We start from the raw sequence: 60,948 nt of genomic DNA on the forward strand, positions 1-60,948 counted from the left end.
TGAACAAGAAATACCAGCATTGCTGTGGAAGTGGCAAAAAATGTAAAAGAAAAGGTTTCTTTTCTTGTCTATAATTTTTAAGTTTTAATTTTGAAATAATTACAGGTTCACAGGAAGTAAAATAAGTAAGTTTTTGGGAGGGAAAATTCAAAATGTATTTTCCAACAGACAGACAGCATCAGCAGGTACAATAAAAGGGGTTTCTCCATAGATCATACATTCACAAGGCATTATTAGCTCAACAGTGAGAAAGCCACCAGTGTGTTTTTCATGACACCCATTTCACAGTCTAAACAGGTACTATTATTGTGTTCATTTACAATTCCAGAAGAAAAGGAACAACTTGGCAGAAATAATAATAATAATAATATCTAGGGAATCCTAAAGTCAGGTGCAATAACTAAGAGACAACACCTTGACTAACAGTCTTGGATCCACTGTTCAGCCAGGGTCTTCCACCTAGAGGGAAAAGACTTTTCTCCCAGAAGCTAGAGTCTTTCTTTCTTCTCCTTTCTTGTTAAATTGTGAAAGCAATATTTGATTTGCTCAATATTACACTTACAAAAGGAGATTACAAAAAAAGGCATCACAAAACCTCTTGGACGTTCAGCTCTTCCCATCAATACAACTCCTAGGTTTTAGACAGGGCCTGGGAATACTTCATCGGTCTTAAAATAGGAAAACAGACACAATAGCTACAAAAGAATTTAAAAATAAATGAGGTAGATAAATTAAAGCTTTTATACCCAGGAATTGCCTATTCCAACTTCGTAGCCTTCATGAAATATTCAGAAAGAAAACAAAAAAAAATCTTCATAATTACTTGTCTTAGGTCCCAATTTTGTTGAATTAAGGAAATTCAACAACAAAAAAAATTAGTATGTGAACGTGTGATAGGAAACACACCCTTCCATGAGTTTCTTCTCAAGAATGAAAACCCAGTTCTTCAATAGAGTAGGCACTGACAAACTAAATTAAGTCACCTGAAATTCCCTGCTCAGGTGTCCACCTCTTCTGGGGTTCAGGAAGAGGACAGCACCTGGGAAGTGTGGGGAGGACACTGGCACTCTCAGGGCTTGAACTGGACTGCATTTAAGCAGCAACACACACACTGACTCCTTAAGGACTACTGTAAGTCCATCTGAGGGCATCTGACTTATGGGTCTAAACTTGAAGCAGGACAAGTGTGGTGGTTCACACCTGTAATCCCAGCACTTTGGGAGGCCAAGGTGGGCAGATCATTTGTGGTCAGGAGTTTGAGACCAGCCTGACCAACATGGTAAAACCCTGTCTCTATTAAAAATACAAAAAAATTAGCCAGGCATGGTGGTGCATGCCTGTAGTCCCAGCTGCTCAGGAAGCTGAGTCAGGAGAATCACTTGAACCCAGGAGGTAGAGGTTGCAGTGAGCCGAGATCACGCCACTGCACTCCAGCCTGGGTGAAAGAGTGAGACTCCATCTCAAAAAACAAAAAAAACAAAAAAAAAAAGTTGAAGCAATTTTATAATTCTACAACCTTAGTTTTATTTTTTTTAAGCACATTCAGAAAAACAAACAATAAGATGGGGACAGGGTTGGGGTATATAAATAGGCCCCTAAATAGATGGCTGACCTTGTCCTTTTACCCACATACAGTCATCATGGAGGTATACAGTACCCCTCTCCCCTCAATTAGGCTAAGTCATTGTCTTTTCCATGTTGGTTCAATAAGTTCCAGTGGTTCTACCTTGAAATAGGTAACCAGTCTTTGGAAAAAATTCTAGGTTGTACAAAGGTTCTATGTATACAGTTTGTCACAAGTACAAAAGCTACTTTGCAAGACCCGCTTCTTTCCAAATTTTTTTTAATGCTAGTCTTTATTTGTTTTGATATGAATATTTTTTGTTGTTTGATTTTTCAATTTTTTGCAAAGCAGCATAGCAACAGTCGTGATTGTGGGACTTGCCTGAGGCTGCGGTCACAACCTTCAAAAACATCATTTGCATATCAGTAAGAAAAAGAAAACAGGAGATGAGTGTTTACCAAAAAAGCAAATTCTAGAGATTTCACTCTGTCTGCATTTCTCCTTCCGTGCAAGTTCTCCTTTAGCTTAGCTGACTGCAATCTTGTTTTCTTCCAGGAAGTGAGGGAACGCTGTCAGTAGCACCTGGTTTTTCCACATCTGCACTGATGCCTGATTGGGAGCCATCCATCTCAAAGACGGTGGTGTTATTCACAATGGAGCTGGCCCCCAAGCAAAGCAGGAGGTTAGGAACACCCCCACTCCGGACCACAGAGATCTCACTGGTCTTCATGGCCAGGCTGCCATTGGGCATGCTGGGCTACTGGTTCCACACAACAGGGTCCATTTTCACCGAAGGGGCCAGGATTTCCTTGGGAAATATTTCTGAGACTTTTTTCTGTCTGTACTTAACAGAGCAATGGTGTTCTCGATGGCCAGCTTCCTCCCACAGCAGGCTGAGTTATTGTTCGCCCCGTGGATCATGTAATGGTCCTTGAAGTTGACTTTGGTGGTAAAACTCGCCCACAAATGTTGCCTACAAAAGACTTCTCTCCAGTGTGAGTCCACCCATGAATCTGAAGAGCGCCAGCAGATGAGAAGTTCTTCCCACACCACATGCAGCCACGTTGTTTGGCCTGTCGGCGTGGCTGGGCTGCTAACAAAGTAGTCATCCTAGGGACAATGTTAAGGGTCCCACAAAGGTGCCAGGAACTTCAACTTTGACATAGGTTGGCTGGGCTCAGATAAACATGGAAGGGAGACTGCTCTGACACTTGTGCTTGTAGAGGACAGCCTCATCTTTGGGTTTGACGTCGACTGTGGAGATGTTTGGTGGCTTCCTCTTCCCTTTCTTGGATGGTTCTAGTGTGACAGTGGAGAAAAGACTCTGGAAGAGCACTGAGCCCGGCGTCTGAGGAAGCAAAGCACTTGCGAGAGGAGACATGACTTTTGGGAACAACCTGGTTCCATCTGGCTTCAGAGCAAAGGGTGTCAGCCCTGTGGACAGAGAGCTGGTGGCAGAAGGGATGTCAGCAGAAGGAATGTTGGCAGCAGGGATGTTGGCTTGAAGTAGTTTGGTTTGTTTCAAGGTATCCAGAGACAGACCTTGGCTTCCAGCTTTCTGGCTGAGCAAAGTCACAGCCATAGAAACCTGCTGGGACATGCGACTGCCCAAGGTCGTCGCCCACCACCAAAGTGGAGAGCATGGGAGGTCCACATGTGCACCTGGATGCGATCTGCTGGGTGAGCTGGACCTGCTGTACCTCCTGCTGCAGACACAGGATCTGCTCAGGCACACATGGGCGCTGGGACAGGCAGCGCATCTGCACTCTGCTGATTCATCGCCACGTTGGTGCCTCCTAGTGCCTGCAAGGTCACATATGTGTTGACCACTTTGCCTTTGGGTAAATACCTTATGTCTTGGGGGCAGCGGCAGGACGGTCTCTGTCTTTAGGTACATCGCAGAGTCCACAGCTGGTTTCACTCACTGCTTGGACTGGGTGGTTGGTAGCTAAGTACAGCTCTGGAGAAGTCTTCTGAAGACACTGGCCTCTCGCTGTCATTCATGATGAGAACAGGTAAATTTTTAGTGTGATTTTTTCTTATGTTCCAGGAACTCAGAGATGCTAAAGAACTCTGCAGAGCATTTCTCACAGACACACGTCTCCTGACGAAGCCAATTTACTGTGGTTCGTCCTCACTCGCCTCGTCATCATTCCCTGGGTGGGTCACTGGAGCACCCGCCTTCCCAGCCACTGGTGCCACTGGGTGCCACAGGAACTGACCCCAGAGTTTGCAGATGCAGCTCCAGCAGCAGTGGTATTGGACATTGTGATATTATTTATTTAATATCAAAACAAATACAAAATAAATTACCTTCGTAGCTGCATTACTATCAAAGAAGAGAAATGAGAATGAAAGATGAGAATCAATATGGAATTTCATTGTATTGATGTTTTTCTATTTTGCCGTGAGAAAATATTCATGTGTCATTTGTGTGTTCAAATTTTTTTGAGAATGAATGAGAAGTTCTAGCATGATGATAGCTGCATGAGATAATATCTTCCCTCTTTCCCTTATAATCATGTTAAACCTTCGTTTTAAGCAAAACTAGACTCCTACTATTCTTACCCAAAGTTCAGCAGTTTTAAATAAATAAATGCTCTTCATTTTGTTGTTTTCCTTTGGTCTATTCCAAAGCCCTGAAATGATTTTTTTTTACAGTTTTGTTGAGTTTTATAATTGTTTTTGGAAGAGAGCATTTGCTGACCTTTTCACTCCTTAACACTGGAACTCAGTCATTAAATTTTTATTTGTGTTTATGGTTTTTTTTCTGATTTTATTTTTAGTAGAGTCTGTATTCGTTTTCTAAGACTGTTGTAACAGGTACCACACACTGGGTAACTTAAAACAACAGAAATTTATTTTCTCACAGTTAGGAAACTAGAAGTCTGAAATCAAGGTGTGGGTGGGGCCCGCCTCTCTGGGAAGGCTGTAGGGGAGAATCTGTTCCATGCCTTTCTCTTCGCTTCTGGTGTTGCTGGCAATCCTCGGCTTGTGGACACATCACTCCAGTCTCTGCTTCTGTCGTCATATTGCATTCCATTTGTGAATCTTCAGATCATCTTCCCACTGTGTATGTCTGTCTCTGTCTCTTCTCCTCTTCTTATAAGGACACCAATCATGTTGGATTGGGGCTATGAAGGTTGTCAGAATAAAAACAAAGTCACTCGTATTAAAAATCCTCACAAATAGAGCCAAGAAATGCCAGGAAGGAAGAGTTCTCATGCACAAATGCCTGATAACAAGAATTATGATAAAAGACTGCAAAAACTAAAGCTGTGCACAAAGGCCATCACAACCTGACACACACAAAAATTCTTCTGCAAGGACATCCCAGCAACTGCCTATCTAATCTTGGACTGGCACCACTCTTATCATTGATTCTTGTAGCTAAGGACAATTATTCCAAAACAATTATGTAATTATCCTCATTTTTTCTTTAAAAAGTTTGTCTGTCTTTACTTCCCTAAATATACACATAGTTTACTATGGCACACATGTTCCCATTGCAGTGTCCTATTCCCAAATAAATATTTTTCTTTTAGAGCCTCCCTGTCTGTTTGTTATTTAGATTAATAAAAATGAGATCTCAGAAGTGGGACCCAAGTGTACCCACCTCAGAGGAATCGGCAGCCCCTGGTATCAAGTGAGGTATCAACTGAGCCCTTTGCGCTCTATGCTGCCATGAGTTACATTTTCTGCTCTAATAAATATCCTTTTTAATTCTTGGACTCCCTTCCCTCAGTGAATTCTTTTTCACTTTCTGAGATAATAAGATATGTTTTGTCTTTTCTGGCAGGTGCTATCTGGAATAAGAACAATGTTTTTCTGATTTGAGTCCTCTGGTTTCCACAGAATTTACATTTTGTCTGGGTCTGCACGCCTGGTATAGTATTTTGTGTGGTCTGCATGCCTGGCTTAAAATTTTTGTGAACACTCTTATTTTTTGTTTCATTTGAGTTTGGTCATGTGCGTCTGTAAATGATCTGGCTCCTTTTTCCCCCTTGCTTGTTTCTAAACATTTTCTGAGAGCAAAAATAAACACTCTAAATGGTGGGCACAAGACAGCCAATTAAAAACCACTAGGACAGTCACCGCTATCTAAAACAGCAGTCCAAACTCCGTGACAGGAATTATAGAATTTTCTTCACTCTTGAGAGATTAATATAAAACAAAAATGATATTCTCAAACATTAAGGCATGCCAGGTTTTCAGGGACTCCTGCCAATTACATGACTTGTCCTCGTGCATTTCTTTTTATTTAAAAAAAAATTTTTTTTGTAGAAACGGGGTTTCACTATGTTGCCCAGGATGGTCATGAACTCCTGACCTCAAGTAATCCTCCTGCCTTGGCTTCCCAAAGCACTGGAATTGCAGGCATGAGCCACCATGCCCAGCCATGTTTTTAAACCAGTGGCCATCATGGGAATCATTCAAACTCCTCAAGCTTGTTTTTACTTAAAGCTGAATTAGAAACTGTAACTGCAGAGTTAACATGTAGAGCCTTCTAAGTTTTCTATATCTCTATTTTTTTTCTGCCTACTTTGAATCTGCTGACTTTTCTGCTTGTGTTGAGATAAACACACTGCTTATGGCATTCCAGACAAGATTTTTTTTTACGGTCTTAAAGGGCTTTCAAATTAATGGCTTTACAACTTACAACAGCTCCATGGCAACCAACAATCTAGACATGAAATGTAAATTTGAGTGTGCCTGAAAAACAATTGCCTAGGGTGATGGAATAGTTAATTAAGGGATTTATATTCTAAAATAAAATAGACTACCTATCAGGGTAAATAACATTTAGCTATATGAACAGACCCCATTTTCTAAGAAATATAATTTGGATCCAACTATCTTTTATAAACCAATAAGTATATATTGCTATGTATCTAAAATTCTAAAGTTATGTTAAATAGTGATACTCATTGAATGTCCAAGTCATTTCCAAATAAGATAAATTCCAAAACATAAATAAATATTTATAAATTAGGCTCTCAGATTAAACAGGTCAAAATCTTAAGCTCAGAGCAATAATATGAGGTGTCTCTCTGGCATAAAAATGCCTTTCTTTGTCTGCCATGCCCAGAAAAAGCAAACAAAGCAAAACAAAAAACCTGCTAAAATGCTTTCTCACTCACATTGACTAATCAAGCAAACCAGACAAAAAAACAAAACATAGATTTGTTATTAAAACACCCAAGCCTATTTGGAGATTTGATTTTTCTTATACAATTCAGCCAATTCAAGCTGAAAAATAAACAACTGAATGTTTAACCCTAAATTCATTTGAAACTGATTTAAAAAAAAAAAAAAGAGGGAGTGTAAAGGGGCAAAAGAGATTTAAAAAAAGAAAACCAAACTGTTTTGTTCAAAATTTTGGTCCACAGCTTTCATTAGACTACCTGTCAGGGTAAATAACATTTAGCTATATGAACAGACCCCATTTTCTAAGAAATATAATTTGGATCCAACTATCTTTTATAAACCAATAAGTGTATATTACTATGTATTACTATCTCATGACTAAAATTCTAAAATGAAAGCTGTAAGATCTTTATTGTGGTATGTGTATATCTATATGTGTTTACGCATTTTGTATGTTGTATCTGCATGGTAAAATCTGGCATAGTCAGCTAGAAATCCCTTAAGGAATTCTATTCAGATTGGCTTAGATACATGAGTGCTTATATAAATTATGGAGTAATCAACCCAAATGCCTTTTAGTGCATGTGACTTAAGTATTTCTTTAATAAATAAGCTGGTTTTAAATTTGTTGATGAAATAAAAATAAAAACATCTTCAGAATTTCAGCATACATTTTTGTGTGAGTTTACTAGTCAGATAGGATTATATTTGTCTCTGCCAGATATTTTAAGATAGTAAAACTATAAACCCAGCCTAAAAACATAATGATCTCTGTTTGTGTAACTCTTTGACAAGTAAGACTAATTTAATAGTGTTGGCTTAATAAAAACAGCTATGTCTTCTAAGTCATCAGCAAAATATCCGTATAATTAACTTTCAATTTCTTACTTAGGTGAACACCTGATATTCACAGACTGTACATATGTTTAACAGGGAAATTACTTGAAATGATGAGTAGCTTTATCTCATATCTCAGTTTTCATGAGTAATTTAGGTAATATTGATAAAAATAAATTAGGTAAATGTAAATGGAATAAATGTTTATAAATGAATTTTTTGTGTGATTTAAAATTCTAAAGTTATGTTAAATTAAGTGATACTCATTGAATGTCCAAGTCATTTCCAAATAAGATAAATTCTAAAACATAGATTGCTGAAAATAAATATGTTTGTCTTTGGCTTCTTAAATTTTATAGAAAGACTAAGTATATTTGAGTCTAACAGTACATAAAAATTACATTATGGGGAAATGTTTCTAAAATAATAAAATTCTCATTTATAAAATACCAATATGTGACAGACAGTTCAAAATTGCTCCCTTTGCTTGGCAAAGAATTTATGACTAAAAGCAAATGCAACAAACATGAAAACAGACAAATGGGGCTTTTTTTTTTTTTCGAGACAGAGTCTTGCTCTGTCGCCCAGGCTGGAGTGCAGTGACGCAATCTCAGCTCACTGCAAGCTCTGCCTCCTGGGTTCACACCATTCTCCTGCCTCAGCCTCCCAGGTAGCTGGGACTACCACGCCTGGCTAATTTTTTGTATTTTTAGTAGAGATGGGGTTTCACCATGTTAGCCAGGAAGGTCTTGATCTCCTGACCTTGTGATCCGCCTGCCTCAGCTTCTCAAAGTGCTGGGGACAAATGGGACTTAATTAAACTAAAAAGCTACTGCACAGCAAAATAAATAATCAACAGAGTGAAACACAACCTACAGAATGGGAGAAAACATTTGCAAACTATGCATCTGACAAGGGACTAATATTCAGAATCTACAAGGAACTAAAATATCTCAACCACAACAAAAAGCAAATAGCCCTGTTGAAAACTGGGCAAAGGACATGAATAGGCATTTTTCAGAATAAACATACAAATGACCAAAAAGCAGATGAAAAAATGCTCAACATCACTAATCAGTGGAGAAGTGTTCATTATAACCAAGATGAGATGCCATCTTATATCAATGAGAATGGCTATTATTAAAAAGTCAAAAAAATACAGATGTTGGTGAGGATATGGAAAAAAGGGAATTCTTAAACACAATTGGTGGGAATGTAAATTAGTACAACCTCTGTGGGAAACAGTATGGATATTTCTCATAGAACTTAAAGTGGAACTACCATTTAATCCAGCAAGCCCACTACTGGGTATCTATTCAAAGGAAAATAAGTCATTACATAAAAAGGATATCTGCACTCATATGTTTATTGTAGCACTATTCACAAAAGCAAAGATATGGGATCTACTTAAATATCCATCAATGATTGGATAAAGAAAACGTGGCATATATATACATCATGAAATACTCCTCAGCTATGAAAAGAATAAAATCATGTATTTTTCAAAAACACAAATGAAACTACAGGTTACTAAGTGAAATAACTTAGAAACAGAAAGTCAAATACTGCATGTCCTCACTGAGAAGGGAGAGCTAGGCTGGGTACAGTGTAATCCCAGCACTTTGGGAGGCTAAGACGGGTAGATCACTTGAGGCCAGGAGTTCAGGACAAGCCTGGCCAACATGGCAAAACCCCACCTCTACTAAAAACACAAAAATTAGTCAGGCATAGTGGCAGGTGCCTGTAATCCCAGCTATTCAGGAGGCTGAGGCAGAAGAATTGCTTGAACCTGGGAGGCAGAGATTGTAGTGAGCCGAGATCACTGTACTCTAGCCTGGGTGATAGAATGAGACTCTGTCTCAGAAAAAAAAAAAAAAAAGGGGGGGGATCTAAATAATGTGTGCATATGAACATACTGAGTGGAATAATGGACACTGGACATTTGGAAAGGTGGGAGGGTGGAAGGAGGGTGAGGGTTGATAAACTATTTGATGGTAACAATGAACACAGTTCAGGTGATGGCTACACTAAAAGCTTGGACTTCAGTGCTATGTAGTATATCCATTTAACAAAACTGCACTTGTACCTCCTAAATCTATTTTTTAAACTGCACTTGCACCTCCAAAATCTATAAAAATAAAAATACTTTAAAAATAAATATGTTGTCATAACATTTAAAAAAATTCTTGCTTCCTAGGTTTTCACTAGAAATTAAGTTTACTAAGAATTAAAAATTCTAATTAATATATAAAATTCTGTATATAAAGCATACCAAAGATTTTTATGAGATAAAATATAAGAAAGGCATAAAAATGTGTTCTTCATTTAGAATAATAAAAAACACATATTCTAATTGTAAGTTCAGCAGTTATTAAAGGTTATTTTAAAATATGAATTTAGGAAGGAAATATAAACAAGATAGAAAGAAACCAGTAAGTAGGAGAGAGAGAGATGTAAAGAAAGTTATAAGTATGAGGGTATAGTTTTGGTAAAGAGTTAAAAAGAAAAAAGAATAATTTTGTATAAGAAAGAATCATATGCGGCAAATTTTTGTCTGAAAGTCAAATGGCTGGTTATTTAAGAAAGAGGAAGTATAGTTCAAGCAGAATGTCTAAGCATGTCGTGGAAGGTATGTGTACATCACACAATGTTTGTGAAGGATGAATTTATGAAAGACATTTTTGTGTGTGATCAAGTTGGCTATAATTAGAAGGAAATTGTAAGTCCTTCTAAAAATTGAGCTGTGATATTAAAAATACAATGATAGGGCTGGGCGCAGTGGCACATGCCTGTAATCCCAGCACTTTGGGAGGCTGAGGCAGGCGAATCACAAGGTCAGGAAATCAAGACCATCCTGGCTAACACGGTGAAACCCCGTCTCTACTAAAAAAAATACAAAAAAATTAGCCAGGCATGGTGGCGGGTGCCTGTAGTCCCACCTACTCGGGAGGCTGAGGCAGGAGAATGGCGTGAACTCGGGAGGCGGAGCTTGCAGTGAGCCAAGATTGCACCACTGCACTCCAGCCTGGGCAACAGAGCGAGACTCCATCCCGCCAAAAAAAAAAATACAATGATAGAAAACAAAATAATCTGCTCTCCTATGTTAAAACAACAAAGTTTTCTTGAAGTGTTGATCTGCTCTTAGTATAATTGCAAGAAGTTTTGATTTTTAATTCTGAAATCTGTTTAACGGGTGTATTACAAACTGCAGCTTCTTCCTGTTTTACAGTTTCTATTTCTGCTAAGTTTCTTTCTGAGATGCATTTAATTTCCCTAGTTTCAGGTTGGAAATGCCATCTTCTTTGTTTAGAGTGGTTAATTTCTCAAAGTAGAGAAATTCTCTAAGGCTCTTAAGGCTTCTCAAATTCATGTCTCAGAAATTCAGCTTTTGCTGTATTTTGCCGCATGTGATTTGCAGGTCACACACACATCTTCTGGTTTGGCTGGGGTGATAACTCTTTTAACTTTCTTGTCAGCTCCTGTAAATTTTTTCTTCAGTACTAACTCTGCTGTTACGACCTGACACCGAAATGGTCTATTTTGAAGGCCTGGGAAAGAAATGTTTTCCTCCTGCATAACAATTTCTTGATGTGTCCTAATTGCTCCATGTAAAAAGGAGACATCTCATGCTTTTTCTAAGAGCCATGCATTTCCCTGTACAAGGTACTAGTTTTCTTGTTCACATTTCTCTATAATATGATACATGCTCATAACCTTTGGGCACACACTCTTACTATGTCTGATAAAATGCAAGTACCTTTTCATCAGGTTCAACTTCCAGGTATCTGAATGGGCTTCCTATGAGGAGAGGTAATCACATTGAAGGAGGTTTTTCTTTATCTTTTTGGTAACTAGCCTGAGAACAAAATGTTTATGTTTTGTGAAGACACTTTCCTATGTTGTCTTTATCAGGTTTTCTGATTACTTGGGAAAACCGGGCTTTGAAAGGGTTAAAGAATTTTTCTCTTTTACATCAGTGTAAGTTTCTGTATTGCATTTGAATTCTGATTATCACTCTGGTTAAATGAATTACTGTTATTTAATTTTATTATTTAATTAACAGTGACCTGTTATCTTGTCTTTTTTTTTTTTTCCCAAGACAGGGTCTCACTCTGTCACCCAGGCTGAAGTGCAGTGATGCCATCACAGATCACTGCAGCCCTGACCTCCTGGGCTCAGGTGATTCTCCCACCTCAGCCTCCTAAATAGCTGGGACTACAGGGGCACACCACTATGCCCAGCTAATTTTTGTAATTTTTTATACTGACAGGGTCTCACTATGTTGCACAGGCTTGTCTCAAACTCCTGGGCTCAAATGATCTGCCTGCCTTGGCCTCCCAGAGTGCTAAAATTACAAGTATGAGCCACTGTGCTCAGCCTGTTGTCCTGTCTTAATCAAGGGTTTTAAACATTTTGTCATCTTTAACAGGCCTCCCCATTATCAAAATTCTAAATTAAGTCTTTTTGACCTATAATCAACTTTGGGATATTACAGCCAGATCCCTGGAGAGCATCAAAGGATGTATCTCTCATCTTTAGAGATATTAAATGATTAGCCTTATTTGGTAAGTTACATGGGAAGCATTGTCAAATAAATGACTCTAGATCTTCTTTCAGTTGCATCTATGTGTTATTGATATGAATGTTCCAAACTGTATAAAACTCTTAAAATCCAATATATCATCAGTCATAATTCCGGTTATTATGTTATATGCCACAGAAATAATCAATTTCCTTATCAATTGCTGATTATAATGAACTTCGATCAGATTTGTAACCATGGTTCTTCTAAGTTTTTGTCATCCATAGTTATTGTTTTGACTTTTCTCTAACAGTATTTGCAATCGGATTTGTGCAAAAGACTCTAACAAGTACTCTCAAATAGAGGTTTGGGTTTTTTTATTTGTTTGTTTCTTGTTTTTTGTTTTAAGATGGAGTGTTGCCAGACTGGAGTGCAGTGGGGAAATCTCGGTTCACTGCTGCCTCTGCCTCCTGCGTTCAAGTGATCCTCCCACCTCAGCCTCGTGAGTAGCTGGGATTACAGGTGTGCACCACAACACCCAGCTAATTTTTCTATTTTTTGTAGAGACAGGGTTTCACCATGTTGGCCAGGCTGGTTTTGAACTCCCGACCTCAAGAGATCTGATCGCCTAGGCCTCCCAAAGTGCTGGGATTATAGGCATGAGCCACAGCACCTGGCCAGAGGTTTCTTCTTTTTTTAATAACTTTAAGAACAATTCACTAAATAAAAAATTTCAGAACTCTAAGAAGAAACTGATGAATTTGTGAGACAACAAATCAAGGTCAAGCAGAACAAAAATTAATTACATGAGATTAAATAACTGATGAAGATAAGGTTTTTATAACTTTTATTTGAAACATTATTGGTTCTTCACTTAAATGTTTTGTTTTCCAGATTTAAGAAAATGTTCTCTCAGCCGAGTGCAGTGGCTCATGCCTATAATCCCAGCACTTTGGGAGGCCAAAGCAGGCAGATCCCTTGAGACCAGGAATTTGAGACCAGCTTGGGCAACATGGAGAAATCCAGTCTGTACTAAAAATACAAAAAATTAGCCAGGCATAGCAGCACCTGCCTGTAGTCATAGCTACTTAGGAGATTGAAGTGGGAGGATCATCTGAGCTTGGGAAGCAGGGGTTTAAGTGACAGCCCGGGAGGCAGGGGTTTAAGTGAGCTGATATCACACCACTACAGTCCTGCCTTGGCAACAGAGCAAGACCCTGTCTCAAAAAAAAAAAAGAAAAAAGAATATATTCTGTCTTAAGCTGTCTGTAGTTTAAAGAAATTTGGTAAAGTATATTTTTATGAACAAAGGTGGAAGCATTTACTTCTTTCTCCCTACTTGAATTCTCCAAAATGTGGAAACTATCTGTGAATATTCATTTAGTTATTTGCATAATATAGTTATATATTTGTGTGTGATATAGGCAATATAGTTATTTGCATAAGTTCAATAAAAATTTGCTTTCTGTATAACAGCATACAACTGGAAACATTGGTTATATTACCAAGGCTCTGACTGGAATATTACATTTGAGAATGTGTACAGAATGCCTGGTTTCAAGGGTTCCCAGTCTTACAGAGAATAAGTCAAAATTGTCATTTCCTGGCAGGCTCAGGAACCTTAAGACTGGAAGTAAAATCTAAAGTCTGCTTTGGTTTAGCTTCTTAGCCTCAAGATTTCAAATATGAGATTCTTATGTGATCAATATAGACAGAAAAAGTTATATTTCTAAGGAAAAGCTATGATACACTTGTTATTAGATTGTAGTCCTATGCATTATTTTGAGTACTTGTTATGTACCTGTAGACTAGACTAGATTCTAAATTCTTCTAGGTTTCTTCAATCCAGCTTCTATAAAATTATGAAAAATGGGAACTGTTCTATTCCTGAAGCCCTACAAGCAGGAACTAGATAATTTTAAGAAACAAGTCTCGTGCCTGATGTATAGGCCACTCTGAAAGTTCAACAAGCCACCCTATACCATAACCAGAGACATTCAGACTGCAAACTAGGAGAAGAAGTTGACAACTTCATGCTGTGGGCAGCTTTTCCCAAGATGTCTGCACAAGACTCCGTATCATAATAAAACTCTTTTTCACTTGGCAGAATAATGTGCTAATTGAAATTTCACAATTAGGAAGGTAGAGCAACATGACAGAATGGAAGACTTCACCATTTGTCCTTCCTGCTGAAACACCAGACTTTAACAACTATCTACACAGAGAAAAGCACCATCACAGGAAACAAAAATCAGGTAAGCAATCACAATACCTGGATTTAACTTTGTGTCACCAAAAGAGGCATTGAGGAAGGCAGGAGAGAGTCTTGAATTGCCAGTGCCACCCATTACCCATCCCCCAGCAGCAGTAGCAGTGCAGAGCTGACAGAGAACCTGTGCACTTTGGGGAGGGAGAGCACAGTGACTGGGGAACATTACATTGACCTCTGTACTGCTCTGCCATAGAGGAGAATAAAGCCATGCTGGGCTCAGCAAGTGCCTATGAATGAACCAGACCGAGCCAGAGGGGAATAGCCCATCCCAGAGGTCAGAACTTGAGTTTCTCACCAAGCCTCACTACTGTGGGCTGAAGTGCTCTGGAGTCGTAGGTGAATTTGAAGGGCAGTCTAGGACACAAGGACTGAAATTCCTAGGCAACTCCTAGTGCTAGGCTGGACTTAGAGCCAGTAAACTAGGGTGACTAGTGACCTAGGGATACACCAGCTGATGTGGCTAAGGGAATATTTGTGCCATCCCTCCTCCCATCCCAGGCAGTGCAGCTTGCAGCAATGAAAGTAATTCTTTCCTTCTGCTTAAAGAGAGGGGAGCAAAGAGTGAAGAGGACTTTGTCTTGCACTTCAGATACCAGCTTAGCCACAGTAGGATAGGGAATTGGACAGAGACTTAAGGCCTTCATTGAAGCCCTGGCACCTGGACATTTCTAGACACACCCTGGACCTAAACAGAACCTGCTGCCTTGAAGGCAAGGACCCACTCTTGGCAGGATTTATCTCCTGTTGATTAAAGAGCCCGTGGGACCTGAATAACTACTAGTGACACCCAGGGAGTATGCCACGGACCTTGGACTCTGATATGTGTTGGCTTTGGGGTGATCCAGCACATTCCTAGCTATAATGGCTACAGGGAAAGACTCCATCTGTTTGAGAAAAGCAGAGGGAAAAGTAAAGGGGACTGTGTGTTCCACTTTAAGTACCAGCTTAACCACAGTGAGATAGAGCTCTTAGAGGTCCCAAGTTCAGGCCTAGGCTCTTAGACAGCATTTCTGGACCTGCTCTGGGCTAGAGAAGAGCCCACTGCCCTGAAGGGTGAGCCCCAGGCCTGGCAGCATTCACCACAAGCTGACGGAAGAAACTTTGGGCTTTAAGTAAACATTAGCAGTGGCCTGGCAGAACACCCCCATAGACCAGTGGTGGTGGTGGCCACAGGGAGAGATTTCTCTGCCTGTGGAAATGGGAGGGAAGAGCAGGAATGACTTTGTATTGTGGTTTGAGTGCCAGCTTAGCCATGGAGAATAGAACATCAGATAAATTGCTAAGGTTTTTGACTCCAATTCCTGGCTCCCAGACAGCACCTCTGGATATGCCTGGGACCTGGTGAAACTCACCATCCTGAGAGAAGAGCCTTGGGCAAGACCCAGTGTTGTGCTGGCTTCAGATCTGACCCAGAGCAGTCCCTGTGGTGATAGATACAGATGTGCTTGCATCATCACACCCCCAGTTACAGGTAGCTCAGCACACAGAGAGAGACTCTGTTTGTTTGGGAAAAAGTAAGGGGAAAAAACAAAAGATTCTTGCTTGATAATCTAGAGAAGTCTTCTGGGTCTTATCTAAGACCACAAAGGTGGTACCTCTGGCAAAAACCACGGTGTTATTGGGCTTGAATCCCAAGTCCCTTTGAATACACAGAAAGCCTTCCCAAGAAAGACAGGTACAAACAAGCCCAGGCTGTGAAGACTACAAATACCTAACTCTTCAATGCCCAGACACTGAAGAACATCTACAAGTATCAACACCATCCAAGAAAACATGATCTCACCAAGTGAATTCAATAAGCTATCAGGGACCAACCCTGGAGAAACAGAAGTATATGACCTTTCAGACAAAGAAATCAAAATAGCTTTTTTGAGGAAACTCAAACATAATGCAGAGAAGGAATTTAGAATTCTATCAGATAAATTTAACAAAGAGATTACAATAATTAAAAAGAATCAAGCAGAAATTCTAGATTTGAAGATGCAACTGACACACTGAAGAATGCATGAGAGTCTCTTAATAGCAGAATTGATCAAGCAGAAAAGAGAATTAGTGAGCTTGAAGACAGACTTTTTGAAAATACACAGAGGAGACAAAAGAAAAAGGATTAAAGAAACAATGAAGCATGCCTACAAGATCTAGAAAATAGCCAATAGCCTCAAATAGGCAACTCTAAGAGTTATTGGCCTTAAGAAGGAGGTAGCAAAAGAGACAGGGGTAGAAAGTTTACTAAAAGGGGTAATAACAGAATTTCTCACACCTAGAGAAATATATCAACATTCAAGTACAAGAAGGTTATAGAACACCAGGCAGATTTAACCCAAAGAAAACTACTTCAAGGCATTTTATAATCAAACTCCCAAAGGTCAAAGATAAAGAATCCATAAAAGCAGCAAGAGAAAAGAAACATGTAACATACAATGGAGCTCCAAAATGACTGGCAGCAGACTTTTCAGTGAAACCTTATAGGCCAGGAGAGAGTGGCATGACATGTTTAAAGTGCTGAAGGAAAAAAACTTTTACCCTAGAGTAATATATCTGCTGAAAATATCCTTTAAGCTTGAAGGAAGAAACAAAGACTTTTCCAGACAAACAAAAGCTGAGGGATTTCAACACCAGACCTGTCCCACAAGAAATGCCAAAGGGATTTCTTCAACCTGAAAGAAAAGCATTGGCCAGTCGTGGTGGCTAACACCTGTAATCCCAGCACTTTGGGAGGCCAAGGCAGGCAGATCACTTGAGGTTAGGAGTTTGAGACCAGCCTGGCCAACATGGTGAAACCCTGTCTCTACTAAAAACACAAAAAATTAGCCAGGCATGGTGGTGCTTGCCTGTAGTCCCAGATACTCAGGAGGCTGAGGCAAGAGAATCACTTGAATCCAGGAGGAGGAGGTTCCAGTGAGCCGAGATCACACCACTGCACTCCAGCCTGGGCAACAGACTGAGACTCAGTCTCGAACAAACAAAAAAATCCTTTATATTATCTAATATTCATTTTATATTTATACACTCCCAATTGTTCTCCAAATGACTTTTTAGCTAATTGGTTTGAACAAACATCCAATCAAGGTCCACAGATTGCCTTTGTTGTTGTGTCTTTCAAATCTCTTTTCGTCTAGAATATCCTCCCTTTCCCCCCTTTTTATTGTTTCATGACACTGACCAATTGAATCAGACAGACGTCTCATAGAACAACCCATCTTCTGAGACTAAAAGTTATTTCTAAATTAAGATTAAAATGTTGGGAAAAAATATGTCATAGCACTACGTATTTCAAACTGCATTATATTAGGAGACACGTAAAGTCTATGTGCTATAATAATCGTTGTCCCATTATTGATGATGTTACAATTATAAATTGACTTTAAAATCAGCTTTAAAAGCAATATTAAATACATTACAAAGATAAAATATATATTCCTTAATTCAAAAATCAAATTTATGGAATCATACTTTAAGGAAATAATGAACCCATGGGGGGGAATCTATTCATGAATATTTTAAACACATCTATTTTATGGAAAAGCTAGAAAAAATATGAATATTTGACAGTAGCAACTCTGGTTCATTCATTCCTTTATTCAATAAACATTTATTTAGCTCTTGCTATGTATTAACACTGGGTTAGCGACTAAGAATTTAAAGACAAATATGGCATGGCCTCTGCCTTGGGGATCAGCTCGAGAAGCAAACAAGCACACAGACGCTGACATCACAAAGTGAGGGAAACCACAAAGGGGAGAATTTTCCACCTTTAATGACTTCAGGGTACTTCCCCCAGTACTCTACCGCCTCCTCAGATGAGGAGGCACTCAAGAATTGATTACCAATTCATTTGACATTAATTTCTAAAGTAATTGCAATGTGGCTTTATAAAAGATAAACAAAATGATATTTCAGGTAGCAAATAGTGACCACCTGTAGCCCTGAAACATTGAAGAGAGCCAAGATATCAGAGTTGATATTTGTTCAACAATAGAATTGTATCCATCAATTTTTTTATTGCTTGAGAGACAATGTATGGGGGAAGTTTGAGCGTGATTTATTTGTACACGTAAATAATATCAGTTTTAATGATACCTTCTTACAGTTTTAATGATGCTACTTACTGAGCCTAAAATTATGTTTCAAAGGTAGTTTATTAACAGCAATGGTGGGTCATATTTACCCCATCTCTAGTCCCAGGACAGCAGCAGAGTGTGCACACTGCAGCTGGCATGCAGAACAAACCCGTGTCCCACATCACTGCTGATCTTGACACAAAGACTTTACCACTCACAGTCTCAAAATGGACCTTGTCAAGTTAAGTTCAGGCACTTTTAAATGTTCACTCAAGTTGCAGTGAGCTAAGATCGTGCCACACTCCAATCTGGGCAACGGAGCAAGACTGTCTCATAAATAAATTAAATAAATAAATATTCACTCAATTAGCTACTTTTTTTTTTTTTAGACTGAGTCTCGCTCTGTCACCCAGACCAGAGTGCAGTGCAGTGGCTCAAACTTGGCTCACTGCAACCTCTTCCTACCAGGTTCAAACAATTCTCCCACCTCAGCCTCCTGAGTACTGGGATCACAGGCGTGCACCAACACGCTCAGGTAATTTTTGTATTTTTAGTAAAGACGGGATTTCACCATGTTGGCCAGGCTGGTCTTGAACTCCTGACCTCAGGTGATCCACCCACCTTAGCCTCCCAAAGTGCTGGAATTCAGGCATGAGCCACTGCGCCCTGTCAGCTACTCTTAAAGTATGTTTATGTAAAACACTTTAAACCTTTATGACAGTCATAACTGGATGAAATTTTAGAATATCTTTAGTCCACTCCTCTGCCTTTAGTTTGGACCATGGCTGCTTGGATTCATAAAGACAAGAATGTATCTTTTTAAAATAAGATGGAATGCCACAAGGAGCAACTTCACCATTTCTGCTACTAACTTGCTTCATTGTTTAGAGACATTGGCATTTAAAGGCAATCCTCCTACATTCTTTGTGCTTGACTTTAAAGTTCATGTCTTTGATTTTAACCTTGACAAAGGTGTAGTGCCCAGGATCAGTCCCTGTCTATCTCTAAACCCTCCTTTCACATTATTCCTCTCTTCTTCCACTCCATCCCCCTAATATGCTTGGCTCTTCCTCAGTAGCTCCTATTGCAAAGTTTCCATATCACACACCGCCACCCTAGCTAGCATATGGCTTGTTTCTCAAGGGACAGTGAGAGGAAAACTAGGAATTTAAAGTGGGGCAGAGAGTGACTCTGCCCTCAACTGGACAAATTCAGGGGAGCTTTCCCCACCTGTTCAGAGGAGGCAGCCCTGTCCTGTCTAGACACTGTTTTAAACTTACTCTGACATTGTTATTAGCAATTCTAAAACATGGAAACTAATCTATAGTAACGGAAAAGAGATCAGGGGTTGCATGAGGAGGGGGTTAAAGGAGGGAAGGGGCACCAGAAAACTTTGAGGGGTGATGGAAATATTTGTTATCTTGATTGTAATGATGGCTTCAAGGGTGTAGACAGATGTACATTCTAAGTATGTGTAGTTTATTGTGCTTTAATTATACTTTAATGAAGGTACAATTGTTTTTAAAAATTCTTATTAGCTCTTAATTCAACTTATTTCAGACCTGGCCTAATTTCAGAAGGCTTGTATTACTAATTTGCAAAGCCAATAGTTTGTCTCCCCAGTCCTCAGAACTTGAAAGCACAGCAGTAACATCTTTGCACCAGCCCTACTTTGTAAATCAGCCTTAGTGCCCGGTAATCATGTAGCCACTTCACTGTCAATGGGGCTCAGAGAAATCAGGTAGATTGCAGTTTGTTCCTGCCGGAGAGCACCACGCTTGCAGTTCAGCTGTGTGTGGGCCACCCTGTGACATTGGAGAGGCAGACCTGGCTCAGTACAAGGGACATTTCATAGGTGAATATTCTGAAGAGGACATTCAACATCATGCATATGGTTGATCATCCCCCAACCCTTACCAAGACATTCTCAAGGCCACGGCTAAGTCTTATGCATTCTAAATATTTGCTGAGATGAAACGGGGTTCACGAACTGTTTCCTTCCCAGCAGCATCCCAGCTGTGTGTTAAGGGGAGGAATCTAAAACTCTGTCCTCCACATCTACTCCATCAGCATGGGGGAGCAGTGGAGAGAGACTGTGAGAACCTTGAGCATTTTACAACCCCAGAGTCTTCCAGACTGAGGGCTCAAATTGCATTTAGCTCCAGCACAAGGAAGAAGATGGCAGGAAAAGACAATAATCAACAATGTATGCACATTTAAATGGCCTTTTCCAAGGAGGAATGTGAATCTTTGATTCTAGTCACAAATATCCTTCCCACCCCAAGAAAAAAAGATTTCTTCCACCATTCTCCTGGATAAATACAGTACAGAATTTATAGAAGTCAAGGTTCAAATGTAATTGAATGTAATATGAACATGGCTCAAATTAGCTTGCACAAAATTTGAATTTATTAACTACAGTAGGTAGGAAATCCAGTTATTGGTCTCTATTCAGGCGTAGATGGATTCAGGTGTTAAAGGATGCTGTCCAACCTCTGTCCCTTTCCTTTTCTCTCACCCCTCTCAATCCTCTGTGCTGGTGGCATTATAAAGCAGACTCACTCATCCTACTTTATCCAAGATAAAGACAGAGGCAGCTGCCTCATTGTTAATAAAACAAATCTTGTGAAAAAACTTCGATTGTCTCTGCTTGGATTAAGTGCTCATTTGTGGACCAATCACTGCAACCAAGAAAATGAGGTGCTCTGATTGGCTACATCAGTGGTCACTGTTCATCCTGTGGCTAGGACTGAGAGGGTGGGGAGGAGGGGAATTATAGGTCCATCCAAACCATATGGACTGGTTTTCCCGAAGTAAAGAAGAGTTCTGTTGGCAGAACAAGGACAGAAAAGCATTCTGGGAAGCTGTCACAGTCCACCAAAAAGAGGAACAGAAAGAGCTGGCACCCCTAATCAGAAAGGCTGTTGTCTGAAGAAAAAACCCCTCTTCCACTTCCTGCCACCTGGAGGGTCACAGAGCTTTTCTCTCTTGTGAACCTCCATAGTTCTCATTCATCTGGGGGAAAAAGATTCAGCTTTGGTGGAAAGGTGAATGCCCTGCCTCTGCTTCTGCTATCTTGCTTCTGCAGCAGGAGGAAAGGCCATGGGCCTGCCCTCCCCATTCACAGGAAAATCACAATGCCAGCTTTTAATCTATTCAGAGTGGAGAGAAACTCGACCTTCACAGAGAGGGAAACCACTGTGAGGGTGAGGGAAGTACTGATGAATAAAATATCACCATTCTTACCTTGACCTGTGAGACTTAGATATATGATAACAGATATTCATGACAGAGTGGTGGAACCTATTATATAATCACCTTCTGTGATAAGTTTCAGGTTTGGTCTCTCTGAAAGTCCACAACTTGAGATTCTTTCTCCTCCTTCCTTACTTAGCACTATTCTACCCGAGAGAAAGAAGAAGACATGCTAGACCTGCTTTTGAGTCACAGGGACACTAGCTAAAATTCCCCGTGACTCAAAAACAGGTCTAGCTTATGCTAGGGTCTTTCCTTTACCATTGAACCTCACACCACCCTGGTCTCCAGTCTGCCATTTTACTGTGTGGCCTTTGGCAAGTATTCTGATCTCGCCATGTCTGTTCTCTCAAGGTCAATGGAAATAATGAGACCTACTTTTGCAGGAAGACACACCAGAAAAAGTTTCTGTAATTCTTTTCTTTCCTGAAAACCTGACACAGTTGTTGGAACCTCATTTTTAACAGACCGCATCAGTATTATGAAACATGTACTATATACCAATGAAAGTTAATATCCACAACTCCTAAAACATTAATTAATACACATTCTACATCTCTGTGCTATGCTAAGAATTGTGTTTTTATCAAATGCTTTTCTCAAGTCCCTGCACAATTGCATCCCATTTCTCCTGACTCTGATGCACGGCCAGCCTCCTTCCTCATTAGTATCACTGTGTTAGTCCATTCTCACATTGCTATAAATACCTGAGACTGGGTAATTTATAAAGAAAAGAAGTTTAATTGGCTCATGGTTCTGCAGGCTGTACAGGAAGCATAGGGGCTTCCAGGGAAGCCTCAGGAAACTTTCAATCATGGCGGAAGGTGAAGGAAAAACAGGCATGTCTTACATGGCTGGAGCAGGAGGAAGAGAGAGAGCAAGTAGGTATTATATACTTTTAAATAACCAGATCTCATGAGAACTCTAGCACAAGAACAGCACTGGGAGATGATGCTAAACCATTAGAGACCTCCCCTAATCCAATCACCTCCCATCAGGCCCCACCTCCAACCCTGGGAATTACAATTTGGAATGAGATTTGAATGGGAACACAGATCCAAAACTTATCAACTACTGAGGCAATAATGGGAGAAAAGAGGAAAAAAGAACAGTGTGTGTGTGTGTGTGTGTGTCCTCACCCACATACACGCACACACAATAATCTGGTGATGTAGACACCATGATTATTATTTGACCTGTGCATTCTTTGTCATGAAGAAAGTATTTTGGCACATTCCCCATCTGGGTTCCACTCCCATCAGGACCCTTCATGGGAGCCCAGTGACTCCGTAGTGTCAGGGGGCATTCAACCAGTTCTAACCTCATACCTAAAGGAGAAGACATGTCTTCTGCAAAATTATTCTACTCAAAGAAGAGCAGAAAAGAAGGAAACCCTGCACCTTGATGTCATTCCCTCTGCCCTGTTTTAGATCCTGACTGCCAAGTAGAGAAATACACAGTTTAGGCTTGCTTGGAACAGGATGTGAGAACACAGATTTAAAGACCACTTCAGGAATTCATTTTTGAGTGACTCATGGGAAACTGGGCGTTAAGTGCTTTTTGGGGGGCTGGGATGTGGCTGATACAGTCAGTCATGAAAGCACCACTTGGTGTCCCTGTGCCTCTATGGAAAAAGGGAGAAGCCAGCTGCATGTCTTTTGTAGGTTGGACAGGTAGATGGTGTTACTTGTTCATCATCCTTTATTGTCCTTGCCAAGGCTCTCTTGTTGGCCATGTATACACCCTTGCTCCACTGGTTTTGGGTTTGATCTGTGACTTGGAATGTGAGTAGAGGTACCATATGTCCATTCAACCAAAGGCGTTAAATGTACTTGCATGGTTTGGTTTGCTTTCTTGTGCTCCTGCCATCTGTCATCAGAACAGCATTCCCCAGGAAGCTACCTCCCATCCACGCTGGGTCCCAAAATAAGTGACATGGAGAAAATTAAACTCAATCCACAGCCTGAAGCGGTGTCTGGAGGTCCTTCCCATCACATGTCTTCCCATCCTTCAACCACCTCCTGCTGTCTCCTGGCCTGGGCCATGTGGACACAGCCGTAGCATTGCATGGCAAGACGCTCCTCAAGAGGATGAATTCCAATCTCAATCGACCCCTTCATGACCACCCCACTGATGTTTCTCACCTCCCTTGAGTCACCCTAATGTGACCTTTCTCCCTTCCTCTCAGAAGATGACACACCGTGTGCTGTACTAGAAAGACGAAAGCTTTTCTACCTGGTTTAGGTTTCACCAAAAGCAGACCCTCAAACAAGAATTTGGGTGAGGAGGTTTATTTGTGAGGTGATCCCAGGAGAAAGATTTGAGGAAAAGGGGAAAGTAAGACAGGTAAAGGAGACAAGCCAACAAACAGTGCTATGGTTTAAATGTGTTCCCTCCAAAATTCAGGTGTTGCCAGTGACATGACAGTGTTAAGAGGCAGTGCCTTTAAGAGGTGATTAGGCTGTGAGGGCCCCTTCCTCATGAATGGGATTAGAGGTTTTTATAAAGGAGCTTGATGGTGGGAGTTCTTCCTGCTTTCCCTCTTCTGCCTTCTGCCATCTAAGGACACAGCAAGAAGGCCCTAATCAGATGTTGGTGTCTTGATCTTGGACTGTAAGAAATAAATTTCTGGGTTTTTGTAAATAAATGACTCAGTCCCAGGTATTCTGTCATAGCAGCACCAAACGGACTAAGACAGATGGCATTAGTGAACTGGGCAACTGGGGCTCAATCCATTGCATACCCTCTGAGGAACTATGTAAAATGTGCCTCCAATTTTCCCTCCAAAAAAGACCAGGGACACAATCTCATCACCTATTGATTGAGGATTGGGAGTGGTAACTCCCTTGTACTTCTGGGATGTGCCTGCACCTGGCTAAGTAATCTTCTGCCTCTGATGTGAAAGCCTGAGGTTTTGTGTGGAAGCCGGTCACAGCAGGGAACTGTCCTCCACCGCAGTGCTGAAACTAGACAGGCCAAGGGGATCCTGTTTCAAATGCTCTATTTGTGTGCTAACCATGTCCCTGTGTCTCTGGCCAAGTGGCAAAAACAGGTCTAGAGTGAGATGTAAGAGGCAGAGACAGAGACAGACAAACTGCTGGTGGTATTCAATCCTGGTTCCAGGCATTCCTCTTTGTCACGGAACACTCCTAACTTTCCCTTGGTTTGGAGGAGGATCTGCCAGGTTCCAGCAAGAAACAGAGGGTAGTCTCAAAGGATTTCAGTGAAGAAGGTTAATTATCCTCTTGTCCTACTATTATTCCTATAGGTTGGACATAGCAAGGACAAAAGTTTGAAGAAAAGTTATGTGAGAACAACTTGAAGTGATGAAAGTCCTAGAAAGATTGCCAGATTTAATTTTACTGGTGGATTCCAACTTTGGTTATTTGAGTTCAGATGGTCGCTGAGTTTGAGAAGTCCTCTGTTCCCCTCCAGTCCATTTGGCCCTAGAATCATAATAATTTCTTCCCCCTGGTTGCCATACAAGGGTATGTAAGATGATTCTACTGCCCTGGGTTTAGGCAGAGAGAGATGTCTTGTCATCCTTTTCTTGGATTTAAATGATTGGGTTCCCAGACCACTAATAAATCTTTGGGCAGTTAGCCTGATGTGGGCTAGGGAAGGGATGAGTGGCTTGATATTTTCCCAGAGATCCTCATCAGGATCAGGGGCCTAGCTAGGTGCACAATTCTAAATTGGCATTTATTTTTCCTCAGTACCTTAAGGACATTAATCTGTTGTTTCCTGAAATTTATTAATATTTTTACTGTTAAGAAACTGATTGTCAAGCTCATTATAGTTATTTTGCATGATTTTTATTTTCTTTCTTTGAAATTTTTTCTAATTCCTTCATCCTTAATGTTCTGCAGTTTTCATCAAATGTGTCTACATATGGATTTATTTTTATCCTACATGATTTTTAGTACATACTATGAATTCAAGGACTTATGTCTTTCTTTAATTCTAGAAAGTTCTAAGCATTTTCTTAGAATATTAATTTTCTGCATTTTTCTAACTCACTTCTTGGACTCCTTTTACTTATTTATTTATTTTTCAGAGACAGAGTCTCGCTCTGTCACTCAGGATGGAGTTCAGTGGTGTGATAGCACACACTGCAGCCTCGAACTCCTGGGCTCAAGGAATCCCCTTGCCTCAGCTTCCTGAGTAAGTACGTAGGTGCACCATCATGCCTAGCTATTTTTTCCTCCTTTTTGTGGAGACGGAGTCTTGCTATGTTTCCCAGGCTGGTCTCGAACTCCTGGCATCAAGAAATCATCCCACTTTTGCCTTCCAAAGTGCCAGAATTACAAGCAGGAGCCTCTGTGCCTGGCCTGGAACTCCTTTTAGATGTTTGCTAAAGACTGTCAAACTACACTGTTTTTGTGTGTGTGTTTTATCCTTCCCTCTTTCTGTGCTACATTCTGGATTCACCGTTTAGGACTAATTTTCCAATTGCTTAGTATAAAATTAGAGTTTGTCTTGTCTATCGGACTTTTATTTCAGTGACCTTATTTTTCAATTTCTAAGATTTCTATTTGGTTCTTAGCATATTTACCTGGTCTCACGTCTGTTTGTTTTTGTTCAGTAATTTCTCATTCTACAGCTATTTATTCATCCCTTGAGAATTCTTAGCGTATGTAGTTTTCAGATTGCTCTGTAGCTGTTGACTCTCGAACAACACAGGTTTGAACTGCTCAGGTCCACTTATTTTCTTCTGCCTCCACCACTCCTGATGCAGCAAGACCAACCCCTCTTCTTACTTCTCCTTCTCAGCCTATTCAAAGTGAAGATGACAAGGATGAAGACATTTATGATGATCCAATTCCACTTAATGAATAGTAAATATATTTTCTCTTCTTTATAATTTTTTAATAGCATTTTTCTTTCTCCAGCTTATTTTATTGTAAGAATATAGTATATAATACATATGATATACAAAACATGTGTTTACCAACTGTCGATGTTATTGATAAGGCTTCCAGTCAACATTGGCTATTAGCAGGTAGGTTTTTGGAGAGCCAGAAGTTATATGTGGATTTTTGACTGCATGGCGGGAGCGGGGAGGCGGGTGGTCAGTGTACCTGACCCCATGATGTTCAAGGGTCAACTGTATTTTGATTTTATCTGGTATGAATTCATCTCTTGATTGTTGATTTTATTGCTGTTCTTCTTAGAATTTGATTTTCCTCGGGTGTTTTCAAATTTATTTTTTAGCCTATCTTGAAGTGATGTCCCTCTTCTCTCTCTTTTCTCCCTCTCTCACCCTACCCCTCAAGTACATTACTTCCTACTAACTGGTTTGCTGCTGCCTTTGCTCATCCTCCCAGGACATCCAGCCACCTTGTGATGATATTAGAGATTCTGCATATCCATTTACCCCGGCTTAGTCCAGGTCCTGGCTGAAAAGTTCTGTCTGCTTCCTCTGCCCACCCTGGGAAGGTAGATTAAGTAAGACATAATTCCTGGAATTGATGGGGGATGATTTTCCTTCCCCACCTTGTTTCTCAGGCAAGGAAACCCCAGACCAGCTTGTGGCTTGCATGGGTGACCGTGGATCTGGAGCCTTGCCTCGTATGGAGCAATTTTAGCTTGCACTTCCTTGAGTAATGGGAAGTGTTGCTGTTGCCTATCTCTGCACCTGGGGGCCTGATGCCTGTACCTGTAGCCCCAGCTCACCACCATATGTATCTGTTATGTTTCCAGTCCATGTATCTATAGATTTTGGTTGTAATAGTAGCTATATCTTCCTAATTTACATGTTTTACATTTTACCTATCACCCTTTGGAAGTGATTAGAAAGGCAGCACTGACTAGATGAACGTTAAGACAAAGTTTTAAGAAAATGGCACCTCCACACCTACCTGCATGGTTTATTTCATTTATTCGCATTGGAAAATCCCTGCTTTAACTGAGAAATACTGTAGCACGGTTGTTTTTTCATTACATTAATATTTCTGCCTGGCTCAACAGTCAGTAACTTTATTAAGATGTGATAAAGCAGGCTAAAATTATTTTATTAACCCCCAAAGCCAGAATAGAGTCTCAGATAGCATCTTCAAATCAAGAACAGCATAAACAATGTGACCAACTTTAATTTCAAGGAGCATCCTGGCCACCCAAGGTTATAAGGAAGTCAGTAAAAATTGAAACATTCACCCAGAAACACACACGCGCACACACACACACACACACACACATTTTCCTGACAGCTGGGAAAAAGAGAAGCATTTGGACCTACATTTTAAATAAGTCCCCCTCAAAATTGAAGCTGATATTAAATGTTTTTAATTTAAAAGCAATTGAAGGAATAAAGCCATTTTTTGATTGTGGAGTTTTTCTTCTTTTCTCTCTCTTATTTATTTCCCCCACCCCCACCACACACATGCCTAATCACTGTCTCACATTTTTCCTGCTTGGAGGAAAATGAGAGGTTGAACAAATTCCAAAACCCTGGTAAATGTCCCATAGGCATGTGGCCATTGCTACCTAAGTTACCTTAGTTATCTAAGTCAACTGTTTGTCAAAGTATGGTCTAAGCCCACATGTCAGACATGGGAGTCCTTCTGAAGGCCACAAAAAAGAGAGGGTGTTGCACTGGAATCCTGAGATGAACCCTAGAAAGGTTGAAATAATTTAAAAAATAATACTTAGTCTGTGTCAGGCACTCAGAGAGGCACTTTACATTTATCTCATTTAATTCTCACAATAGCTCCAAAACGAAGACACTGTTGTTCTTGTCCTCATTTTACTGATGACAAAATGAAGGCTCTGAAAGGATAAGTAATTTTCACAGCTAAGGAGAAGGATCAGCATTTGATCCCAGGCAGTCTGGATCCAGAGTCTGTGCTCTTAACCACCACAGGGCACTACCCTAGTAACCTGAGTAACCCAGAGCTATTTTTTTCGGTGTTGTTGTTGTTGTTGTTGTTGTGTTTCTTGGGGACTTTTTTGTTTGTTCATTTGGTTGTTTTTTGTTTTTTGTTGTTTTTGTTTTTTGTTTTGTTTTGTTTTTTTGAGACAGGATCTCACTATGTCATCCAGGCTCCAATGCAGTGGCTCAATCTTATCTTACTGCAGCCTTGAACTCCAGGGCTCAGGCAATCCCCCCACCTCAGCCTCCCAAATAGCTGGGACTACAGGTGTGTGCCACCATGTCCAGCTAATTTTTACATTTTTTTGTACATACGGGGTCTCCCTATGTTGCTCCGAATGCTCAGAAACTCCTGAGCTCAAGTAGTCTGCCCACCTCAGCCTCCTGAAGTGCCAGAATTACAAATGTGAACCACCACACCCAGCCTTTTTTTTTTTTTTTTAAATAGAGACAATGTCTCATTATGTTGCCCGGGCTGGTCTCAAACTCCTGGCCTCAAATGGTCCTCTTGCTTTAGCCTCCCAAAGCGGTAGACCTCCCAAAGTTCTGGGATTATAGGCATGAGCCATTGTGCCTGGCCATTTTTTTAGTTTTATTCTTTCAATTTCTGGTCTACTGATCTATTCACTCGTTCTGTCCATCTTTTCTTAACATTTTAGGCATATTTTTAATAACTTAAAATTTTTATCTTCTTACCCTTCTATTCTCTCATTTGGTCAATCCTTTTTTTTTAAATCCTCGAACATACTTGTAATAATAACTTCAAAATCCATTGCTAATTTCAACACCTAGGTTATTTCAGAGTATCTATTTAGTGCTTTTTCTATTGATTATGGTTCCTGTTTTCCTGCTTCACATGTCTGATAATTTTTTATTATATGATGGACATTGTAAATGATACCTTGTACAAAGTCTGAACTATGTTGTCTTCCCTTAAAAAACAACAACAAAAAAATGCTAAGTTTTTTCTGACTGGTGGTTAAATGACTGGTAGATTCTCCTGATGCAGTCAGAATTTGGTAGGTTTTGTTAGGGCCAATCTATTTTGAGTTTTGTCCATAGTCCTAGAAATGTGGCCTTCCATCCAGAATGTGGTCCTTACTCCTAAATTATGGCTTTTCTGACATCTCAACTAAATGCCTGAGGTGCTCGGCAAGGTCTCTGAACACTGACTGTGGGAACTCAAACATTTCCCAGGACTTCACTACTTCTGTGATCTTGACTTAGTTCTCTGCATTCCAGCACAGCCTTGCTCTGCACATGGACAGCCCAGAATGCTCTCCCTTGTGCACTCTCTCCTTTTAGCACCCTTCTCTACTAAATCCAAACACCCTAAATGTCATTCTCTGCCTTCTCCACCCAGCAAGACCCCTGTGTTCCACTGGGGCTCAACTTTCCTGCTCCAGTCTGGAAAGGGCCTCCAGGACCAGGGCAAATGTGGATTTCTCTTCTTTCAAGAATCAGAGACTTGCATTGTCTGCTGTATTGTGCTGAAAACATTTGCCTCATAGGTTTTGTCTAGTTGTAGAATTGTTTACAGGAGGGACCAAAGAACAAAGGAAGTATGAGAGTTTTGTGGGGGCAGGGGAGCCTGTTATGTGTACAATTGCTAAATGTATTTTCTAGGTGATGACAGCATTTGCTGCTAATGAATAGTTATGTGTCATTTTCAATGTACTATATTTCATGGACTCTAAGACTCAATTGATTATAAGATATACCATTATTTTAAAAACACTAAAGGGGCTGGGCACCGTGGTTCATGCCTGTAATCCCAGCAATTTGGGAGGCTGAGGTGGGCAGATCAGTTGAGGTCAGGAGTTTGAGACCAGCCTGGCCAACATGGTGAAACCCTATCTGTACTAAAAATTAGCCGGGCAAGGTCGCATCTGCCTGTAGTCCCACCTATTCGGGAGGCTGAGGTGGGAGAATCACTTGAACCTGGGAGGCTGAGGTTGCAGTGAGACAAGATCGCACCACTGCACTCCAGCCTGGGTGACAGAGTGAAACTCCATCTCAATAAATAAATAAATAAATAAATAAGCAAACAAATAAATTAAAACACTACAAGAAAAAATGCTGCTGTTAAACATAATTCCTTGATAATCATCCTGCATAATGCATAAATCAGTCACACCTACCTCTTGTTGCCTTGAAGTTTCTTTTATCTAATGCAAGGAATTTGGCATTTATTCTGCCTATAGGTACATGGCTTGATGTGTACTGAACAATTCTTTTGCAAGTATCTCAATACAAAACGCAGCACAGCTTCATCTACTTGTGGGTGATGTGGTTTGGATGTTTTGTTCCCTCCAAATCTCATGTTGAAATGTGACCTCCGGTGTTGGCGGTGGGCCTAGCAGGAAATATTTGGGTCATGGGGGCCAATCTTTCATGAATGGTTTGGTGCAGTTCTCCCAGTAATAAGTGAGTTCTCCCTCTATGAGTTAAAATGAAATTGGATTGTTGGAAAGAGCCTGGCACCTCCTTCCTCTCTGTCTTGCTCCCTGTCTTGCTATGTGACACACTGGCTCTCCTTTGCTTTCCAATATGACTGGAACCTTCCTAAGGCCCTCAGCAGAAGCAGATGACAACTATGCTTCATGTGCAGCCTGCAAAACCGTAAGCCAAATAAATCTCCTTTCTTTATAAATTACCCAGTGTATTAGTCTGTTTTCACATTGCTGATAAAGACGTATCCAAGACTGGGCAACTTGGAAAGAAAAAGAGGTTTAATGGGCTCACAGTTCCACGTGGCTACAGAGGCCTCACAATCATGGTGGAAGGCAAAAGGCATGTCTTACATGGCAGCAGGCAAGAGAGAAAAATGAGAGTCAAGTGAAAGAGGAAACCCCTTACAAAAACATCAGATATCATGAGACGTATTCACTTATATGAGAACAGTATGGGGGAAAACACCCCCATGATTCAATGATCCCCCACCAGGTCTCTCCTACAACACATGGGAATTATGGGAGCTACAATTCAAGATGAGATTTGGATGGGGACACAGCCAAACCATATCACTCAGTCTCAGGTATTTCTTTATAGCAACACAAATGGACTAACACAGTGGGTATCTGCTTTTTATGAAGTATATAAAGCATTTGGTTATTGCTTTCTGATAAAATATGGAATTGCAGTCATTTCTCCAATAATGAACGTTTACTTCACTAACAATATCTCTAGGTTTTACTGCAATTTCTGTGCCTTTCTAGGCCACAGCAACCTTGCATTTCAATGCCAGATTGTAGTGTAACCTTTCTGAAGGCATTTCAAATAGCATTTAAAGTTAAGACACATTGGCCAGTGCAATGGCTCACACCTGTAATCCCAGAACTTTGGGAGGCTGAGGTGGGCGGATCACCAAGACCAGCCTGGGAAACATGATGAAACCTCGTCTCTACTAAAAATACAAAAAATTAGCCAGGCGCACAACTGTGGTCCCAGCTACTCAGAGGCTGAGGCAGGCAAATCACTTGAACCTGGAGGCAGAGGTTGCAGTGAGCCCAGATTTTGCCACTGCACTTCAGCCTGTGTGACAGAGAGAGACTCTGTCTCAAAAAAAAAAAAAGAGTTAACACACATAATACCAATAAACCATGCTGACGAACTGATGTCAGTATGAATGACCAAGATAACACTCAGGTGAAGTGATATCAGTACAAACAAGCAAGGCCAAGTTTGTGTATCTCCAGGCCATGACAATGACAGACCATCTAGTTCCAGTGATCGTAAGATGCCATAGATTGTGAGACATATACTGATTTCAGTAATCTTACAATGTGAAAAAAAAATCTATGACTTAGAATTGACAAAACATGGTAAACATAGTTTTTATATATATGTACTTTATGTTACATGTATTTATATGACATAAAGCCATATCCAAAGGAAATAATGTACTCACAAAAAGGCCTTCTAATTTCTGTTCCCATTTTGACAACTTCAAGTACCCTTCAAAATTGCATCACCATGGACCTGCTAGTTGGCCTAGTTTTGTAAACTGGACTACAATTTAAGCACACTTCTCATAAAATGAAAATAATTGCAGTGTGGCCATTCTGAAGGGCATTCCTTGCACTCACCACACACACCCAGCTGGGAAAGTGTAAATCATCCTGAATGTATGTCCTTTGCTGTAAGGACTGACTTTAGCTAAGGGTTGCTTTCTCAAACTGAGTGGTTGCTGTAAATGTCCCTGCCCTAAGATGAGGGGCAAAGATGCTTCTCTTGGACTTGTAGTCTCTTTTGGAAGCAAGACCAAGGCATTTCCCAGCTCTAGACTGGTTCCTATGGGCGAGACACTGCAGATGACCACAATACCACACCTTCTCTCCAATCTTCAACCCTGGAAACATACATGAATGATCCAGTCCTCTTAAAACTGGCTTTAACTGCATTTAACTTTTCTAAAATTGGGAACTGTCTAGGCAAGGTGAAAGTTTATTTCCTTGAGCCAACCATAAAAGTGGTTTTTGACTTTTCAAGTTTCCAGAAAATTTGTTCAAAAGACTCAGGATATCCCAACAAGCAAAATGCAAGCTTTAATTTTCAATGATTATGGTAATAGTTGGTATATATGATGTATGGTTACATGTTGGAACTTCATATGCATGATCTACCCCTGACAGCTACCGAGAAAAGTAGGTGTCATCATAATGCTCATTTTGCAGATGAAAAACAGGATCAGAAAGACAGAATAACACAGGCAAGGCCACACAGCCAATAGGGACAAAGCATGTGTTTAAACTTTAGCTAATCTGACACGAAAGCCCATGCACTTATGACTAAAAGAATGTTCTCCCCCAATGCACATGCTTCCTCATCCAAATCCCTTTCAAGTGTAACCTGCCATTTCAAAAAAAATACTTTTCCAGCTTGAACCCAGGAATTTGAGACCAGCCCAAGCAACATGATAAAACCGTGTCTCTCTAAAAAAAACACAAAAATTAGCCAAGCACGGTGACACACACCTGTGGTGCCAGCTACTCAGGAGGCTGCAGCAGGAGGATCGCTTGAGCCTGGGAGGTTAAAGCTTCAGTTAGTCATGAAAGCACCACTGCACTCCAGCCTGGGTGACAAACAAGACTCTGCCTCAAAAAGCAAAAACTAAAACTAAAACTTTTCCACCCAAAGGACTGTCTGAGAAGGTGAGAAATAAATGCTAAGCTCATACCTCGAAGTGCAGAGTGAACTAACAACTGGCTGCAAGTGTCCTATCCTAGACAAGTTGGGGGAAGCTCAGCTGGTACCCCATTTTTCAAGTGCAGCAGGCTTGGTCCTTACCTGATTTCTCATCCTCAGCATCATAAACAGTCCATGAGTTCCTAGCTTTCCAGAACTCACTCAATCCCTTAAACTAATTTTTGCCTGAAGAAGGGATATGAGAATATGTTCTCAGGTGTTCTTGGCCATATTTGGCCAAGTGCAAAAGGCAAATTGGAAAATTTAGCTAACAGTGAGTAACAAGAAGGAGAAGCTCCAAGGCTGAAAATTAGGGAGCGGCTCCAGGGCTAAAAATTAAGGCTCCAGGGAAAGGCTCCAGGGCTGAAAATTTAGCTAACAGTGAGTAGGGAGAGGGTGAGGCACCTGGTCCCAGAAATATTCTTCCTTAGATGCACTTACTCGGGCTTGGCCCCAAATCTCAGGCCCAGAGAAAGGACAGATGCAGGCAGGGAAACTGTGTAGTCAGGAGAATGCAGAGGTCACTACCAGAAAACGTTCCTGAACAGGTTCACGTTGGGGTGATTAGTAATGCAGCAATAGATATTTAAATAAAAGAAGAAAGGGAGGGAGGGAGGGAGGGAGGAAAGGAGAAAGAAGGATGGATTTAGGAGACTACAATAAGAGCCTAGGTAAGAGACAATGAGGACCTGAACTATACGAATTGAGAGGAAAGGTAAGCTCACCTCTGATTTGATCCAGAAAGCTGAGAGCCTCCAAGCCTTGACAGATACTCAAATAGTCCAGCAGTCAGAATTTCCATTGTCAAAGCCTTCAAAATTGAACAAAAAAATCATCAGGCATTTTGGAAGCTGCCCCAGAAAAGCGTCTATTTGTATATTTTCCCTGAAAGGAAAAGCATGTTTTCATTTACAGAGGTGATCAGGTGCTAGCCGCACAGACTTCGTTGACCTCATTGACAAGTCCTTCGAAGGAGTGTTTTTGAGAGGTAGCTGTCCTTAGACACAGATGAAAATGTGAGTGAGGGGAGAATGTGTTACAAAGCCTGTGGCACCTGGCGTCCCTCCTTCCCTTTCCTAAATGTATCCACTCTTTTTTGTTTTTCCATAACAATTCAGCAATTCATTTCTTTTCTTTTTTTTCCTTTTTTTTTTTTTTTTTTGAGAAGGACTCTCGCTCTGTCGCCCAGGCTGGAGTGCAGTGGCAAGATCTCAACCCACTGCAACTTCTGCCTCCCAAGTTCTCCTGCGATTCTCCTGCCTCAGCCTCCCGAGTAGCTGGGATTACAGGTGTTCACCACCATGCCCAGCTACTTTTTGTATATTTAGTAGATACAGGGTTTTGCCATGTTGGCCAGGCTGGTTTAGAACTCTGACCTCAGGTGATCTGCCTGCCTCGGCCTCCCAAAGTCCTGGGATTGCAAGCGTGAACCACCACACCTGGCTGGCAATTCGTTTCTTTTTCTTTTTTTTTTTTGTATAAATTTATGGCGTACAAGTGTAATTTTGTTACATGCATAGATTGTGTAGTGGTAAAGTCAGGGCTTTTAGGGTATCCATCACCCAAATAACATACATTGTACCCCTTAAGTAATCTCATTATTCTCCCCCCTCCCATCCCCTTATGCTTCCAAGCAATTCATTTATTTTACATGGGCAAAATCTCTCTTCCCCAAAAAAAGTAATAATCATAAGCCTAGTTTTCCCAGAACAGTCCTGCTGCTTGACATCAAGACAACTGCTTAGAAATAAAAGCCTGTGAAGTATCTCTCTCTCAGCACTCAAATAATTACAAGCAGCCTCTCCATTTGGAAACCTGTAGGGGGTTGGGACGTCCTTTACAGCATCTGTAGGGAGAGGAAGAAATTGGCAATATGCCCTGGGGTTTCCATTCCCTTCTAGCAGAGAGAAGCTTTGAAGGTTTCACTCAATTATGCTTTCTCTAATGCTGGGCATGTATATGTGTTTGTGTGTGGGCGTGTGTGTGTGTAGGGGGGGTGTGTGTACACTAAACATTACCCACCACACAACTACAAAAAATGATAAGGCATATTTGCACATCTCAGTGGTGGGGAGATCTCAAAAAGAGCGGGCTAGGAGCCAGCCCATCTGGAATTGCTAAACTAAAGCCCACCCCTCCCCCATCCCCACTCCATGAGGGGGAAGGGAGATGAGGGTCCGGTATCCTGACGTCTGATCACCTGCTGTAGTGGGCACTGTGTTCTGCTTAGAGGCCCTGGGATCCCTTTGCTGCTTCTGTCCTTCCCTCTTAACTAATTTCCCATGGCTTCCACTTGTGACTCAGTGTGTAGGGCTGTGCTCAGGCTATGAGAATCTCTCTGCCTGAACCTACAGAGAACCAGAAGTACCTCAAGTCAAGCCCTTAGCCGATGACTGACAAGTTCAGGAGTAGGAGAGTCCAGCCCCATCGCCTCAAGCTCCTGCAGACTCCCCTGCAGCATCAGACTGGGACTTTGGCCAGATGCGACTTTATCAGAGACCACACCCCTCCTTGGCATCCTGTGCCTGTCCCCAGGTAGGCTTCTAGGGAGCCCAGCCTAAGGTGTTCCAGTAGCCAGTTAAAAAGCAGATCCTGGCCCTACCTCCAGAGATTCTGATGCAGTAGGCTCTGCCTGTTTAACAAGCAATCTCAATGATTCTGAAATAAAGGATCAGTGGATCCACATTGAGAATGATTTGTCCTGTTAACTAAAAAATCCCATGGTCTTCATAAATTGGGAAAGGAGAGCTTTATTTCTTATAAAGGATTATGCCCTGAAAGATGGTCATTTTGACAAGCTAGGAAGCATAGCCTCTGGTAAAAGTCCAGAAGCAGGCGCTTGGAAGAAGGACGGGTTGGGCAGGAGCTTCATGCTGAATAGGTTGGCTCAACATACATATTTATCAGTTTAAAGAAGAAGCTATGAATATTCATTGAGGGGATCCAGATGCAAGCATTGGGGTGGAAAATTAACATTTAAATATATTACAATTAGGCCTTATATATCAAAAGGTTTTTTTCAGGACACAAAGTTACTCAAGTGTGCAGCCACTGTGTCCAGCCAGAACCAGTCCATGGTCAGTGGTCTTCTTATCAGGAGAAAGTTACTGAAATCAGCCTCTTGTCCCATCAAGGCTGGTGGAACAGGGGGTCAGTTAGTCAGCATCTGGCAGTGAATGAGCTGTAAATTGTTTCACCATTGCTTATGTCAAGGTCAGTGCTTCTTTAGCTGCTAGGGAAAAGGAAAAACCTTGTGGCAGTTAAAACATAGTTTATTCTTTAAGTGTAAGGGCAGGGAGTGACTTAACCCTTACCTGGAATGGCCTCAGATCCTGTTTATAACTTTGTGTCCTACTGCTATAAAGAGTCTGTTCTGTCAGCCTTATGGTTATTTTAACATTAATGTTGTTAAGTTGCATCTAACCACAATAGGGAGGAGACATAATGAGGCGTGTCTGACTTCCCATCCCATCATGACTAGGAACTCAGTTTTTAGGGTTTCTCTGGGGCCCTCTTGGCCAACAGGGGGTCCATTCAGTCAGGTGGGGGACTTAGGATTTTATTTTTAGTTTACAATCCAAAGCAAGTGACTCTGTATTAATCCATTCTCATGCTGCTATAAAGATACTACCAGAGACTGGGTAATTTATAAACAAAGGAGGTTTATTTGACTCACAGTTCCACATGGCTGGGGAGGCCTCAGGAAACTTACAATCATGGCAGAAGGTGAGAAGCAAGAACATTCTTCACATGGAGGCAGGAGAAAGAAGTGAGAATGCAGGAAAAAAAAGCTGCCACTTTTAAAACCATCAGATCTTGTGAGGATTCACCCGCTATCATGAGAACAGCATGGGGGAAACTGCCCCCATGATCCAATCACCTCCCTCCCTTGACAGGTGGGGATTACAATTCGAGATGAAATTTGGGTGGGGACACAGAGCCAAACCATATCATTCCACTCCTTCCTCTTCCCAAATCTCATGTCTTTTCACATTTCAAAACCAATCATGCCTTCCCAACAGTCCCTCAAAATCTTAATTCATTCCAGCAGTAACCCAAAAGTTCAAGTCCAAAGTCTCATCTGAGACAAGGCAAGTCCCTTCTACCTAGGGGTCTGTAAAATCAAAAGCAAGTTAGTTACTTCCTAGATACAATGGGGGTACAGGAATTGGATAAATGCTCCCATTCCAAATGGGAGAAATTGGCCAAAACAAAGGGGCTACAGGCCCCATGCAAGTCCAAATTCCAGCAGGGCAGTCATTAAATCTTAAAGCTCTAAAATAATCTCTTTTGACTCCCTGTCTCACATCTGGGGCACACTGATGAAAGGGGTGGACTCCCATGGTCTTGGGCAGCTCCACTCCTGTGGCTTTGCAGGGTACAACCCCTGCCCCAGCTGCTTTCATGGGCTGGTGTTGAGTGTCTGCAGCTTCTCCAGGTACACAGTGCAAGCTGTCAGTGGAACTACCATTCTGGGAGCTGGAGGACAGTGGCCCTTTTCCCACAGCTCCACTAAGCAGTACCCCAATGGGGACTCAGTGTGGGGGCTCCAACCTCACATTCTCTTCCACACTACCCTAGCACAGGTTCTCCATGAGGGCTCCACTCCTGCAGCAAACTTCTGCCTGGACATCCAGGCATTTCCATACATCCTCTGAGATCTAGGCAAAGGTTCCCAAACCTCAATTCTTGACTTCTGCGCATCCCCAGGCCCAACACCACATGGAAGCTGCCAAGGCTTGGGGCTTGCACCCTCGGAATTCATGGCCTGAGCTGTACCTTAGCCCCCTTTAACACCAGCTTGAGCTGGAACAGCAGCAGCTGGGATGCAGGGTGCTATGTCCTGAGGCTGCACAGAGCAGCAGGGCCCTAAGTCTAGCCCACGAGACCATTTTTCCCTCCTAAGCTTCCAGGCCTGTGATAGGAGGGGCTGCCACCAAGATCTCTGACATGGCCTGGAGACATTTTCCCCATTGTCTTGGCTGTTAACATTTGCCTCCTCATTACATATGCAAATTTCTGCAACCAGATTGAATTTCTGCCGAGAAAAATGGGTTTTTCTTTTCTATTGCATCATCAGGCTGCAAACTTTCCAAACTTTTATGCTCTGCTTCTGTTTTAAACATAAGTTACCATTTCAAAACATCTCTTTGTGAACACATAAATCTGAATGCTTTCAGAATAATCCAGGTCACATCTTGAATGCTTTGCTCCTTAGAAATTTATTCCACCAGATATCCTAAATCATCTCTCTCAAGTTCAAAGTTTCACAGATCTCTAGGGCAGTGGCAAAATGCCACTAGTCTCTTTGCTAAAGCATAGCATGAGTGACTTTTACTCCAGTTTCCAATAAGTTCCTCATCTCCATTTGAGACCACCTCAGCCTGGACTTCATTGTTCACATCACTATCAGCATTTTGGTCAAAACCATTCAACAAGTCTCTAGGAAGTTCCAAACTTTCCCACATCTTCCTGTCTTCTTCTAAGCCCTCCATACTGTTCCAACCTCTGCCTGTTACCCAGTTCTGAAGCTGTGTCCACATTTTTGAGTATCTTTATAGCAGTACTCCACTCCTGGCACCAATTTACTGTATTAGTCCATTCTGACACTGCTATAGAGACACCACCTGAGACTAGGTAATTTATGAACAAAGGAGGTTTAATTGACTTACAGTTCTACATGGCTGGGGAGGCCTCGGGAAACTTACAATCATGGCAGAAGACAAAAGAGAAGCAAGGGTCTTCTTCACATGGTGGCAAGAGACAGAAGTGAGAATACAGGAAAAAATTGCCACTTTTAAAACCAGATCATGTGAGGATTCACTCACTATCACAAGAACAAAATGGAGGACACAGCCCCCATGATCCAATCACCTCCGTCCTTCAACAGGTGGGGATTACAGGTCCCTCCCTCGACATGTGGGGATTACAATTTGAGATGAGATTTTGGTGGGGACACGGAGCCAAACCATATTTTAGGGGCCCCTAAAGAAAGGATGAGGATCTGGATGTTGGGGTAAGGCCACCCCTGAGGGAACATTAGGGGCCATGAAACATTCAGCAAATGGTTTATCAACTTGCATAAAAGCAATCTTCTCAACGTGCAAAGATAAGTCTTAGTGTTCACATCCACACATCAGTCCCTGGCCCCTGGCCGAAGTAAAATCTCCAAAACCAAACACCTGCCCCGTTTATCAAGGATCCTAGGACTGTGTAAGTCTCTTAGCCACGTGGCCAGCAGGAGATTCATTGCCTGTGGACAGGGGTAATACACGTGAAGAATATTTTAAACTCTGGAACATGACTCAAGTTGATGGAAGCTGAAAGTTCAACCATTGTAGTTTGCATTTTCCCAGAAGTAGATGCTGAGCAAAAGCTTTGAGGGCCAGTGATTTATTTGGGAGGTGATCCCAGGAAAATGAGGAAGTGAGACAGGGCAGAGAATTTCCTCCAATAAAGGGCACATTTCTGCACGTGCTACCACCAAGGGCCACTGGAGCTACCACCAAGGGCCACTGGGGAACTCGGGAGCCAGCATAGAATATGGCTTGTGATCTTCTGGAAGGGTGGGAGAGCTGAGTTAACTGTCCACAAGTTCCCATTAGTTACTGTTTGAGGGCTGCTCCCAGGGGGCAATAATCCTCCAACACTTGAAACCTGGCTCCCGCCTCCAGAAAGAACACTGGAGCAAAGAGTCACAGGGGCAGGGAGCTGGAAGTCAGGCCAACCTCGGAGAATAGATGTGGGCAGGGCACCCAGCGTCTGATAAAGCATCTATGTTAATATTTGCAGGCCTGCTGTGTAAAGGCAAGCTCTTCCCAATCACACTGCCTATGGTATGGTCCTTTTTAAAGCAAGAAAGAAAATAGTTACGAGCAGAAGAAAAAGAAACATAACACATCCGTGAAACCAGCAGCATCTTCTCTAAACCAACCCTGTAGGGCCATCTGTGTCTTCTCAAGGAAAACAGATTGCTTTGTAAGTTCCAGGGCTTTGGCTGATAACAAACCCTGCTCCTGGCTTCTGATTTTCTCGGCTGTGTGCACAGTACATGCGTATGCCTTTAGCAGCCTGGCACGTCTCGCAGCAATTAGGGCTGCCAAGAAATAGCTGCACTTTCTCTCCTGCTCTCTGCATCCATAATTTATCTTTAAAATTAGCATCTCATTATACAAGGGGTCGTCCACAAGGAGCCCAGAATAAACCTACTGCAACTTTATCGTTTTAGTGGACTTGAGGTTTAGTGTTGTTTTCCCTCCGCTTTTACCTCAAGAAGCCACTGTTCTCATAAAAGAGAGTGAGTGATAGCACTCCGGAGACTTGGGATGGACTTACATAACCGAGACAGTCCCAAGATGCCTGTCACCTCTATACCACCCTCCCATGGGCTGTTTATTCCTCAATGTCTTATTCAGAGACCAGCCTTTTTGTTCTAAGAACTGAAAGTGTAAAATGACCGAAAATGCAAATTTTCTTGATCCTAAGGCCTCATCTCACATGGCTATAGTTTAGCCCCTTCAGACCTCACCATGTTCTAGGGAGTGATTCCTATCCACCTCATTTGACAGTTGTACAAATGCAGGGTCACAAAACCACAGTTACTTGCTCTAAGTTACACAGAGAGTGGACGGGAGACCTAGGACTCAAATCTAGTATCATTTTCACTATGAAATTCCCAGGGTCAGAGAGGAAAGAGAACAGTGTCTGGCATGGAAAAAAGAACACATTTCTTGAGCATTTCTCCAGGGCAAAATATTTGTATGTCTTGGTGCACATGTTTCCCCAAAACCAAGAACAAAAGAGTTACACTTGTGTGTTTTTGCAGTTTCAGAATGTAATAGGGTCTTTCCTGAGGTTTGTGCTTAGGGGCTGTGGGAGACACTGTTGATGCTGCACCCCAGGGCCCCTCCGCCCACACTGGTTCACCTGCAGCTGCAAAAGACTGTTCCAAGACAGGCTTCTGTCTTCCCACACTGAGTAGCAGCACCTTTCTCCTCTGCCTGTCTTAGCACTAGCAGGCCCCTCCCAACCCTGCCTGCTGGAGTAACCCTCAAACAATAGGAGATAGGGGCCTGGATAAATGCTCCAGTGGGACAATTCTAGGGCATTCATCTTCTCAATGGAGCCCTGGCAGGACTGAGCCCAAGTTGTCACCAGCAGTCACCTGCTTGTTAACTCACAAGTTATTGACTTTTCTCGCTTTCCTGTCTCACTTTCCACCTCCTCAGTTCAGCTCTCTGGGGTGCTCTCCCAAATATACCACCTGCATCTAGGTCTTCATCTAAGGGTCTGGTTTTCTTGTGGGGTTGTGGGGAGGTATGAAAAGCAAGACAGAGACCCAAAATATAAACCAAGATTCTTGTTTGAAGACTGAGTCTCTTTCCTCTCAACTTCAAGCTCCAGCAACTTACATAAGAAATGCAATCTGGCAGATAAAAATCACATTCTCACTCCTCTTCAAGTTCTCATTAGACCCTGCACCCAGCACTCAGAAGCCCTTCATTCATCTGGAGGCCCGTCTGTCACCAGCCATCTCTGGGGATGTTGAGGAAGATGGTAAACAATCTCCTTCCTTTGCTCATCATTCTGGATGCTAGGAAAATATGTTCACAGACCCCTCATTTCCAAGCTGCCAACTTTTAGCATTTCATTTCATTGCACATGTTGGAGGTTCATGCTATTCCTTAAGGAATGGATGTTTTAAAAATCCAAATAGAACTTTCACTTTCATGGTAAAATTCTTGCCATCCAAACACCATTTCTCTTCAGCATGAGATTTTTTTCTCTTTTTTTTTGTGGTGACTTTCTCCACCAACCTGCCCTTTGGGCACTGCTTACCATTATCCTTATGCAAAGTAGCCCCAGACTTGCTTTTTCTAAAACTCTGGACCTCCAGGGACCTCCAGGGAACTTCCCACACTGGCACTGTCCACCTCCCTGCTGAAATCTGGGACCTTGCTTTCTACCCTTGGATCTTAGGTTTGTCTAGGAGAAGCCAAGCACAGGTTGATTGGTGTGGTCTGGCCTAATGGTCAATAGTTAGCACAGTGAGGGGGAAGAAGAGATGTGTTCAGTGATCTTTGTACACCACTTCTCTGTCTTGGTGACCATGTTCTGGCCCCGTTCCCCTAGACCCCCACACTGCATCCCATTTTGCTGGAGCGCCTGCCTTCAATCCCTGATCCAAACTTTTGCTCTTCTACTTTCCCTATGTTGAGTTATCATGGCAGGAAACAGGTGGAGTGTGATGTCCATATTTTTAAGATCTGGATTCCTAGCGCCATCTGACTCCACAACCCCTTTTGACAACAGATATTTCACACTCTTCCTTTATCATCCTAAAATGACATTTATAGTGGTTATAATATACCTACTAACAAAGGCTGTCTCCTTGACCAAACTCTAGCCAGGTTCCTCTGAGACCTTTCTCAACTAGGCCCCAACCTTGGCCTATAAAGACTTGAGCAAGCACTAACATAGTTCCTAACAGCTCAAGGCCACATTCTTAGGATAACTCTACCTTCCGTCCCTCTTAAAGTGCCTCCTTGAGAAAACTCAAGGTCGCTAAAAGAATTTACTGTAAGAGCCTGACTTTGAAAAGTACCAGTTTACAAGCCCAGATGGGTTTCAAATGGACCATTGCACCCCCCACCATCATCTGTGTCCCACTTTTTGTAATTTTTCACTTTCCTGACTCTACTGAAATCCTGCTTAACCTCCTTCCTATTCCCTCTTCTCCCTTTAAAACATCCAGTCACCTCTCTACAAATTCAAATTGCATTCAGTTCACGCTTGACTCTTTTCCCTATTGCAATAAAATATCACTGATTAAAACCTGTCCTTATCACTTTAACTACTGTCCAGTTTTGTTTATCTTTGATGCTATACCCATGATATTTTAAAAAATCAATATAATGCCCAAATATAATATAAATATTGATATGGTTTGGCTCTGTGTCCCCACTCAAATCTCATCTTGAATTGTAACTCCCATAATTCCCACATGTCCAGGGAGGAACCCAGTGGGAAGTGATTGAATTATGGGGGTGGCTCTTTCCTGCACTGTTCTTGTAACAGCGAATGAGTCTCACGATATTTGGTTGTTTTAAAAAACAGGAGTTTGCCTGCGCAAGCTCTCTCTTTGCCTGCTGCCATTCATGTAAGATGTGACTTGCTCCTCCTTGCCTTCTGCCATGATTGTGGGGCTTCCCCAGCCACTTGGAACTGTAAATCCGATTAAACCTCTTTCTTTTGTAAATTTCCCAGTCTCGGGTATGTCTTTATAAGCAGTGTGAAAATGGACTAATACAAATATAAAATACATTCTATAATAAAAGGGCTGAGAAAAAAAAGATAAAGATGCTCTCTTTGACAATTGGGAACAACTGCCACAGAGAGCAACTTGGCAATATTCACCAACATGTTAAATGTACATATGCTTTAACTCAGCAGTTCCACTTCCAGGAACTCATCCCATAGGTAAACTTGTGCATGTGCAGAATGATGTGTATTCAAGAAGCATTGGTTATAATTGGAAAATATTGGAAGCTACTTAAATTTCTATGAATAGGGCCCTGGCTAGATGAATTCAGGTACACCCATACAATGGAATAGTTTACAGATATTGAGGTAGAATTATGCTAACAGTATAAACTGACCTAACTCAAATACATATTGTAAGTGAAAAAAGCAAAATAGAGAAGATTTTGTATTATACGCTTCCATTTGGAGACTGTGTGTGTGTATGCGTGTGTGTGTGTGTGTGTGTGTGTATTTCTTTGATACTTGTTGATTTGCTTGTATGTGCATTGACTTTATCTGGAAGAATTTACTAAACGCTGAAGCACTCCTTGCCTCTGCATGGTGGAGGAAGAAGGGTGAGGGAAAAAATTGATTTTCACTATATACCCCTTTGCACCTTTTAAGTTTTGAATTATAGGCACTTAATACTTATTCAAACCATTTTATTTTAAATTTTAAAACTATGAGCCTTTTCTGATAAGGTTGTCCTGGAAGAGCTGTGTCCCAAAGCCTTAGTTCAAAGGAGGGCCCATGGCCACCATGCAGGCACCAGGCAGGTTGGTAAGGTAGGAGATGCCTCTGCTGGGGGCTGAGACCATTCCAGAGGACACAGACTTGCCCTGTTCTGTGAGGGGACCTCAGCTTCAGAGAGAAGCTGGATCAGCAGGACCACAAAGACTCCCAGACTGCCCTTCAAGTACTTCAAGTCTCACTGTTTGCTAACACTTCCCAAGGAGAGCCATGGAGGCCCCTTCTAAACCTTCCTCCAAAGAAAGTGAACTAGACAACAGGCCCGAGGACACTGGTGGCTGGTTTCCCTGGCAACTACGGTTCCTCTTTTGGCTTTTCAATATTAGTTTGAAAAGCAAGAGAAAGCTTCTTCTGCAGAGAGCTCAATCAGCTAGGAGCTGACCTCTCATTCCTGTCATCCATTCACGAGGTGATCTCCCATTTCTGGTGGCTTTTCTAATCCCAGCTAAATGAAACGGTGCTAAGAACAATTCCTGTGGCTAATTGGGAGTCCACAATCCAACCAAGGGTCAGCAAATGGCTTTTCATTCATAGCTATCCATCTTGTAAGTCCAGTCAACTAAACTGATGAAACTAACAGCCGAATTTGGTGAACATTTATTGGTCACTTAGCATGTGTCCAGCACAATTCTTGCATTTGGGTGAATAAATCACAGTTCCTGCTTTCCTGCATGTCAGATGGCAGATGAGATGTTCATACAGATGAAGAGTTCATTCAACAAATATTCATTGAGCAGCTATGTCCCAAGCCCTATTGTAGGAAATTAAGATACAATATGGTAAGTGCTAACATTGAGTACATGCGAAGTGTTAGGAGAGTGTAGTGGCTCCATGGCTGCCCCACTCATATTCCCTCGGGCCTCACTATCATGGTGCTTGCAGGCCCAGCTTCCGGTCGCCAGCATCTGCAGCTCTTCCCTGAAGGCTTCCATGGGGGGCTGGACCATCAGTGGGCCAGAAGTGCTAAGGAATGAATGCCCCAGGAGCTGCCCTTAGCCAGTGACTGAGTGGAGTTGATGTATAGACATGCACGCAGCTTCGCACCCTAGGGTGAGATGGCTCTGAGGCCCATGTTCTGCTCTGGCCCCTAGAGTGCCCCAGGAGGTTAACCACCACCCATAGCTTCACTTGCCCATGATCTCTGTGCTTCTTCTCTTGGTCTTCTCACCCACAGCCCTCTTCACTCCCTTGGGTGGTGTTGGAATTCATGAACCTTGAACAAGAGGGTCCTCAAGGTCCACTCCAGATTTAGGATTCCTTTATTCCACCAACCTTATAGAAATGCCAGTGAACAAATAAAATGTTGATTTACAGGGATGTTTTACTCTGTTATGGGCCGAATGTTTGTGTCTCCCCAAATTCATATGTTGAAACTGTTAACCAAAAAGTCAGTGACTGAGGCAAGTGTCTAAATCCCAGTACAGGTTTATTGAGCCAAAGTGTGAGGATGCACCTGGGAAAAACACAAGCCACAGAAGTATCTGCAGCCTGTCCTTTCCAGGAAACTCAGTATTTAAAGGGAAAGAGCAAGCAGGAGAAAAGAAGGGAAGGGTGTAGGCAGTGAGGCAAACAGCTATCTACTTGTGAGGCTCTGATTCATGCTCAAAGAATCTACACTCTACATAAGATACGGTAAACATCTGAAAAGAGGGAGTATGGGAAAAAGTTGATGATACAGCCATCTCAGGGCAGGCAGAAGAGTGATTGATCTTATCTTGTCCTTGTGTATTAGTCCACTTTCACCCTACTGATAAAGACATACCCAAGACTGGGTAATTTATACAGGAAAAAGGGTTTAATGCACTTAGACTGGGTAATTTATACAGGAAAAAGGGTTTAATGCACTTATGCATGGCTGGGGAGGCCTCACAATCATGGCAGAAGGCAAGGAGGAGCAAGTCACATCTTACGTGGATGGCAGCAAACAAAGAGAGAGCTTGTGCAGGGAAAGTCCACCTTATAAAACCATCAGATCTCATGAGACTTATTCACAATCACAAGAACAGCATGAGAAAGACCTGCCCCCATAATTCAATTACCCCCCACTGGGTCCCTCCAACAACATGTGGGAATTCCAGATGAGATTTGGATGGGGACACAGCCAAGCCATTTCATTTGTACCTGGGAAGATAAGCTTATAAACGACATTGTCAGGATGAAATTGAACAGAGCTCAGTTTTAGGAGTTAAACTTGGCTTACAGACCTAAAGTTACAATTGGTGTGTGCTTGTTTTACAGGGAGATATGTGTCTTGAATGATTTAGAGATCTGCAAGGAATTTCCTTGTGAGCAGTTTGTGAGGGTGACCATCCAGAGAGGTGGAAGGCCGTTCATCCTCGTGGGAACCTGGCTTATGTATAAAGCTATGAAAACACAGGGTTGTGTCTGCTCTTTAAGCCACCCAGTCTGTGGTATTTCGTTATAGCATCCTGAGTTGACAGTGACACAATCACTATTAATGTCCCTTTTATGTTCCCTCACCTGTAGCTATTCCCACCTCAGCCATCTGCTTCTCTGTAGCTGTTTGTTTCAGGAAAAAGAAAGGCAGTGTTGCATGGCTCAGTCTCTAGGCTTAACTCTCCACTTGACATAATCTTGAGATTATGGCGATCTTGAGATTTCCGAGATTTGATTTTCTCGTACAAAGCCCTAACCCCCAATGTGATGGTATTAGGAGGTGGGGACTTTGGAAGGTGATGGTGATTAGGTTTAGATGAGGTCAGATGGGGGAGGACCCTCATGACAGGATTAATGTCTTTATAAGAAGAGACACCAGAGAGCTAGCACTCTTGCTCTCTCTCTCTCTCTCTCTCCCCACCCCCCAACCTCCCTCTCTCTGCCACGTGAGGATACAGCAAGAAGTAGTCCATCCGTAAGCCAGGAAAAGAGCCCTCACCAGAACCCCGCCATGCTGACACCCTAATCTCAAATGTCCCAGTCTTCAGAACTGTGAAAAATAAATGTCCATTGTTTAAGCCACCAGTCCATGGTACTTGTTATAGCACCCTGAGTTGACAGTAACACAGCCACTATTGATTTCCCCTTCATGTTCCCTCTCATGTAGCTATTCTCACCTCAGCCATCTGCTTCTCTCTTCTCTGCCTGAGGGCTTTCTCTGGCTCTGCAGGAGCAGGTAAGCCTATTTGGAAGTGAGAGGGAGCTAACACCTGCTGGAACAGCCCTCAACTAATGGGAAATGGGAGTTGGTGCTGCCGGCTCTCCTTCTGGCCTCAAGTAGGCTGGCTATGAGCCATGTTCTAAGAGGTATCTCAGAGAGTCCCCAGGGGATTGGGTCCACAGCAGTCATCCACTCTACTCATTACTTCACTGTCTTCTCTCTTCCCTTCTCCCTTACTCCTGCTCCCTTGGAATCACTCTCAAATAAATTACCTGTATCCAGGTGCTGTCCAGGCTCTGCTTTTGTAGGAAACCAAACTATGACAAGATATTCTAGAGAAATTCATCATTAGGAAAAGGAAACACTTCACAATGACCATAGCTACTTCCCTCTTTTCAGTCTAATCATTCCAGATATTGGCAGATGATATTGGCTATGTGGACCTTTGAAAAATTCCAGGACAAATAATAGTATTTTAATACATGTTCAGGAGAAAAAAAGACCCCAAAAAAAAGCCTTCTAACCATCACATTTCTGATCACAGCAAATAGCCTCCTGCCTTCTGGTAAGTGGGGCTTGCTTGTAACAAGCTTAAATTCTATGAATAATAAATCAGGAGGCTCTAGCATGTCCTTGGAAATTCCATTAAGTTTTCTACACATACAAAATGGACATATGTATTTGAGCTAGGTCTCGTGACTAAAAAAATCCTGTATTGAAAATATATCTGTTTCAGGGACTAATCTTCGGGGATACCTCCCCAACTCTCAGCAAGATCTCACTTAAATTCACTTCACCGCAATCAGATGGGAATTTCTAGACTCCAAACCAGTGAACAGTCACAGGTTTCCTCTCTCCACTACTTCCTTTCCAATGCAGCATCTGGATATGGCGCCCTCCACTCTCAGTCCTCCGGATAAAGGCAGGGACCAGCTGGTATGTCTCACTCCATGATGGGGGAGAGTGGGTGGTGGTGGGAAGGACACAGAGGGCACTGCCTTTTCCATTCCTTTTCTGAGACAAGAGAATGAGCTTGGCAGAAAAGTTAGTTACCGTCTCACATTTGATGGAATACAAGACAATCTCCAAACAGTGCGAACTCCCATACAACTTCTTTTTTCTCTATTTGGACTGAAAAGCAAAACCATTTCTCCGTAATGTACATACATAGCAAGGTCTACACAGCAGAGAGCCTAACAGGGCGTCCTCCAGCAGTGGTCTGCATAGTTCATGGGGGTGCCCAGTCCTCCGCAGACCCTCCCCCTACTCTACTTTTCTTGAAAACATGTGTGCACCTTCCATGCCTGCTGTGTATTTTTTAAATTGTCTGTCTCCTCCACTAGAATGGAAGCATCACAAGCACAGGGATTTTGTCTGTCTTGCTCACCATTGAATCCCAACAGTGCCCGAAAGACAGTTGGTGTCTTTGATAGGGTTATACTAAAATTAGACAGACTTGAGTACATGTCGTTTATTTGGGAGAGGAGGAAGAAATTAGAAGAGTAAGACGAAGAAGGAGGAAAAACCAACTAAAGAGATGTTATCGGCTGGGCTCGGTGGCTCACACTTGTAATCCCAACACTTTGGGAGACTGAGGAGGGAGGATTACTTGAGCCTAGGAATTTGAGACCAGCCTAGGCAACATGGTGAGACCCTGTCTCTACAAAAAATTAAAGTATTGGCAGAGTACGGTGGTGTGCACCTGTGTTCCCAGCTACTCAGGAGGCTGAGGTGGGAAGACTGTTTAAGCCAGGAGGCTGGGTTTGCACCACTGCACTCCAGCCTGGGTGACAGAGTAAGACCCTGTCTAAGGAGACAGAGAGAGAGAGAGAGAAAAAAAAAGAGAGAGAGAGAGCTGTTATCAAGTTCACCGCTACAGGCAAAGGACCATTGAGAAGTTTTTAGAAGCTTCCAGAATGGTTCATACAGAGAGACTGGGCTTCCCATTCCCCACTGGCTGAAGATTGTCTTCTGGGGAGATAACACCCATACTTACAGGCTGAACCTCTGCAGGGGCTGAACTTTGAAGGAGATAAGCCGAGAGGGGTGCTTTGAAAACTTGAAGTGGGAATGCTGTCTGCTGAAAACTGCCCAGCCTGGCTAGGCTGCAGCTGAAGCCAGAGGGAGAACATGGAACTGTGGTGAGGAGCACCAAAGGCATCTGCCTCAGGAGACATCAAGCCCATTTTTTTAAGTGAACAAATGGATTATCTTTAATGCGGATATGCATCTGGATTACAGGAATAGTGTCGGCTCCAGGCCTAACTTGCTTAGGAACGATAGTCAGAATAATTAGTACCTGTTGACCCTGTAAGAAGGAAAAATCATGACTATGGCCAAGGAGTTCAGATCTCTTATGTCTTTTTATTTTCCTAGCAGCTCTTCTATCACACATTCCTGCTCCTGAGAGACAAGCGGCTACAACTACTTTATTTTACAATAAAGAGGCAAGCAGCTATCTTTATCGTAAATGAGAAAGGCCCACGCACGAGCCCTTCTTCAGCTTCTGATGGTCCCTGTCACCTCTGGCTCTGCACTGGCATTTCCACGCTGGCCTCCTTGGCCCACTTGTCTGCTTCTGTACCAGCTCCTTTTCCTCCACCCACTCCTTCACACTGTCACTCCTCAGGGGTCTGTCTAGAGGCACCCTGCCACCCATTGCTAGCTGCCTTCCTCAACTCTCCCTATAACTCCCAGGCTGGCAGCCACCACCCACGTGCCAGATTCTGGGTCCACCCCTCCAGTGTCTCTCTGCTCAGGACAAAGGCTCCCAAACTCCTCCTAGACTGTCAATGCACAAATGATCAACCAATCCCATACTGGACTCATTACCTGCCCGCCCCCTGGCCCACCACGGCCACACTCCAAGCCTGCTTTTCCTTCTGAATTCCCTGTCTTGGATAATACTCTACCACCCACCCTTGTCTCCCAGCCTGGAAACTCAAGGTCAGCCTCAGTCACCAAGTCTGGTTCCCTCTACCAGTTTCCTGAGCAGCAACAGGTTGTTCCCTGGGAGGCTGGAATCTTTCTTCTTTTCTCTACTTTTGTTTTCTGAATATTCTCTGATGAATACTTATGACTTGCATAATGTTTATTATGTTTCCTAATAATTAATGGGTTTCATAATGGCTTATTATCCTAAAACAAATCTACCTTGATTGTTCCTGCTTGCCCATCCCTGAGGGCCTCCTATCCAGCCCTCCCCTTCCAGTCCCTCTACCTTTTGGGCATCTTCCACATTACCACCTAGCTCCCCTCACCAAAACATTTCTCCAAGATTACCTCCTACCATCTCCACTCCATAGTCCCCAAATATCAGAATCGTTGAGAGGTGTTTGTCCACTTGTTTGCTTCAGCTCCCCTATTGTATTGTCAGCTCTTGTTCATACTGAATCGCTGGGGCCTGGCACAAAGTAAGTGTTGAATAAACATGAATTAAATGGACCAAGGCCAGGAGTTGAGTAACTGGCATAAGGTAGGGAATTTCTATAGAAATGGTCTCAAAGTGTGCTTGGTGGACTAGCATTTTCAGTATGGCCCGGGAACTTGTTAGAAATGTGGATTCTTGGTGGGGCGTGGTGGCTCATGCCTGTAATCTCAGCATTTTGGGAGGCCAAGGTGGGTGGATCACCTGAGGTCAGAAGTTCGAGACCAACCTAGCCAACATGGTGAAACCTTGTCTCTACTAAAAATATAAAAATTAGCCAGGCATGGCAGCACATCCCTGTAATCCCAGCCGCTGGGGAGGCTGAGGCAGGAGAATCGTTTGAACCTGGGAGGCAGAGGTTGCAGTGAGCCGAGATTATGCCACTGTACTCCAGCCTGGGCAACAGAGTGAAACTCTGTCTCAAAGAAGGAAAGGCAAGGAAAGGAAGGAAGGAAGGAAGGAAGGAAGGAAGGAAGGAAGGAAGGAAGGAAGGAAGGAAGGAAGGAAGGAAGGAAGGAAGGAAATGAAGAAAGAAAGAAGGAAATAAAGAAGAAAGAAAGAAAGAAAAAGAAAGAAAGGAAGGAAGGAAGAGAAAGAGAGAAAGAGGGAAAGAGGGAGGGGGGAGGGAGGGGGGAAGGAAGGAAGGAAGGAAGGAAGGAAGGAAGGAAGGAAGGAAGGAAGGAAGGGAGGAAGGAAGGAAGGAAGGAAGGAATTCGGATTCTTGGGCCCTTCCTCAGACCTACTGAATTAGAAGCTCTGGGGGTATTTCGATAACAAGTTTATGTTTCCAGATATGTCTTGCCACAATCACAAATAAGACTAGTTTTCACAACTGAATTACACAAACCTTAGCAGGCTCGTGGGGAAACCACTGGAAAGCATTTAATCAGCTCTTTCAAACATGTTGCCCATAGGTTGCAGAAACGCAGCTGCCTCTCAGGATTAGAAAGTGGAGCAGCAACTGGAGGCGTCTCTGGGCCGCCCCCCCAACCCCCCCACCTCCCGCCTCGCCCACTCCACCCCCACACTGGCGTTGCCACAGTCCCTCCATTCCAGAGGGAATTCCAGAGCGGAATACGAATTCCGATTTTAAAATAAGCGCTTCTAAATACTTCTCCTTGCATCTAAGACGGATGGGGGAAAGAAAGGGAGAGGAGTTGAGGTCCCAAGGTTCAAGGATGCCTGGTGATCTCCAGGTCCCAGGCTGGGCGGCCTTGGCGCACGGAGAGGGCGAGGGGCGTGTTGTGGAGCCTTGGCAAGGCGCTGCTCTTCCTCGCGCCTCGGTTTGAGGTCTGTGAAACGGGGTTGGCAGTGCCTTTGCAGGGACGCTGCGAACTCAAGCACCAGCAAGCCGACTCGAACTCAAAGGGCTTCAGGGTGTAGACGACCACAGCGCACTGAGGGGCTCCGGGTCGGCCCGCGCCGGAGCCGGGAGAGTAACCGCGTGCAGGGAAAGGCGCACGGGAGCCTTGGTGCCTCCCTTCCCTCCACCGGACGGGTGACTGACTAGGGGTGAGGACCTCATCTCCAGGCTGCGCAGCTGAGTTCTGGAAGGTACTGTCCTGGGGGTGTGAGTGTGTGGGCCCTCAGGAAAGGTGGGAGGGGCGGATGCCGTGGTCTACCCGAGCTTGCGGGGGCGTGGTGGGCAAGTTCCCCAGGACCCTCGCTGGCGCCGCTTGTCGACAACGGGGAACAGTGGGCGCCGCGGGTGGTGGTAACTTGGCCCAGGAAGAAAACACATCCCTTTCCCAAACCGGATTCCTCTGAGCAAAGCCAGATGGTGTCATCCCCATTTTACAGCTGCGTAAAGAGAGGCCCAGGACACCAACAGCCAGCCGTGGCCGGAGCCCTTTCACTGACCCAGAACACTGGCCCTCGGAAACCTGGAGAACTGCGAGGGCTTTTAATGCGGCTGAGAAGAAAGTGAAGACCCCGACTCCTCCTCTCTCCTTCGAAAGAGCCCACACAAGTATGAAGACCAGCGCCTCGGACGCTCCGGGGTAGGGGGGCCGACGCCCCCTCCCTCCCAGAATCACGCCTTGCTGACGCTCAGTCCTGCCCATTGTCCACCCCCCACCCCCGCCCCCAGTTTCCTTTCTGGCCCCTCGGGTCCCCAAAGCGAACTAAGCTAGCGGCAGCTTCTCCATCCCGGAGGAGACTCCAAACTCCTAGGTTTCCCACCTTGGAGAGCACTGCTCTGGAATGCGCAGGGGAGCGGCAGCTGGAAAGGGTTGGGCGGAAGCTTCTCGGACCCAGAGGGGCGCGGACATCGGGCACTGCGCCTGGGAGGGATTAACTCCACCCCACTGGACCACCTCCCCCTCTCTCCCAGGAGCCAGTTCAACCGGTTGTCGCCCCAGTGGCCGCCCTCTGAGCACGTGTTGCTGCCAGTCTGCGTCAGCGTTGGGTAAATACATGACTGGCCGACGCCGCCGGGCGGGGCTATTTAAGAGACAGCCGCCCGCTGGTCCTCCCTGAACTTGGCTCAGCTGCCGGGCTGCTCCGGTTGGAAACGCCAAGCCAGCTGCGTCCTAATCCAAAAGGTAGGTCCCTCGGTTCGTCAGCGGGGGATCCAAGTGCCGTGTGTCTTTGAAGGATGCTGTCTTCAGCTTTGTGCCCATTTCCATTATGCTTTTCTATTTTCTGTGTCTTCCCTCCGAGAGCTCGAAAGACGTTTCTTGAAGTCAGAAATAACGGCTCTGGGTCTAAAAGTGAGGTCTGGGTGGGTAGAGCTGCTTTAGAGCCTTTCATACGCCCGCATCATTAAGGGATGAACTACCCATTCGCTAAGATTCGCATGCAGATTGAGATTTGCTAGTTGTTACACAGCGGTGCGGGGGACTTTGCAATCTTTTCTAATAAAATACTAGAGGGTTTTAAGATTTAAATTCATTTTCTAAATACTGCAGAAAATGTCGAGGCTTTACGGATAGAAACTTGAGGGTGTTCTATCCACTAGCGATCTAAAATGCACGGGGCTTTCGAAACCTGAGCGCTGGGCACATATTTCTGATTTTAAAACCTGCCTATGTTTTGCGTAGTGGCTTATTGCCATTTCCCACGTACACTTTGAGAAAACTTTATAAATACGGCTTTATTTATTGCTCCTACATTTTAAACTGTGCTTCTCTTTTTCATCATTTACTGTATTTCCATATTGAAAGCTTGTTAGCTATCTGGAAAGGTACTTTCCCCAGGGTTCTCATTTCTCCCACGGAGTCTTCCCTTTAGGATTTTTTTTTTCACACTATTTTTAATCTCGTGGGGTTTTATTTTTCTTCTTTCGGTTAGAAGAGAGGCGCTCTGCAAACACTTCCTCAAACTTTAGGAAAGCAGAAAACATTCCTTCTGCTCAACACGGCAGAAAACAGGGTCTCTGCCCCTTGGCACTGGGTGAGGAGTTCCCAAAGACCAGCCAGGTGCGCCCGGGGGCGCGCGCCATGGCACTCAGCTGGGGTCAGCGCTTGGCGAGCCCTCGTGCTTGCGGCGGCCTGGCGGGTCTGGAGCACCTGTGTTTGTCCTAAGCCCGCTTCTGGGTGCCCGGCCCGCCGCAGGAGCTCTGTTGCCCAGCCTTTCAGTCAACGCGTCCTCCTCGTTTGCTCCCTACAGTCATGAACAGCGGCGTGTGCCTGTGCGTGCTGATGGCGGTACTGGCGGCTGGCGCCCTGACGCAGCCGGTGCCTCCCGCAGATCCCGCGGGCTCCAGGCTGCAGCGGGCAGAGGAGGAGCCCCGTAGGCAGCTGAGGGTAGCGCAGAGAACGGACGGCGAGTCCCGAGCGCACCTGGGCGCGCTGCTGGCAAGATACATCCAGCAGGCCAGGAAAGGTAAGAATGCTGCTTCCCCATCCCTCACTTCTGCCCTTGTTCCCAGGCTCCTGATGCTGACCCTCTTCTCTAGCCCTGGCCTGATGAAGATGACCTCTCTCGGTAGGAAACAAGCAACATGGTTTCTGGCAGTCCTTTGTAGCAATCTGAGAAGGGGTATGAAGGACTTAACTTATAAGTAAGGGGAACCTTCTTGAAAAGCTTTCTTTGAACTAATTTTTAGCAGTGTTGCTGATTAAGTTCAATACCATTTTACCAAGCCATTAAAAGATAATTATTGAATCCTAGGAAAGGGTTCCTAGATACACTGAATACCCTCTACTGAAAAACGCAAAGGACCTGGGAGCCACCCGGATACCAACCGTTGGAAATCCTCTAGCAGGAAGGGGTCAATGCTGAGAATGCCTGAGATCTGGCTACAACAGTTTAAAAAAGCAGTGACAATGTGTCCATTTCCACCAAAGTATGTAACAGAAGGAAAGAATCAGCAGCAGTTTTGTGTTCTCCTTGCAATGACTTACAAATGACCCAATAAGAGAGGTCTTTGTTTTTACTTTGCTGTTGCAGAGATGGTCACAGTTGTAGCAAGAGCTGAGCAAGTCAGTTTTCTCAGCATCAAAGTCTTTCTCCAGGAATAAGGTGATTCAGCAGCTCACTAGCCGAGTGGCGTGCAGGCAGTTCTGACCTGAGGCTAGCTTTCCCTTAAGCTCCTTCCAATTCTTTGTGTGATTCAGAGGGAGGCCCATTCATCTCTTGTGACCCATAGGAATCATGCTTTGGATTGGGGCAGCTTTTTTCTGCCAACTTTATCCCCAGTGACACTAATGATGAACACCGGCTGTGGAGCAGCATGCTGAACAGTACAAACACAGCTGGACATTAAAAGAATTCAGCGGGCCAGGAGCAGTGGCTCACACCTGTAATCCCAGCACTTTGGGAGGCTGAGGCAGGTGGATCACATGAGGTCAGGAGTTCAAGACCAGCCTGACCAACATGGTGAAACCCCATGTCTACTAAAAATACAAAATTAGCTGGGCATGGTGGCACATGCTTGTAATCCCAGCTACACGGGAGGCTGAAGCAGGAGAGTAGCTTGAACTCGGGAGGTGGAGGTTGCAGTGAGCCGAGATTGTGCCATTCCACTCTGGCCTGAGCAACAAGAGTGAAACTGTCTCAAAAAAAAAAAAAAAAAAGAACTTAGCAAACACTGCTGGAAGGGATATGGGAGGTGTGTTGCCCTTTCCATGAAGCTCTCTTACCCAACTGGTGTTCCAGGGCCTGGATTTGAACCTTAACCCCTGGCTTGACCAGAGAGGGATAAGATGAAGAGCTTTGGCTCTGCAGAGTTCTTCTGTGGGTTCACATGAAGGGAAGACTGGAACTCTGACCCAGAGGCTTCAGAAGGAAAGAACAAATCGGTGATTTGTTGTATTTCTTCCTGTCTTTGGGAAATTGCCCCACCCACTACCTTCTGTTTTGCTTTCCTGCTAATTAAATTGAAAAAGATAGAAATACTTATCATATGGAGAGAGAAAGTCTGAAAGCTTTTGAGTTCCTGCTGATTCTCTGCCTGAAAATAATTTAGTATCTGTCCCCAGATACAGGCTGAATTTCAGCCAGATCAGTCTGAAATATCCTAGGCTTTTCATTTAACTGTGGACCTGGAACTCCCCTCCTCCAATTTAGGAAAGACCCTTGTTTTTCTTCTACGTAGGCTGAGGATATCTGCAAAAAGGCCTGAAATGTGCCGAATTGACTCTTGGTTCCAAAATTGCTCTAGGGGAAAAAAAAAAAAAAAAAAAAAAAAAAAAAAGCTCATTACCAAATTAGAACCAATACTAGACAATGGCTCTTATAGCATAAATCTTAGCTGGAAAGTTCTTTCTAGTCCCTCTTCTCAGGCCCCCTCTCCCTTTGCCTTCAGCCAATTGTGCCAAACAAACCCAGGAGGGAATAGCAATCACTTGGAAATTCAGATGCCAACACCTAGGATCACCACTAGCTAAAAAACAAGCAAACTCTTCTATGTGACAAACATGAACTAGGACTAAATACTTACACATATAGATACTGCACAGTTTCTTTGAATATTTTACATATTTTGAGATCATATCAGATTTTTGCTCCACTATAGTATATATTATGCATAAAAGTTCTGAACGAGACAATGCATTCTTTGAGCAGTGCTTAAGAGTTTATCATTAGGAAATATCTGCAGCACTTTCAACGGCCCAAGAAGAAACAATTCTATTGGAGGGCAGTGGGTAAAGATATCTAGAGGCATTTGGTGTACACCTCCCCCATGCCCAGCAAAGCTTCAATGCTACATCTATATTGTCTTTCTCAGTACAACAGCCTTGCACAGTGAGTATTATTATACCCATTTTGCCAGTGTGGAAGCTGGAGCTCTAGAAGCCTGAGTAACCTACATGCAGTTGCACATCTACGCAACAGCAGGGCTGAGGCTCTATCTAGTCCTGCTCCCCCCGGGAGGGCCTGGAAGCCATTCAGCTTCCTAGCTGTACTGCCTATTCCACATTTTAAAGTTTAGAAGAGCTAAACCCTTCAGTTGTAGCAAGAGCTAAGAAAGTCACTGTTTTCTCAGCACCAAAGTCTTTCTCCAGGAATAAGGTGATTCAGCAGCTCACTAGCTGAGTGACATGCAGATAGTCCCGAGGCTAGCTTTCCAATAAGCCCCTTCCAATTCTTTGTGTGATTCAGAGGGAGGCCCATCCATCTCCTGTGGCCCATAGGAATCAGGCTTTGATCAATTCCATACATCAGATGTAAGCCCGTACTCTATGTCAGCACTGGGAAAGTGAGTGAGGACCCTGGTAAATACACATGACATGAGGACAGAACTGTACATGGAATGGGGAAATCAGGGTGTGTGATAAATGCAGCTTCCATGACTGAACATGGTGCCCCACCATTAACTGAGGCTGTTTGCTCGTATTGAAGCTGTCACTTTGCTTCCATTAGATGGAAATTTGGGTTGTGCCCAGGCCTTAGAGTGGGCACTCATCATCACAGCAGGCAGGAGGATGGGTCATGTTTCCATGTCACTGTGTACAGGTAACTGGGTCTATAGGTTTTCCTGAATTCAAGGGTAATATTTCACCCGAATGATGAACAATTAAATTGCAGGGGCTATTTTTCTTCTACGTAGGCTGAGGATATCTGCAAAAAGGCCTGAAATGTGCTGAATTGACTATTGGTTTCAAAACTGGGAAGGGTTGGGGTTGGGGAGAGAAAGGGTGGGGACGTTGTTCTGTGTTGTTTCTGTTTTTAATTAAACTTGCTTAATTTCATTACCTAGGGTAACTGCCTTTGCATTTTCATTTATCAACACATAAGCCATAGTCTGACTCTACTCAGCCTATGGGCAGGAGCTGGCAAGGGCAGCCTCATGCAGAAGGGATATAGACCGGCATGACAGGAGGTGGGGACACAGTGGCCCCCAACACAGTGGGAGTCATTGAATGGTCCTCCACTCCTCTACCCTTGAATTGGCCTGGGCTTTGTCCATTGAAGTCCCTGAAGGGCCTTTCTTAAGACTGAGCTTGCACAGGAGAAGGTGTTCTACTGATTTCGTACCCCAGGAGGCTTCTCTCTATGAACTTTGAGCTAGGACTATGTCTCATGTCTCCAAATAAACTGCCTCTTCATGTCCCTGCTCACTCAGTGTGAGCTCTACAAAAGGATCACACTGTTCCTGAAGACTTAACTTCCATCCCAATGGGACAATTTCAGGTTCAGTTATTGCATTTTGGTCAAAATGGCTGATTTAAATCAGCTTTGTTATCACCTCTCCCCCCCACTTCTTTGAGTATTACTGAGGTGCCAAGATTTAATCCGACAGTCTTTTTCTGAATATCATTTTTAATTGATATTGATTTATCATTAAAAATAAAATGATCATCAACTCAAAACACTTACTGATAAATGACAAAAGCTTTCTGAATATAACTTTCAAATTCATATTTTTAAAAGAGTATTTATATATCAAAGGGCTTTATTTATCTATTTTTTATTATACTTTAAGTTCTGGGGTATATGTGCAGAACATGCAGGTTTGTTACATAGGTATACACATGCCATGGTGGTTTGCTGCACCCATCAACCCGTCATCTACATTAGGTATTTCTCCTAATGCTATCCCTCCCCTAACCCCCACCCCCCGATAGGCCCTGGTGTATGATGTTCCCCTCCCTGTGTCCATGTATTCTCATTGTTCACCTTCCACTTATGAGTGAGAACATGCAGTGTTTGGTCTTCTGTTCCTGTGTTAGTTTGCTGAGAATGAGGGTTTCCAGCTTCATCCACGTCCCTGCAAAGGACATGAACGCATCCTTTTTATGGCTGCATAGTACTCCATGGTGTAAATATGCCACATTTTCTTTATCCAGTCTATCATTGATGGGCATTTGGATTGGTTCCAAGTCTTTGCTATTGTGAATAGTGCTGCAGTGAACGTACATGTGCATGTGTCTTTATAGCAGAATGGTTTATAATCCTTTGGGTATATACCCAGTAATGGGATTGCTGGGTCAAATGGTATTTCTGGTTCTAGGTCCTTGAGGGATTGCCACACTGTCTTCCACAATGGTTGAACTAATTTACACTCCCACCAATGATTTTTTTTTAACCATTCCAACATCAAGATATTATAATTGTGCTACCTTAATAACAAGAGCTCTCCAGGAGTCAGGAATGTTGATGGATATTAAGGGATGAATTTAGGAACAATTAAGTACTGGAAAAATCTTTGGTTGGTTTCTGCTGATGCCATCTACAAAAGGAAAACACCCAACTACCAAAAGATAGCAAAAGGTAGGGAGACTAAGGAAAATCTAGGCAAGTCCCCAGACTGTAAGGCTGGAGAAAATGAATCCACCTAAATACTTGCAGAAGGCAAAGCACACCCCTAACTTGTAAATATTGTCCTCTCTCCAGTTACACAGACATTGGTCCTTCTCCTCTCTTAGATTTTGGTCCATCAATTCCACTACTTTGATAGCTCTTTGATACCTTTAAGGTGGTGTCTATTATATTGTGTCTGGCTTTTTCCATTGCTCTCATTCACAAATTGAACTAGAGATGCTTTTAGATGTAATGTCCCTGTTTCCCTCCTCCCTGCTCCTTGTAGCTCCTTCTGGACGAATGTCCATCGTTAAGAACCTGCAGAACCTGGACCCCAGCCACAGGATAAGTGACCGGGACTACATGGGCTGGATGGATTTTGGCCGTCGCAGTGCCGAGGAGTATGAGTATCCCTCTTAGAGGACCCAGCCTCCATCAGCCTAACGGGAAGCAACCTCCCAACCCAGAGGAGGCAGAATAAGAAAACAATCACACTCATAACTCATTGTCTGTGGAGTTTGACATTGTATGTATCTATTTATTAAGTTCTCAATGTGAAAAATGTGTCTGTAAGATTGTCCAGTGCAACCACACACCTCACCAGAATTGTGCAAATGGAAGACAAAATGTTTTCTTCATCTGTGACTCCTGGTCTGAAAATGTTGTTATGCTATTAAAGTGATTTCATTCTGCCCTGTCATTCCCTGCGTCTACTGAGGGCAAAGGGCTCCATTTGGTCCTCAGAACATGCAAGGAGGGAAGCCTGATAGATGCTACACCGGGACAAATCCTTGTAGTAGATGTCCCCAGAAAGGGCTGGGAGATGCAGCTCAGGCCTGGAGCTAACTTTGCTACAGGCCAGGTGGACAGTGAAAGGGCCATCTGTGGGCAACTCCAGAGCCCAGCCCTGGCCATCCTGATCCCCGATCTTATTTGCCAATCCTAC

The 60,948-nt window shown here is 43.0% G+C and overlaps 1 protein-coding gene and 1 pseudogene across 1 annotated transcript; one reads left to right on the forward strand and one right to left on the reverse strand.

Moving 5' to 3' along the window:
* Positions 1-2,089: 2,089 nt before the first annotated feature.
* LOC129032895 (sal-like protein 4) lies at positions 2,090-50,546 on the reverse strand (annotated as a pseudogene).
* Positions 50,547-52,123: 1,577 nt separating this feature from the next.
* CCK (cholecystokinin) lies at positions 52,124-60,702 on the forward strand. The gene is made up of 5 exons (XM_054483035.1): positions 52,124-52,868; positions 53,115-53,283; positions 53,647-53,857; positions 54,924-55,139; positions 60,289-60,702. Exons 4-5 carry the CDS (start codon positions 54,926-54,928, stop codon positions 60,420-60,422), a joined length of 348 nt encoding a protein of 115 aa, XP_054339010.1. The 5' UTR covers positions 52,124-52,868; positions 53,115-53,283; positions 53,647-53,857; positions 54,924-54,925; the 3' UTR covers positions 60,423-60,702.
* The last annotated feature ends 246 nt before the right edge of the window (positions 60,703-60,948 follow it).

Source organism: Pongo pygmaeus, chromosome 2 (assembly GCF_028885625.2).
Source record: "Pongo pygmaeus isolate AG05252 chromosome 2, NHGRI_mPonPyg2-v2.0_pri, whole genome shotgun sequence".
Taxonomy (NCBI): domain Eukaryota; kingdom Metazoa; phylum Chordata; class Mammalia; order Primates; family Hominidae; genus Pongo; species Pongo pygmaeus.

What these genes read in the sequence shown, in the direction of transcription:
- CCK (XM_054483035.1), top strand. Translation starts at nt 54,926, where the DNA reads ATGAACAGCGGCGTGTGCCTGTGCGTGCTGATGGCGGTACTGGCGGCT. An exon ending in CATCCAGCAGGCCAGGAAAG is followed by an intron (nt 55,140 to 60,288) that starts GTAAGAATGCTG and finishes TGCTCCTTGTAG; the next exon opens with CTCCTTCTGGACGAATGTCC.